The sequence below is a fragment of the Lutra lutra genome, chromosome 6, assembly GCF_902655055.1.
Source record: "Lutra lutra chromosome 6, mLutLut1.2, whole genome shotgun sequence".
In the NCBI taxonomy this organism is placed as follows: domain Eukaryota; kingdom Metazoa; phylum Chordata; class Mammalia; order Carnivora; family Mustelidae; genus Lutra; species Lutra lutra.
Window position 1 is genome coordinate 84,623,649 of NC_062283.1, and position 71,249 is coordinate 84,694,897.

The 71,249-nt window shown below is 40.5% G+C and overlaps 2 protein-coding genes, 1 long non-coding RNA gene and 4 other non-coding genes across 11 annotated transcripts; 6 read left to right on the forward strand and 1 right to left on the reverse strand.

The window, feature by feature from the left end:
• Positions 1-1,970: 1,970 nt before the first annotated feature.
• Positions 1,971-40,557, reverse strand: SLC18B1 (solute carrier family 18 member B1). Of its 5 annotated transcripts, none has more exons than XM_047734245.1 (15): positions 40,302-40,557; positions 39,768-39,860; positions 24,979-25,118; positions 20,923-21,018; positions 20,156-20,229; positions 18,286-18,433; positions 14,928-15,084; positions 10,492-10,628; positions 7,981-8,082; positions 6,555-6,646; positions 5,339-5,434; positions 4,995-5,069; positions 3,347-3,440; positions 3,201-3,250; positions 1,971-2,968 (listed from the first exon to the last, which is right to left on the reverse strand). In XM_047734245.1, exons 2-15 carry the CDS (start codon positions 39,781-39,783, stop codon positions 2,902-2,904), a joined length of 1,344 nt encoding a protein of 447 aa, XP_047590201.1. In that variant the 5' UTR covers positions 39,784-39,860; positions 40,302-40,557; the 3' UTR covers positions 1,971-2,901. The 5 variants fall into 5 exon arrangements, with proteins under 5 accessions (XP_047590201.1, XP_047590203.1, XP_047590202.1 ...); XM_047734247.1 differs by having other exon boundaries at positions 39,678-39,860; XM_047734246.1 differs by lacking the exon at positions 40,302-40,557 and adding an exon at positions 40,124-40,139.
• Positions 37,791-39,983, forward strand: LOC125102768 (uncharacterized). Its single transcript, XR_007128187.1, has 2 exons — positions 37,791-38,037; positions 39,761-39,983. It is a non-coding gene; the product is annotated as an uncharacterized LOC125102768 (long non-coding RNA).
• Positions 40,558-40,695: 138 nt separating the features above from the next.
• On the forward strand, positions 40,696-43,705 carry RPS12 (ribosomal protein S12). The gene is made up of 6 exons (XM_047734249.1): positions 40,696-40,847; positions 40,975-41,025; positions 41,191-41,307; positions 42,363-42,465; positions 42,897-42,998; positions 43,616-43,705. The coding sequence occupies exons 2-6, from the start codon at positions 41,012-41,014 to the stop codon at positions 43,676-43,678; spliced, it is 399 nt and encodes a 132-aa protein (XP_047590205.1). The 5' UTR covers positions 40,696-40,847; positions 40,975-41,011; the 3' UTR covers positions 43,679-43,705.
• On the forward strand, positions 41,539-41,613 carry LOC125103435 (small nucleolar RNA SNORD101). Its single transcript, XR_007128421.1, has one exon. It is a non-coding gene; the product is annotated as a small nucleolar RNA SNORD101 (small nucleolar RNA).
• Positions 42,736-42,812, forward strand: LOC125103450 (small nucleolar RNA SNORD100). The gene has a single exon (XR_007128436.1). It is a non-coding gene; the product is annotated as a small nucleolar RNA SNORD100 (small nucleolar RNA).
• LOC125103447 (small nucleolar RNA SNORA33) lies at positions 43,154-43,283 on the forward strand. Its single transcript, XR_007128433.1, has one exon. It is a non-coding gene; the product is annotated as a small nucleolar RNA SNORA33 (small nucleolar RNA).
• Positions 43,706-48,078: 4,373 nt separating the features above from the next.
• LOC125103426 (U6 spliceosomal RNA) lies at positions 48,079-48,186 on the forward strand. The gene has a single exon (XR_007128415.1). It is a non-coding gene; the product is annotated as a U6 spliceosomal RNA (small nuclear RNA).
• Positions 48,187-71,249: the final 23,063 nt, after the last annotated feature.

Genomic DNA, 71,249 nt, shown 5'->3' on the forward strand with positions numbered 1-71,249 from the left:
TAAGATAATACCACGAGGGAAATCTGAGTATAGAGAAAACTTGGTCTCTGTATTATTTCCCTGTGTTATTTCAACTGCATGTGAATCAGCAATTATAAGGGGAAAAGGTTTCAGAAAAATGATTTGTGAATTTTTTTTTGCCCTTTTTATTTTCCTTTTGGATTGATTTGCATATCATATATATGATACCTTTTATTTATTGTTATATTCTACATTCAGTTTCATGTTTTTAAAAGGTTCCTTCAAAGCTGGGCATCTTTGTTACATTAGAGGCATACAAATATATAAACATACAAACACACAGTGATTCCCGTGATGGTTTTGACCTACCTTTTTAGCTCAGTGTTCCTCTACCTTTACTCACATTTTAAACATTTTTGTCATTTATTTTAGTACTTGCAAAATCATAGAATGAGGAAGGGGCAAAGTTGGTTTCGTGCAATGTGTCAGCGTATATTAAAAGAAACGTGTTCGGGGGGCGCCTGGGTGGCTCAGTGGGTTAAAGCCTCTGCCTTCGGCTCAGGTCATGATCCCGGAGTCCTGGAATCGAGCCCCACATCGGGCTATCTGCTCAGCAGGGAGCCTGCTTCCCTTCCTCTCTCTCTGCCTGCCTCTCTGCCTACTTGTGATCTCTCTCTCCGTCAAATAAAAAAACAAAAAAACAAAAAAAACAAAAAAAAACTTAAAAGAAACGTGTTCGGGAGTGAAAGCAGAAACCGCTCACCAGAGAGCCTGGAATCTGTGTTGACAGCGCTGGTGATCCCCAGCCACGTCAGACCCCCAGTGGTGTCCTTGGGAACCCGGCCACCGCGCCCCAGCTGGGAGCCGCAGGATCGACCGCTTTCGTGCTTTAATAGTGGCCTCGCGCGGCAGCGGCTGGAACTTCAGGTGTTCAGCGGCAAACCTCGCTACTGGGCTGAGCACAGGTGCACCGCGTCAGGGTCACACCCAGTTCTCCTTCTGCCTTGGGAAGCGCGTGGGGAGGGAGCTACGTAACCGGCCACTCCTGCTCGCATGCACTGAACCACCCTCTGGAGTGTTCACAACAAAAGGACTTCGGGAGAGGAGGGCAACAAAGAGTTCATGGGATTTGTGAAGGCTCAATTCTGGCAATCAATGCCAGACAGTTTTCCAAAACGGTTGTAGCTGCAATCATCCCCATCTCCATCATCTTTTTAATTTTTTTTGTTTTGATAGTGTGAAAGGGCATCCCATCTTGGGTTATTTTGCCCCTTCTGGATTTATTTTACTCCTATTCCTCCCCCATCTCACTAAGAGGTACCATCAAACACCACACCCTCAAGTCAAAATCTCTGATCACCCTAAACTCCTCTCTCCCCTGCCTTCACCTGAGCAGGTCCTGTTGGTTCCACTTCCAAACACATCTTCTTCACTTCATCTCCACCACTACCTTCGTGGTCCAAACTACTGTCTCTCAAAGCTCCCATAAATCTTCCGTCCCTGCTAATTTGCAGCCCCTCTCAAGTGCACAAGCAGAGACAATGATCTTCCTGAAAAATCAAATTCCGGAATCCCCTGCTGAAAAGCTTGCTCCCCTCTACCTCCTCTGTTTACTAGATTTCAGCCACGTGGGCCTCGGTGTCATCTCTGACCATGTCAAGACCTTTTGGACGTGCTAGGGAAGGCTCTCCCTCAGGATGACTGCCTCATTCTCAGCCTTTAGGTCTCAGTTCAAAAGCCTCCTCTCCCTGGAGAGGCCTTATCTAAATTAGGACCCCACACCAAGTTACTCATTCACTTACTCTCCCATATCACCACGTTTTCCCTTAATGGCAACTCTGTAGGACCATGGGACAGCCTGGTATTTATTTACGGTTTGTCTATTCCACCGGAATCTAAGTTCCATAAAAGCAGAGATTGTTTATTTAGATCACAGCTAAATTCCTAGTGCCTCTCAGAGGGGTCAGTCAGTTCAGAGGAGTCATTCAATAGATATTTTTGAATTAATATATAGATAAAACCATTTCTTTTATTTTTTTAAAAAGTGTAAATGTGGCTACTACAGCAGGAAAACACATCAGGAGGTATGAGAATGACACAGAGAGATTCACTCATTTTAAGCAACAGCATGGATTTCACAAGAAATCAGATGAACCCATTCCCTAGAATACAAGAAACAGTCCTGTGGACTCACTTGCTCTGGGAATGGAATACATCTACCAGAAATATGTAAAAAAAAAAACAAACCAAAAAAACCCAAAATCAAAACAGGTGGTAGAACTGAAATAGGGAGATTAGGGAAATGGATAATGTTATACTAAGCACTGTTTATAAATCCAGATCCTAATTCAAAGTATGTTACAAAAATGGAAGTCTAATGTCATGCCTCTTACACAAACAAAACTTCTACAAGAGCTGAGAGTTTTTGCATGATGGGAGGCAAGAATTACGCCTTTTGAATGAGAACAAAAATCTTAGGACAGAGAGACAGCATGCCTTTTAAAAACGGATTTCAGTTATTCTACACATTTTGAGTAATCTTTATATTACTTTTAAGCATATCAAATGAATTCATTTATTTCCCTGTTAATAAACAAAAGGTAGATTCACAGAATTAGTGCACTTAAAAAGTAAACAAAGGAAACAGAAGACTTAGAGTCAATAATCCCTTCAAGGCCGGGTTGGATCACCTCAAAACACAAACTTTTGCTGATTTTCAACTGCTCTTCTCATACTTAATGTTGCAAATATGGCTGGTCTAGCAGGCCAGCTTTTTAGGACAGCCCAACACAGGATTATCCAAAAATACATTGAGACCATCAGGATGCTGGTATACAGTCCGTGGAAGTTTGTGTGTAATATTAAGAAAACCCCTTTAACTCTGATGTTCAAGGCCAGGAGCACCCATCTCCCAGTGGGTATTGATCCAGGATCTTAAGGCTAGATTTCATTAGGTAAGAGGGAAGTCCGTTCCTCCTCTGTGCCCAGAATATTTTGGAGTTTAGATCTGCATTGAAAGAAAAAAGAGGAGAACCTCAATATTTCTCATCTTAAAAAAAAAAAAAACAACCCCAGTACCGACATCTCTACTTTTCCCCCTAAATGCATCTATCAAATAATAAGGCTTTGGGTGCCCAGAAATCTGCTGACTGGAAGAACAGATACAGAATGGTTATTTTTTTTCTACTCCCACAGGCTGACTTTAAAAGGGGAAAAAAAAGCTCAAGAGCTGACCATACCTTCTTCTCTGTGAGTGCTCCCACAGATAAAACAAGCCCATCGTTAGTCCCTTGAACGCAATTAAAGAAACTGGTTAATGTCAATTCTCAAAGTCACACATCTCCACAAATGTAAGGAAGATGAAAACGAAATACTGATTACTCACACTTGTCAGAGCCCAAAGACCTTGGACAGCAGCTGCCCATTCAAAACCAATTTTCTCATACAGAAATCCACCCAGTGTTGGTCCTATAAAAGCACTAACAATGAAAAGGAGAAAGAGTATTAAATAGTGTTTAAAAAAAAATTAAAAAAGAATTACTTCCTAAAGGCAGCACAATCCCTCAATCATACATCTTCATTAAATTGGAACTGTAAGGGGGTGTCTGGGTGTCTCAGTCAGTTAAGCCTCTGCCTTCAGGTCAGGTCATGATGCCAGGATTCTGGGATAGAGTCCAGCATCAGGCTCCTTGCTGGCAGGAAGCCTGCTGCTCCCCCTGCTTGTGCGTGCACTCTCTCTCTCTCTCTCTGATAAATAAATAAATAAATAAATAAAATCCTAATAAATACATAAATAAATTGGAACTGTAAGTACTAAAGACAAAAGCTAATTCCTGGACAGAGCACTGGGCGTGAGAAAACAATTATATCTTGGGGTGCCTGGGTGGCTCAGTGGGTTAAAGCCTCTGCCTTCGGCTCAGGTCCTGATCCCAGGGTCCTGGGACTGAACCCCACATCGGGCTCTCTGCTCAGCAGGAAGCCTGCTTCCCCCTCTCTCTGCCTGCCTCTCTGCCTACTTGTGGTCTCTGTCTGTCAAATAAATAAATAAAAGCTTTAAAAAAAAACCAATTATATCTGATAATGACGACGTTCACAAATTTTAAACAATTCTAAAATTATAGTAACTGCTTCTAAAAAACTGGTGCCTTACACAAGAATGTTAAAAAGGAGACACACCCTCAAAAGAATCTTTATATTATTCTCTCTATTCTTCTCAGTATTCGTATTGAAAAGAACTTAATTCGGTATACATTTATTGAGATACACTACCGTGTCAGTGCATAGTCATCCCTCAGGGATAGCAAAGAGTCAAAAATAGATGAGTGAATGAAGAAATGAAGACATTTTTAAAACTTGAGACATGCTCCTGTTAGAGAAACTTTGATAAGATCACTTTATTTTTTTTTTTATTTTTTTTTTTAAAGATTTTATTTTTTTATTTGACAGAGAGAGATCACAAGTAGACAGAGAGGCAGGCAGAGAGAGGGAGGGAAGCAGGCTCCCTGCCGAGCAGAGAGCCCGATGCGGGACTCGATCCCAGGACCCTGAGATCATGACCTGAGCCGAAGGCAGCGGCTTAACCCACTGAGCCACCCAGGCGCCCCAGATAAGATCACTTTAAAAAGACAGAACGGGGGCTCCTAGGTGGCTCAGTGGGTTAAAGCCTCTGCCTTCAGCTCAGGTCATGATCTCAGGGTCCTGGGATCGAGCCCCACATCGGGCTCTCTGCTCAGCGGGGAGCCTGCTTCCCTCTCTCTCTGCCTACTTGTGATCTCTGTCAAATAAATAAAATCTTAAAAAAATAATAAATAAATAAATAAATAAGACAGAACATGGGACCATTTTGATGAGCTTTTAAAACTGCTGGTAAAACCACTGATCTTAGAGGCGGAGCATGTGGGTTAAGACTCCAGCTCTGGTCTAAATGAATTAGGTGCCTTTCGGCAACTCATCGGACTTCTTGGTGTCCATTTCTTCATGGAAGTGGAGATAGCATTTTCCATCTGACAGGTGTAAATGAAAGGGCTACTCACCCAACTGACCACATTGCGCTGGAGAGACCCGACACGAGTCCCACGGTACTTAATCCCTCCTCAAAGCCATTTTCGCTGCAGAGACAGAAGAATAGATCTGTTATGAAAAGGGAAACCTACACGAAGAAAGCAAATAGTATGTGACAGGTAAGTTAAAATAGACCGGAAATGATCTGAACAAAACCAACAGACAAAACAGTCCATTTCTAAGATGAAAAGCTAATCCAATTTGAAGGAATTTTTGTATTTATGTTGACTCCATGGTTTTCTAAAAATAACTGAAGAAAGCATGTGACGCTCCCTACTATTCACGACCCGGCTTCTCAAGCACAGAAGGGACTTACTAGGCACAACTGAGGATCTCCGGGATGGTTGGAATTATGCTCATTCCAGCAGAGACACCGTTCAGGACTAGGATGAGCACCAGCAGCCAAAGCTGACTGCAAAAGGGTTTTGGAGAAAGAAACAAAACCAAGCAACATTAGCATGTTGACAGGCACAAACTCTCCTAGTAGGGAGGGCAGGCTGAATCCCAGAGTGGCTTGTTTCACAGATGACCTGACCAGTCTGCCTCATTGCCATTTTATCCCACTTCTGTCAGTGACAGCACCCTTACAGTCGGAGTGGGGGTTGTGGATATCAATTCACCGCGATATCTCAATTTCTTGGTCACACATATCCCATGCCAGGAGTCAACATGATAAGAGATTATCACTGTATCTAATCTTGTCAAAATTGGCTAAATGTTCATGTTGCTCCTTCAATCACTTGGGTTTTGAAATTCAATTGACTGGAAAAAAAAAAAAAATGGCCTAGAAGGGAAGTGGTAAAGGAAGAGACAGGAAACTAATTTTGTTCCACTTCCCACACTGTGCCATTTACTTAATATCCATTTCCCCACTGAATCATTGCAGCATCATCCTGCCAAGCAGCATGCACTGTGATCACATAAGAAAACCAAGGCTCTTGGAAGCTGAACGATTTGCTGGAGTTCCTCTATCTAGTCAATGGCAAAGGCTGGATGTAAACCCAAGTCTGAAGGACCCTGAAATACTTGCTTGTTCCCTGTCACGCTTTATCCCAGGACTACCTGAAAACCTCTAAGCTCCCTGTATTTCAGCAAGTAAATTACATTTAAGAAGCTCTAATGAGCTGCTACTATGTGCTAAGAATGAGACAGATACAAAAGAAAGATTTGATCCCAGTCTTAAGGCTCAAGAAGGAAGAGAAAAAACAAAAACATATTGTAAGAACTATCAGCTAAAAGTAGATGGCAACAAACACTATTTTTAAAATAAAGTACAAACAAGTGTGCAATTAAAACACAAAGGGAGAAGCTTTGTTCCTCACTCGATATAGATTTTAGGCATTTCTTTTGGCTAGCTCCTAGTAATGTAAAATACTGCCAGTCTAACAAACAATTCACTGGAGTCCTAAATCAAGGTAATTATTGAAGTACTAAGGTTCAAAATATGAAGCTATGCCCTCATCCCACCAAAAATTTCTTTAATAATTCTTAACGCTATTCAGCCAAAAATATAGAAAAAGGAAAAACATTACCTTTTAATGTGCAAGATTGGAATGGGTCCTAAGAGCATGTAGCATACTGCCGTGATGATGTTTCCCCAGACCAGAAACCATTTCCTTAGATGCTGGTAAAGAGAATGAGAGTCCAAAAAAACTCTAAGAGGTGAAGTTCCTCCATAAAGAAAGCATATGAAAAACAAAAACAAAAACAAAACAAAACATTGAAGAATACAAGCCATGACATGAACAAGATCCAAATACACGGAAGAAAACAAAACTTTACATTTAAGAGAAAATAGGTAGATGGTAAACAGAAAAGCAAGGACAATATACCCCAAGCTAGGGAGTTTCCTAGGAAAAGGATTCCTTGGGAATGGAGCGTATTACAGATTGTGCACACGATGAACAATTCCAAAAATAACAATTTAAAAAGCAGTCCCCACAAGGAACCACCTGGTAGATGCGATACATATTCACATTATTTTAAAAGTACCCAACAGAATTATTCCTTTTAAACTACTTGAGCACATGCAGAAAATTCTAGAGGCAAAGTATCTGCTCAGTGAGAGAAGAGGGTCTTAAAACCGAGCTCCAAATATTGTTTCAGACCCTTGCTTTTTGTCATTCAGATTACCTAGTAATCTCCGCGTAAGTTAAGTCTTGATAAATATTTATGTAAGCTTAATGAGGAGGGGAAATGCTAAATAAATAAATAAATATGTAAGCAAGCACTAAAATCACAGAAGCTGGAGATTTGGCTATCAGTACTTACTAGTACTGTATACCAATCATCTGGACTGAATGGTTTAGACCTAGGCAAAGAGAACAGAAGGGATTTTCTACCCAGATGGCCACAGGACAACCAATGTATATTTATGTAGCCGATCCCTTCATTCCCACAGAAAACCTGAATTGTCTCCACTCAATCTTCCCTAGTCCTAACTAATTCTGCGACTCTGCCCTAATTTTTAAGGCCAATCCATGTTATTTTGCATCAAGGGACTTTTTTCCTTTAGAAAGTCAAATCTAAGTTTGTCAACAGCTTCAGTGCAGACCCCATTTTCCCCCAGAAGAAGCAATTAATAGTGAATTTTCTCAGAGTGACAGGTTGGAAGACACTGGAACCTCGTCATCGACCCCAAAAATTGAATACTGTAGAATTTAAATGTTCTCGCCCCCTCAAAAAAAAAAAATTAAAAGATAATATAGAGGTGATGGGTGTATTAATTAACCAGATGGAAGGCACCCTTTCACAATGTATTTGGATCCCAAATCACCATGGTGTACACTTTAAATATCTTATCATTTTATTTCTCAATTATATATTAATAAGCTAAATTTTTTTTTAATTGAGTATCAATTCTAATCAATGGACCTCTAGAGTTCCAGAAGTACAGCTGGAAAGCCACTGGCTTAAATATACAAAAGCGATTATTAAATGAAGATTCAGTGTACGTACTGGTATTTTATCACTCAGCAGACCAAACAATGGTGAAGAAATGGAGTAGGATAGGGCCAAGCCCAGGAATACCAGTCCCACATAACCGGCTGGTAAATTAAACTGTAAAAAAATTTCATATTAGAGTTATGTTATTAAGTCATTTTTAAAATAAACATAAATCTTTTCTAGCCACCTCTTCAGTTCTTGTTATCTATCATGAGCCACTACTACCACTAAGCATCTTTCCTGATTTTGACTGATTTGTGTAAATGGGCTCCTTTTTCTCTATAAGGGGAAGGAAAAAAACCTAACCAGAGGTCAAAAGTCCTAGATGTCTTGCTCTGTAGCATTTGATTTTAAACATATAATTTTGCTTCTATGAATCATAACATTTTTTACATGTAAACCAGAGCTTCAAAAACTTTAGTGTGCATTAGAGAACTACCCAGAGTACTTTGAAGAGGTTCTTAGCTGGCAACAAGTGTTAACATGCCTTGATTTAAGGGATTAAAAAAAAAAAAAAGAGGTTCTTAGACTTCAGCCCTAAAATTTCTGATTCAAAAGGTATGGGATGGGGCCAGAGAATTTGCATTTCTTACTCTTTTTTTTAAGTAGGCTCCACACCCAGCTTAAGCCCAACATGGGGCTTGAACTCACGACCCTGAGATCAAGACCTGAGCTGAGATCAAGAGTGGGACACCTAACCTTCTGAGCCACCCAGGTGCCCTAAGAATTTGCATTTCTAAAAAGCCACCAAGTGATGCTGACTGCCCATAGACTAAAATGCACTGGTGTAAAAAACACTGAGGATAACATTTATCCCATTTATTTCAAAGGGCTGTTAATATCTAATTAAAGTATTGATGGTGTGATGCATTACAAAAGGCTTTTAAAACAGTAAGCTACCACACAATCCTGATACTGTTATTAGCATGATACAAACACCTTTTTTGGTTCACTGAGTTGTTCCTGTTTTCCTTAATTTCCTTAACTAATTTTCTTAAGCAAGCTCATGAGAATTATAAATGAGTCCATATATGTTTCAACAATTTTTATAACAAATTAGTCCTTTGAAGATACTAGTATGAAGGGGGCACGTGGGTGGCTCAGTTGGTTAAGCAACTGCCTTCGGCTCAGGTCATGATCCCAAGGTCCTGGAATTGAGCCCCACATTGGGCTCCCTGCTCAGTGGGAAGCCTGCTTCTCCTCCCTTTGCTGCTCTGCCTGCTTATTCTCTCTTGCTCTCACTGTCAAATACATAAATAAAAATCTTAAAAAAAGAAAAAAAAAAGATACTAGTAGAAAGAAAAAAGTCAGCAGTGTTTTCTGATTTTTATAACTGGGGGAGACAGAGTGGAAATGTCCTACCCTAAAAGGCTAGGTGACGAAAGACAGGACAGTAAGCTGCCAGTTCAAACAGCTGGTGAGAAGTCAGAAGAAGGGCAACAGGATAAAAATCTTTTGATAGAAAAAATAGGAAAATGTAAAGATATACCTAACAAATGTATTTGGAAAATAATATTTATAAAGATTCCTGATAAAATACACATGAGCAACTTGGATTTACCACAGATTGGTTACAATATTTTCCCCTTGTTCAGGCAGAAATTCTTTAGAGGATAGAAAAATGACTCTTGAAGAGATACACTGTTGATGACACGAATGGCATGTGTCATCATAAACACAAAATATGTTTCTTATTACCTCACAGATGCTCAAGCAAGATACTATATTATTTCCTAAACGTTGGGTCAGGCACTAAAATCACAGTCTCCATGTTTATCTTTTTGCGTATCTCACATACCCAAAACTGTCTCTAGTGACTTCGAGGAACTGTGTGTTTGGTAACTGTGCTTTTTGAATTCCCAAACCTCACATATAGTCAGTGTAGGATGCAATTAGAGTTCTGCCTTTATAAACACATATTAATTCTTCAGTATAATTAACTACCAGAGTTAGTAGTGTACTTTATCACATTGTTAATAATCTCTTTTCCAGAAATAACTGAGACAATTTCTACAACATCCAACTTTTAAATTCAACATTTATTTTCCAGCACTCAAAAAATTTGAGACTCTTGATTCCTCTCTACCATCCCAGATTAATATATTCCATAGTCATTTCATGTATGTAATATGTAATAGACTAAAAAGTAATTGGACCCAGAAGGGATCTGTTAGAGAAGAACATCAAATGATCTACAGAGTACCCCAAATGTCTCACTGGAATTCAAATAAGTAGAGGAAAGTATCCTTGTTAAGCAGCCAGACCTGTGATGACTCGAGCAAGACCCTGAAAAGGAGACCAGTATTCAGGCCATTTAGTGAAAAGCTTCTTTCGTTCACCCTGAATCAGACCCCTAGTCAAAGGGATGTCACAGAGGGAAGGTACAGGCTACCCGTGGGTGCAGTTCTCACCCTGTGCAGTTCTCACAGCCACTCAGAGCACATTCCACAAAGCAGAACCCAAGAGCAAGCAAACCCACCCACCTTCTACAGTGCAGAGCTCTTTGACAATCAGGCCACCTACCTTCTCCAGAACAAAGAGAGACAGAGTAGGATCAAGGAAGCCAAAACATGAGCTGAGCGAGTTGATGACGAAGGCTATGAGCGCCACCTTGGGTAGAGTGATCAGTTTCCAGAACGAGTGTTTGCCTGGATCAGAATCTTTGGGTAAAAATTTGAAGAAGGAAAAAAAAAAAATCAGAGTAGTTCACAATGTCAACCTATTTTGAAAAGTAAAATTGGTAAGGCCATCTTGATTTGGTAATCAAAATAACTGCACCTCTGAGTTTGCTTAAAATTACCTATTATCTATATTGCATATAAATTATCCAAACCTAGGAGCCACAATGAGTTTTCTTAAAAACAATTTCTCAGATTCATAAAGAATCAACTGGAAGCAGAGTGTGAGGAGAAGAGAGGGTCTTCGGTTATAGGTTATAACTGAGAAGCAAGTGAGGCCTTCCCCAGATGGGACGGAGAATATATAAAGTTAGATTTAGCGCAGGGGAAAAGCCAGAAGCTTTATCACGGAACAATGTATATGCTGAGAAGGAATCTATGTTCACCAAAGAGCACAAGACAATTTTTTTTTTCCCCTGATGCCAAAGAAAACACCAGATTGAGAGGCATGCTACTGAATCACACAAAAATTACACTGGCCCTCAAGGTCAACTGCGCTGACCTCAGTGCCAGTATCCCCTTTCAGGAACTCAGCTTCTTCACTGTTCCCAGCAACAGGAATGGTTATTTCCAAGCCTCCAGTCACATGCTCTGACTCCTTTTTTTTCTCCTGCTAATTTTTCAAATTCTATCCACTTCGTAAGGCCTGCTTCTAGCCCACAAATTTTACCTTTCTCTGTTTCCTACCGCACTTCTGGAATCTACCATATCTTTTAGCACCTAAACTACATTTTTTTATTATTGTTTACTATTGTTTGGTGATTTTCCTATCACCCTGTTAATTTACTGAGCAAAATCCTTGCAAAATGCTGGGAAAATAAAGGCAAAAAAGACAGAGCCAAGCCCTGACCTCACAAAGAAGTTACAGGAAGGAGAGGAGAGAGCTAGGATGTAACTAGGCGGGAACCTTTCAGAGCATATGAGAGGACTGCCTTAAACAAACAAACAAAAACAGGGAAAGCCGTATAAAGAAGGCTTCCCGAAAGTATTGATATCTAAGTTGATGCCCAAAACATGAGCTTAAGATGAGGAAGCGAAGGATGAGGAAAAAATAAGCCAGGCACATTATTCCAGGAATGGCACCTTCTAAGACTCAAAAAATCAGGAAAACTATACTGTGTTTGAAGAAATGAAGGAGAGAAGCAAAGCTAGTGGATGGAGACTGGCGTAGGGGACACAGCAGCATGGAGAGAGATCATACTGCGGAAGCATGTTTGTGCAAGACTCTGAAAAACACGCTTAGAAGCCTGAGAAATCACTAGGGAATCCAAACAAGGAGTAGGAATCAGATGTGTGGTTTGAAGAAACCTCTCTGTGGCCTTGTGGAGAATGGAGACAAGGGGACCGGTCAGGAGGCAGCCACAGTGCTGGGGCAGAGATGATATTGGCCAGGTGTGGACAAGGAAGCTCCTGGAGGGCGAGGATCAGCACTTGTATATCCTTGTTTCTCCAAAAACACCTGTCATGGTTCATGACTTAATTCTTGGAGAATAAGGATCCAGTATGGAACAAAATACCAAAAAAAAGCACAAAGAATGGTTCAAGTATTTTGAGCGTTACATTTAGAACTTGGTCAAGATCAAAGGGATAAAGTTAAACCATGATGTTAATTTCTTATTTATTAGCTAAAAAAGTCAATGGTGAACCAAATGTGAGCACAGTCTAGACACTCAACTATAGCAGGTGTGCAGTGAGACTCAGAGAGAGGACAAACACCGCCACGTGGCTCAGGGTAACAGGGCCAGCAGGGAGAGACTTCATTTGGTGTGGATTTTGAATGGTTTATTAAAGAGATTCATTAGTCACCATTGACATATAAATTATAGATCAATTTTAGTTGGTTATATTTATTTGCATATAAAAGGTATTATTGGATTTCTGGTATAAGATAAACTATTATGGCAGAAATGATTGCCTTCTCTAAATCCAAAGCAGGGAAAAATGAGAAATCACAATGAGAATACATAAGTGTCCAAAGAAGCAAACACATAATGAGTTTAATTAAACTGTGGCAGGAGGCCAAGCAACGAAAACCTAGCGTGATACCTGCTTCATGAGACACATGGCAGAATCACCGGGGGAGCTTTCCCAGGCTACTCAGGTACTCTCTCTGCTCCCCACAATTCTGACCTATTCTTTTAGAGGGACATGACCCCCTGGTTGATGATGCTGCCACAGGAAGCTGCTGTTAGAGGTGTTACTTACACAGCATTTAGCTGGATGATCGAGAAGATTCAGAAAGACTTCCCAGAAGAGGTAATACAGAGTAAGTTTTGAAGGATGAGGAGGGATCAGAGCAGATGGGAAGGGGAGAGATTTCAGACCATGTGACTCCTCTACTGCAATCTCACAACAGCTCCTCATGGCTTTCAAGATAAAGCTCACATTTCACAGATTTAGGGATTTTTAATAAAAGGATTGGCACGTCCATGACTGTTTTAGAAATATGTCATGAGAGCAGTACAGAAGAGAGGACTTGGTGAACAGATACAAAGGATAAGAGAGAGAGAGAGAGACTAAAGTTCTCTTAACCCCCAAAGCTAGAACCACATTGTCTGTGAGTCCAGAAGGAGGTAAAGGAGTGGGGTAGAATTTACAGGGCACCGAATTCTGCCAATATCATCAAAACAAAAGAAAATTTCATTTTCTAGCTTCTATCCATAAGCTCTCCAAAAGCATTAATTTTAATAAGTACTCCTTCACGGGAACCCCTAAATCTGTATTTATAGTCTTAACATTATCAATCTCAGAGTTTTTTTTAATACCAGCTTTTTTCTATTCAATCTAAATAGAAGATCCCCATAGATGAACAGCAACGTTGCCAAACCCTTTTGTTCACAAAAATACAGCTAACTGGGATTTTATTAAGTTGAGTGAAAACGCTGGAGATTTTAATGGAGGAATAACAGAAACGAAGAGCACTAACTGTCCAGGAAGTAGGCTGGTGGCAGTCAGAAAACAGACATCACGTGGTGGGGGCAAGGGGGAGACAAGAAGAGCAGGCCAGGACTCCAGGAGTAAAGATGCGGGGAGGCCAGTCTAGTGCCTCACCACAGAAGTTCTAAATACCCGTCCTACCATGAATTAATAAGCAGTCTTTTTCCCTCTACAGTGTGGTAAAGGGTTGACAGAACTGTTTTTCCCACTGCATGAGACTCTGACCTGGTATCAGTTTCTTGATTATCAGCCCAGTGTTCATCTGTGAACCAAGCGACCAGGATGCTCAACCACAGAAACCACTGTCACACGCAGAAACAAGCACCGCCTTGCATTTCAGGGGGCACTTCTTCTCTAGAAACTTTCTCTAGCTCTCTCCTCTCCAGCCTTCAAGTTAAGTCTCTAGCTCTGCTCCCCTCATCACCTGATGAAGGTCAAATGTCAGCGATGTTACTAGGCAATCTTGCTTATAATAAAAATAGCCCTTGCCTGGTAAATGTCATTCCGTAGAGTCCGTAGAGAAAGAACTCGAAATGAACAATGTGTACCTGATGAGGACACCCAGCTTGGTGCTTCCCTGAGTGTGCTGACTCAGGCATGTCCCTCATGGTGACCCTTGCAGCTATGTCCATGGAGCCATTACAGGATAGGTTGACTCCTATGTGGCATAAAGGTTTGAATCCAGGGTGCCCTCGATTACTGCCCGATACGGCTATGTTTTCTCACACTGGCAGTTGGAAGGACCATTGGGGAGAAGGTCTGACCCCGCTCTCCTGCCTACCGGCCTTTCAAAAAGATAGTGTGGCCTTTGATAACTTGTCATTCAGAATACTTAATTAAGTCCAAGAAGACCTCTGGTGGGCACTTCACAGGGTGATGTTTTGTGATGAGAAATTAAATATTCGACAGTTCTAAAGGTCAGAACCAATTTGTAATACATAGAAATTCATATAAAGTGCCTATAGCAACATTTCTGAAAAGAGAATCAATTCTTTTTTTTTTTTTAAAGATTTTATTTATTTGTCAGAGAGAGAGGAGAGCGAGCGAGCACAGGCAGACAGAATGGCAGGCAGAGGCAGAGGGAGAAGCAGGCTCCCCGCCAAGCAAGGAGCCCGATGTGGGACTCGATCCCAGGACGCTGGGATCACGACCTGAGCCGAAGGCAGCTGCTTAACCAACTGAGCCACCCAGGCGTCCCAAGAGAATCAATTCTTTCAGGGTGTGCCATAAATCTATTATTGCTTATATAAAATGAAAGTGAGTATTTGCTAAATTGGCCTCCTACAGAGGCATAAATATACCTAAATTTCAGACTCTTAAAGTGAGTAATAAATGCAGTCTTACCATAATTAGGTAAAATGTACATGTTGAGTGGTTCCATCAGCAGAACTATGCATCCCAGCAAAATAAAAGGCATCTCATAGCCAAAGGACTGATACAAGAAGCCACCTAAAGGCGGTCCTAAAACTAGTCCCAGTCCAGAAAAAATCTCAAGACTTCCCTAAAAGTGGGGGGGGGAAAGAAAATTGAGTCAATATAGTTTGTTTGAAGAATTAACAAGTAAAGATTTAATGGACACCATCTGAAAAAAATTCTATCCACTTCACAATTTACACACACAAACCCACACAAACCCAAGATGAGCCAAAAACTTAAATATACATATCGAAAGCATAGAAATTCTAGAAAAATAAAATATGGCAGGCTTTTTTTTTTTATTTTTAATCCCTATGGTTGGGAAATTTTTCTAACTGCAATATAAAACTCATAAGACACAAAAGAAAAAAATTCACAAATCAGATTACATAAAAATATGAAAACCAATGGATGGTTAAGTACATCAAAAGACAAATGAAGAACAGGGGAAAAAATACTGACAAAGGACCACTTTCCCCAAATATATCAAGAGAGCTAATACTAATCAATGGGGGAAAACGAACAATCCAATAGGAAAATGAGCAAATGCTCTAAGTAGACTGTTGACACATAAAATACAAGTAGCTCGTAGGCATATAAAAGAAAGCCCAGCCTCACTTTCAAAAGAAGCAAACGGTTAAACCACAAGATACCAGTTTTTACTCATCACCCATCAGATGGTCTGCTGCCAAGGAAGTGAGGAAAGCAGCCCATGTGTACACGGCCAGCGAATAAATGGACACAGGAGGGTAATTCGGTATATACTCTCTGACCCAGAATGCCATTCCGGGAATTTAATTTTGGGGCACAGTTGTAAAGATGTGACAAGATATACGTACAAACTTATGTGTTTGTAGCACTGTCTGTACCAGCAAAAGATGTAGACAATCTAAACATTCATCAACACTTTGAGTAAACCATAGATGTATGTTATCTCCATATAGGGAAGTATTACCTACTACCACTGAAGGGAAGCCAGAGTAGGGAATTCTTCATGCATAGGCACAGATCATATATAGGCACAGAAAGATCTCCAAAATGCTTTCACTGTTAGTATAACAGCAAGGCTCTAAACAGTGTGGAAAGTATCCTACCACTAGCGTAAAGGAAACAAAGGGGAAAGAATCACATATGCCCTGTCTGTTATGTGGGCACATGCACGCCTTCCTGTGCGCTCGCGCACACGCCCACGAACACATTCATACATACTTGGAATCACTCTAGAAAGAACCTGTAATCTCTGTGGCCTCCGGGGAGACCGATGTGGGACTGCATTCCTAGACACCAGGTGCGTCCATGAAGGTGAGGAAAAGTAATATATAGAATATATTCACTTTATTCTATAATTCCCTTGGCAACTTCTGAATTGGGTACTAAATAAAATTTTTTGTTAAAATTAAAATAAACAAAACTGTGCTAGGAAAATATTTTACTCTTAAAAATCTCTTACAGAAATTGCACCATTTTAAACGAATCTAGTCTTTGGCAGTGCTAAGCAGAGATTGTGGCTTGCAACCTTGCAACCTGGGACCTCACGGAGGACACAAAAGTAGTCCATTGGTAACTTTTAATTTCAGAAAGAATATAGGAATTCTACATTTTGTCATAAGGAAGCCGTCCACATTGACTACCAAGTTAGCTGTGTCAGCTTTAGGCTATAATTTTTATATAGAAACGGGTTGGCAACATGAATTTCCCCTGTTGACCAGAAAATCAAAGCGACTATTGCTGTTATCATAGGAAATTCCTTGGAGGCACCTTCCAGAGTGTTCCACAGAAAAGCAGTTCTTTAACAGTCAAAAAGTAGTTCCACAGTCAAATTGAGTTGTGGAAAATTAAATAAAATATCTTTACTACAGGATTTCTCAGAGCCTTAGTACACTCACTCAAGTGAAAGTTGGAGAACAGCACAGGCACACTCCATTTTACCCCCAGAACCCTGTTTTACAGAGCCTGTCAATGGCCTCATGTTCTTCTGAACCATTTGTGAGAAATGTGTTTCTGGGAAATGTAAGCAGTACATCACTGCCTACCATATGGCTACAGAACCTAAAATGAGCCTGAACAGCCAGCTAGCTATAGATATAGATATTCAATAAAAAGTGGGAAGAAATATGGGCGCCTGGGTTACTCAGTTGGTTAAGTGACTGCCTTCGGCTCGGGTCACGATCCTGGAGTCCCAGGACTGAGTCCTGCATCAGGCTCCCTACTCGGCGGGAAGTCTGCTTCTCCCTCTGGCTCTCTCTCTTCTCAGGCTCTCTCTGTCTCTCATTCTCTCTCTCAAATAAATAAATAAGACCTTAAAAAAAAAAAGTGGGAAGAAAAAATTACCTACACAGCAAAAATACTAATGACCAAAACTACAGTATTAATATGGGTAAATAAGGGCACTTTTTTTTTTTTTTTTAATTTGACAGAGAGATCACAAGTAGGCAGAGCAGCAGGCAGAGAGAGAGGGGGAAGCAGGCTCCCTGCTGGGCAGAGAGCCCAGTGTGGGGCTCGATCCCAGGACCCTGAGATCATGACCTGAGCTGAAGGCAGAGGCTTAAGCCACTGAGCCACCCAGACGCCCCAAATAAGAGCATTCTTAGAACTAGGCTGAGGAGGCCCTAAAGTCTAAAGGAAAATTATTCCTTCTGAGGGCTGCATTTGGTCTGATATGCAAACCACAGGTCCTTCCAGAGTGCCTGGGTCCAGCTCTCTCCTCTGGACCTGCTTGGGGTCAGAGGCAGTAGTCAAAAGTTGGGACAGACATCTGGTCTGTCACTAATACTAGGTATCCGGCCAATATAGGGGAATGCATGTCAATCAAGTTCTGGATTTGGGGAAAAGTAAGAGAGCACACAAGGACTCCAAGCCCTCTAAGATTCCTTCCATGAATCTGGGAAAAGTAGAGGAAGGCCTCAAGCTTGAATCAAGTGTCTGGTCACTAAGGAACTGTCCATTGTTGCTCGGTCACAGTCTGGGTACAGAGAGACAACAAAATACTACCAGGGAGCTCGTTTTGTTTGTTTTGTTTTTAATGGTAAAAAAGAATATTTAGTTTGAACCCCATTTACCTGTCAAACTGCTCCTTCAGGAGATCATAAGCATAGGAAGAGACCTAAGTAAGACTGATGGTACATATGCTGACAACCTGCTGCTGGAAGTAGTAACCAGGGTAAAAGATAACCAAAACACACAGAAAATAGGAAAACGTAGATTTCAAAGGAAGTGTTAACTTAGAAAAGGCGAATATTTTCACCAATGCTAAGAGGAAAATAGGAAACACGTATGAAATACATACCAACACCGTAGCCACATTATTTGGAAAAGCCTTTACGAGAATGGAAAAAGACGCAGTTATTGCTGCCGCAAAGCTGACCGCATCTGCCACTCTCACTAGAAAACACATAGCAATAAATATCGGTCCATCTGGAACTTGATCCAATACACTAAAAAAGAACAAGACAATTCTCAAATGCCAGGCTGGTTTTTATTGTTTTTCCTTTTTATTTCGACTCACTGAAAAGAATCATATCTCACCTAAGGTTCTTATAATAAATCTCTTTAGAATATGATTTTTTGGGGGTGCCTAGTTGTCTCAGTGGGTTGGGCCTCTGCGTTTGGCTCAGGTCATGATCTCAGGGTCCTGGGATGGAGCCCCGCATCCGGCTTTCTGCTCAGCAGGGAGCCTGCTTTCCCCCTCTCTCTGCCTCCCTCTCTGCCTACTTGTAAGCTCTCTCTGTAAAATAAATAAAATCTTTAAAAAAATGATTTTTTAAAGTTGTTTTGTTGTACTTTCAGTAGAAGGCAATTATCTCTTTTTTTGGTTAACAATCTGCATCACATAATGACAGTTTCATTGACCTTGTATGCTGACGTAACTGGTCCTCTGCAGGTGATACTAAATCCGGTTTTTGAAATATGTAGAATCACTCTGCTAAGAACATAAATGAAAAAAAGACTTCTTGGTCTCAGGTCTCAGTGGCAGAACTCAAATCTTCAAACAAACAAACAAACAAAAAAAGGAATGCAGAAAATAGAAGACCAACCCCCTTCAAAAAAAAAAAAAAAAGGAAGGAAAAAAAGGGGGGGACCAAAAAAAAAACCCCACTTCGTTTGATATGAAGGCTTTCTGACCTTACTCCATCATCTTACTGTACTCTTTTCATGCCGCTATACTCCCCAAGTAATTGTGTAGGCTCGTTCACATGATTTGCCACCATACTGCTGGTGTAAGGACTCTAAGCCTGAAGACTTCTATTAAGTTTTTTTGTTTTTTTTTTTTGTTTTTTTATTTGACAGATAGAGATCACAAGTAGGCAGAGAGGCAGGCAGAGAGAGAGGAGGAAGCAGGCTCCCCGCTGAGCAGAGAGCCCAATGTGATGCGATGTGGGGCTCAATCCCAGGACCCTGGGATCACGACAGGAGTGGAAGGCAGAGGTTTTAACCCACTGAGCCACCCAGGCACCCCTGCCTTAAGACTTCTGTAGCTATTTTACCTTTGGCACTTATTTTCTCTTTTCCTGGAAACAGCAATGGAGGGGACCATTCCAAAGGGAGCACATGACTCAAGCCTGGCCAATAAGAATGTCCTCCTCCCCTACATTGCCCCGGATGCAGGGATGGGTCACCAACAAGATCAGGCCAGTGGCTCCATTCTGAGAATCTACCGGAAACTCAGGAAAAGTGGGAAGCTGTTGAGGAATTCTTCCTATGGGAGCTGCCGGGGGAACTCTTGCTACCACAAGGGGACACCTTGACCAAGAACAAAGCACAAGAAGAGGAAAGCAAAACCAGGAGCTTGAGAAAGATTTCCAAAGACATTATTTTAACATCTGTCTCCTTTTATGCTTTGGCTGATTCTTTAATGCACTTGGCATTTGAGCCAAAACATATCGTGTGACTCAGAAAAGTGAGTTAAGTTTCTGTCACTCACACTCATAGCCCTGATGAACAGATTCAGAAGCCACTTAACGATAAGTCCTTAGAAGTCTCTTTCCTTCATTGGCCCTATCCTCTAAACACCCAATTCCCTTCACCAATAGCTATATGCGCGGCTGTAAGCAGGCAATCAATGGTACTGAGTGATTTAAAGAATCCATTAAAATTTTAAATTGAAGATAAATTATGAAATCTGTTCAAGTTCCCAAACGTATCAGAACATGACTTACCCAAAGAGAATTGTAACTCCTCCTGAGACAAACATTCCTGCTACAAACATAAATTTTGCTCCAATTTGTACAAGCTATAATAAATGTCAGAGAAGAGGGGTAAATTGATGACTGTTACAAGTCCACATCCACATAAACAAATCTATTGCATCAGAAAATATAAGGTTTGGGCAACATATGTACAATTAATGTAAGATTATAATAATTCTTTAATGGAATGACAATATACATTGCTTGCAAACATGGAAGAAGTGAAAAATCAATCAACCCATTATGGGAAATGCAATAACTCAGTCAGAGAAAGACCAATACCATATGATCTCACTCATATGTGAAATTTGAGAAACAAAACAAACAAGCAAAGGGAAAGAAAGAGACAGAGACACAAACCAAGAAACAGAATCTTAACTATAGAGCACAAACTGATGGTTACCAGAAGGGAGGTGGGTGGAGAGATGGATGAAATAGGTGATGGGGATTAAGGAGTGCACTTGTGATGGGCACTGAGTGTTTAATGGGAAGTGTTGAGTCACTATACTGTGCACCTGAAAACTAATATTACACTAATGTTAGCTAACTGGAATTCAAATAAAAACTTAGGAAAAAATTTAATCAACCCTAAGAATGGAACCATCAACACTTCGCATAATTCATAAAATATAATGATGGCTATTTCTGTATCAACGGAAATTCTAGACTTATAGATTGGAATAATTCATTATACAACATATAAAAATGAAAGTGTTCATATGAATTTTAATACTTACATATTTTCCAAACACCAAAGATGCCAGCAAGTCAAACAAAGCATAACATCCAAAGATCATACCCGTAACTGTATTGCTGACTCCTTTCTTTTCAGCCTTTAAAGAAACAAAAAAGGAAACAAAGTCTGCAAGACAAACTTTCATCCATGTGGAAAGATGGAGCTATTAGATCAGGGCATTGTTTTCTTGTAACCTTTACCTGTGTAGCAATTTCAAAGATTATCATTTTCAAATAAGCAGAATGGGGAAGGAAGGGAAACTATATAGTAAGACCCTGTCTCTGACATGAAAATTATTCACTCACCACACCCATAAAGAATTATTAGCTTTATAATCTTGAGGAAGAAAAACAAAGCTGGAGGCAACGCATTTCATGATTTCAAAAATAAATTACAGGGGTGCTTAGGTGCTCAGTCTGTTAAGCATCCGACTCTTGATTTCAGTTCAGGTCATGATCTCAGGGTCGTGAGATCAAGAAGCCCTGGAGCAGGGCTCTGTGCTGGACATAGAGTCTGCTTAAGATTCTCTCTCTCCTTTTCCCCCTGGCCCTCCCCCTTCCCACACTCATGCCCATGCATGTGCACTCTCTTAATTAGTAACAAAGTTGAAGTAATTAAAACTGCATGACACTGGCATAGACAAACATATGGAATAGATTAGAAAGCCTAGCAATAAACTCACACACTTATGGTCAAATGATCTTCCACAAGGATGTCAAGGACAGACAGTGAAGAAAGGATAGTCTCTTCAACAAATGGCATTCGGGAAACCAGACTCCCACAAACAAAAGAATGAAATCAGACCCCTATCTTACACCCGCTCACAAAATCAACTCAGAATGACTTAAATGTAAGATCTGAAACTGTCAAATTCCTCAAAGGAGGGTGCTTCTTGACGTTGGTCTTGGCAATGATTTCTTGGATTTGACACCCAAAACTCAGGCAATAAAACCAAAAGTAGACAGATGGCATGAGAACTCAGCAATCAATAAGCCAAGAAGAGAGGCCTAAACAGACTCCTCCCTCACAGTCCTCAGTAGGAACCAACCTTGCTAACATCTTCCCAGACTTCCAGCCTCCAGAACTGACAGACAAGGAATTTCTGTTGTTTAAGCCACCCCGTCTGTGGTATTTGTTATGGCAGCGCTAGCAAACTAAAACAGGTACCTCAGTGGGAAGATATCATCAAAGGAGTCGATAAAGATATGGAAAGAACATTCATTGGTCAAGTCACATTATCCATGTTCCTTGCTTAGTCGATCTGGTAAGTATTTCATCCTAGAGTTTGGCATTATTGATATAATGGCTTTGCAACTAACATGTATTTATTGGACCCTCACTATGAGGATCGCTATTAAGTGCTGTTGTACATGCTTTCTTACAACAACTGAGTAAGGGGTGCATTTTTAGCTGGCCCCATTTTATAGAAGAGGAGGCAGACATGCAAAAGTTACACCATCATGGCAGCCATAACAGTTTCCATGTTGCTCAGGTTCCCACATTCGCTATGGACATGGGATGGTGACTCCAGATATTTCAGAATCATATTCTATGGCAGCAGCTAAATATCACTTTTGGAATGCGGAGGCTGCTTCTCATTAGAAAACCAAGAATAGCTATTAAAAGCAATTTCTAGTTCACATGTTGTCCTGTGACAAAGAAGGAGGGTGCCAGAAAAAGGATAAGTAGAAATTGGAATCCTGCACCAGAATTTAAGAAGGGTCCTGTTTCTCCTTTGTCTAATTAGCTCTAGGTAATAGCAAGGATACATGCAGGAGGAAAGGTTAAGTTTTGCCTGTACATTTGGCAACCACAAGGCTTTATATTAATAAGAAATGAAAAGAAAGAGCCCGCTCTTTATATGTAGACCTTTTAAAGTTAGAATGCTTTCTCCCTTCCTCTGTCTTCTTTCCTTTAGCCTTCCCTCCTGAACAAAAAAAGTAAATCAAAAACTTAAAAGTGCAGCATAGGAATATCGTCAATAATACTTCAACAGCTTTGAAAGGTGACAATTGGTAACTATGTTCATTGCGGTGAGCACTGCATAACGTATAGAATTGTCTCATTGCTATGCTGCAGACACGAAATTAATATAACAACGTACATCAGCTCAATGTCCATTTCTTTAAAAAAGATTGGAAAAAATATTAACAAATAACAAAAACAGGGGCACCTGGGTGGCTCAGTTGGTTAACATCTACCTTTAGCTCAGGTCATGATCTCAGGATCCTGGGATCAAGTCCCACACTGGGCTCCCTGCTCAGCGGGGAGCCAACTTCTCCCTCTGCCCGCTGCTCCCCCACCTCGTGTGCCCACTCGCTCTCTCTCTCTCTCTCCCTCTCTTATTCTGCTCTATCAAGCAAAGTCTTTAAAAAAAATAAAATAAAATAATTAATAACCATGTATCTGTAGTCTGGTTTTCCTTTGTATTCCACTAAGAGGAAGCTAATACTGCTCTGAGTTCCTGAGCCAGGAAACGCTCCACTATCTTGTCGTTCCAGTTACTCTAGTTCTCTGCCCAATTCCAGAGGCTCTACCCGTCATTATATTTTCTGAAACCCAAACTTGATCAGGGTACTCTGTCTTGTTCAGACATCCCTGATAACTTCTTGCTGACAACCTTCGCCTACATGGAAGGACCCTTGCCTTCTAGCTCCCCCTGCCTCCGCAGATCTCCTGTCTCCTGTTGGACTTCCCTCCAGCCAAAGCCCAAGATACATCAGGTTGTCTGCTTTCCCCATGAACATGATATTTATTTTGCTAATCCCATGACTATCAAACCTATTTCTTTCCTACACCTTTGCCTCTGTTGTTCACTTTGAGAACTACATTTCTCAAGATTTACCTTGGGTCTATCCCATGAAGTCCCTTTCAGTACTATCCCTTTGTCTCCCTCCCCACCCGCACACAGGACAAAATTAACTATTCCTTTCTCTAGAGTCTCTTAACAATTTGAAGAGTCTTTTGGTAAAGGGTGTCCAAATACTCTGCAACTCATGGTTTTTTTTTTTTTCATCTTTTGTCACTCCCAATGGATTGACAAGAGAGGGACATTGTCTTATCTCTTTTCTGCCCTAATGCATCCAATGCCTACATACCCTAGAGTGGGAAACCATTAACCCTTCCACTCCCACTCAGTAAAGAGAACTAAATTGGGCCAGTCACTGAACTTCTGAGTCTCGTCTTCATTGGCAACATGATGAGATTCTCGCTACTCTCCTACTCCCTTAAGCAATAGCTGCAGAGACCAAATGGGATAAATGTGTGAGAAAGCGCACTGAAAACTAAAAAGCACTGTATAGGTACAAAGTCACATTGTTCTTTTAGCAGAGAAGCCATTTCCATCCTCATCGGTAACACACAGAATGAAGGGCTCCAGGTTATCAAGGCAATGAGAGAACTGAGAGTGCAATGAGAGCTAAGATTTGGGCAGAGTACAAAGCCAGTACCCTTCTTTCATGCTACATCCCACCCACCTCCAGATAAGGGATTCTCTATGAGTTAATTCCCTTTGAGTCTGTCATGAACCATAAATCCACATAAAAGGCAATGATTGGAAGGAACTAGCCACTTTAAGAATTCCTCATTGGCACAAACCATTGCTACTAGATTCCATAAGAAATTCAAGTTAAAGAAAGGGGATTTAATGGGACCATGTCTTCCTAATTCCAAAATATTAATAAGTTAAAAACTCCAGGAGACAAACTTCCTGTCTCAGCATAGACCTTTTGCAATAATGCCAAAATCTCAATTACTCAGAGCACCCCCTTGTTTCAGCTGCAGAAACCAAACAAAGATTTATCAAACTACACAGTAAGAGAAGTAATCCACAGATGGTCAGTTATATTTAGGTGAGTTATCTCCCAAGAGGGTTTCCTCTCTGACTGGATTTTTTTTCTCTGGTATCAAATATTCCATCAGAAGTCTTTCTGTTTACTAAAGTTCTATGCATCATCTTTACTAAATGCAGATTTTTACATTTTACACACCACAGAATGAAATAATTCAAAGTGCTTGTTAAAAAATTAAAATTCAGAAAAATATAAAAATGTCTCACCTCCTTGGGGAAAAAGGGTCCAAGGATAGAATAGCACATCATAGAACCCAAGTTAATGGAAGCAGCTGATATCAGTACAAAGAGCTGTTCTCTTGAAAGCTGTCTGGATGTCTCTCTTGCATTTCCTGGAGGGTCATCACCTTAAATGCAAACATGCTACAATTACAGGCATATAACTGGGACCCCTGACCGAAGTTCGCAAAAGTCACTTCTGTGCACGCTGAAGATAAGATCTGCACAGTTAAGGGCTATTTCGAATAGAGCACATTTGATCAAATGTAACACAAAACTCGTACATCACTCCCATTTCGAAAACATTATTTTCAGGGGAGAATTTATCAAACTATCTGATCTGTTTTGCCTTCACTATTTCTTCCACTTCTAGTAAATCCCTTCAAGAAGGATGAGGCAACAAAGAGTCCTCCAAAGGGTACTGCTCTCTAAACTATAATGTAACTTCTCGAGTTACTAGCTTCATATGGTACAGGGACTCAAAGTGTTCTAAGCATGTCAAGTTAGCTGTTCAGTAAGCATTCTAGGGGTAGTATTGAAGTCAAGTGAAGTGTAAGTAGGAGAAAACAAACTACAGCATTCAATTGACGAATGAATACTTACAATGGTATGCTGCGGGAAAGACAAGTCCCACAAATCCGTAAATCGATACGTATTTTACACTAATAACTGGCCTTTTGCGTTGATTATTTCAATACTTATTTCCAGGGCTAACTGTTCATTTAATTTTATAGATAACTGGTCAATTACTCAGTTTCAAATATTCAGCAAACCTATCAGTCATTTTTAAATACAATGGCTTGGAGAAAAAGGAAATTTAAGTAAGAAAACTTTACTGGGTCTGCTCTACGTGTCAGAGGTTGCCACTGCAGTCCAGGGGGGGGAAAAATCTGTGCAAGATGAGGAAGTGTCAAGAATCTTTGTAAAACTTTCTGGAATAGATGAGGAACGGAACTGAGAGAAAGTTGAAAGGGGGGAGCAACAGTAGGTGCTCCAAATGTAATGCTTTACCTTTGTCTAATGGCATACTTATTTGAATGCATTCCCAAACACAGGATATTTATAAGAGCAGCGCTACAGAGGAGCAAAGTCTTCAGAGACCTCTCCCTGGCCCTGAACTTTAACCCCTTCTAGAGAGAGAAAAGCTCTAACCTGAAGACCCGCTCCCCCACCCTCCTCGCCAGGCCCCAGCTTTTTCGAATCCCTCCGAAACAAACCAAGCTAAAACTAATTCAATCGTCGATAAAGGCGACAGGACCCACGCCACCAAAGGGTATCTGTCGGCGCCGCTCTCGGTCACCTCTGGGGAGGCGTGGGCCCTCCGGGTCCCCCGACGAGTCCATGAGCGCGACGCACGATAGTTCCGCGTCGCGGCTCCGGGGTCTAAGCCCGGGCCCTTGGACTCGACCTCACAGGAGCCAACAAGCTGGCGGCGCCTGCTCAGCCAGACGCCAGCATCGCCGATTCCCCGAGGGCAGCGGTGGGCCGGGAGCTGCCCACAGCGGGGTAGGATACCCAGGGCTCGGGGAGGCGGGGCAGAGGCGGGGCGGAGGCGGAGGCGGGGCGGGGCGGGGCGGGGCGGGAGTGGAGCAGCTCTTTGTTTATTTAAAGACACAGGCTACCATCATACCCCCAGCCCTTGGAGAGGCTGTGCTTCCCATTCTGTGTGGGGCGGGATGGGGAGAGGACTACCTACATTCCAGGTAGGTGAACCCCGTAGCCTAAAATAAGTAAAGTGTTTCCACTAGAGGTAACAAAGGAAGCGTGTATAGACACAGAAAAGATAGGCTACCGCCTTACCGGCACCATCACAACTTCAAGGCGCGGGTGTGCGCGCGCGCGCGCGCGCGCGCACACACACACACGCACACGCACTCCAGCTTCACATATCTTCCCCTTTCTTCCCCTTATTTGCTATTTGGGAACAGTTAACGTTTGAGGCCGGAGAAATTTTGGTTTGGGACCGACATAAAATTTAAAAGACTGATGAGTTGCCACCTTGTTTCAGGCATTGTGAATTTAAAGACGAATAAGCACCCATCCAGCCTCAAGTAGCATACATCTAGCAGGTAAAACAGACCCCTGTTAATAATTTGTTATGATGTGATGAGTTTTGCAATGTAGAAACATATTGGAAGGACTCTTTACTTTGGCTAAGTGAGCCTGGGATTGCTTCCTGAGGAAGAGATGTTACCTCGGGTCTTGAAGTTTATGCAGAAATTCCTTGGGTAGGTAAGAAGAGTCTTTAGAGCCATTCGAAAGAGGATTAGGTCTACTCAGATTCCTTCAAGTGGCTTTCCAGAATCTTTATTATCTAACACCCACTGGCTTCTCCAATCTCATTTTACTCTACATTCCCCTTCCAATATAACATCAAACCATAAAAGAGAATTTTTTTTTAAGATTTTATTTATTTGACAGAGAGAGATTTTAAGTAGGCAGAGACGCAGCCAGAGAGAGAGGAGGAAGCAGGCTCCCTGCAGAGCAGAGATCTGGGCTTGATCCCAGAACCCTGAGATCATGACCTGAGCCAAAGGCAGAGGCTTAACCCACTGAGCCACCCAGGCACCCCAAAGAGAAATTTTTTTTTGAATTATTTCTTTGATGATTACATTTCCTTTTTTTTGGTCTCTTTTTCTGGACTGCTCCTTATACAGACATTGGGTCATCTAGATTGGCCCTCTTATTTGTTATTCTTTTTCTCTCCTACTTTTCATCTCTTATTGCTCTTGGTCCATCTTATAGGAATTTCCCCCAACTTTATCTTCCAGTCCTTAAGCTGAATTTTTCATTTCTATTGTCATTTATTTCCCTCTATCCTTACTCCCATCCCCTGCATCAGCAATTATTCTTGCATGCTTTTTAAATTTTATTTTTAAGATATCCTACAACCAGTGTGGGGCTCAAACTTACAACCCCAAGACTAAGAGTCGCATGCTCTACCCAGTGAGCCAGCCAGACACCCCATTCTTGCATATTTAATACAAATCTTTTCGTTTGTATATATTTTCATATGTCTATTCTTATTTTGCACCCATCAATTTTTCATTTATATAAAGTGTATTGTGGTATAGATCCATATTCCTACCTTTCTCTTCACTTCTATTCTCTGCCTCCTAGCTTCCCTTCACATGATCTATGTGACAGGAGACTATATTATCATATTAGTTTTCTGGGATTGCTGTAACAAATTACCACAAACTTGGTGCCTTAAAACAACAGCCTTGAAGGCCAGAAGTTCAACATCGATTTCACTGAGCCGAAATCCAAAATGACCTACTCCTCTCAAGATCTTTAACTTAATCCCATCTGCATGGTCCCTTCTTTCAAATAAGGTAACAAGTTCCAGAGATTGGGATGGGAACATATCTCTGGGAGCCATTATTAGCCTACCACAAGTGTCCATTCATTGAAGTTTTATATACTCATCATAGTCATATGGACACTATAGTTTCCACAGAAACTATAGAAACATTTTTTTTTGTACAAACTAAAGTGGAATATTTTGTTTAAATGCTATTTCCTCAGGGAAGTTCATTCTTGGATGATCTTTTTATTTGATGTAGAAATATATAAACAGAGTTATCTTTCAGCCTCTTTAGGACATGGTTCTACTATTTTTGGTGGCTACAATTCCTCAAGAGAAATCAGTATAATTTTGAATGTTATGTACCTTTTTATTGTCTTGGCTGCTTTTGGGGATTTTCTCTTGATCTTTGAGTTTTAATAGTTCACTTATATGTGTCTAGGTTTGTGTGTAGTTATTTTCAAATTTTTATTTAAATTCTAGTCAGTTAACATACAGTGTAATACTGGTTTCAGGAGTAGAATTTAGTGATTCATCACTTACATGTAATACCTAGCGCTCATTACAAGTGCCCTCCTTAATACTCATTACCCATTTAGCCCATCCCCTGCCCACCTCCCCTCCATCAACCCTCAGTTTGTTCTCCCTAGTGAAGAGTCTCTTATGGTTTGCTTCCCTCTTTTTCTCCCTTCCTCTATGTTCATCAGTTTTGTTTCTTAAATTGCGCATATGAGTGGAATCATGTTATTTGCCTTTCTCTAACTTATTTCTCTTAGCATAAGACCCTTTAGCTCCATCCACATCATTGCAAATGGCAAGATTTCATTTTTTGATGGCTGAATAATATTCCATTATATCTGTGTGTGTGTGTGTGTGTGTGTGTGTGTGTGTGTGTGTGTGTATAGTCACATCCTCTTTATCCATTCATCAGTTAATGGACACTTGGGCTCTTTCCATTATTTGGCTATTGCTGATAATGCTGCTATCAACATCAGGGTGTGTGTGGCCCTTCAAATCAGTATTTTTGTATCCTTTGGTATAAATACCTAGTAGTGCAATTGCTGGGTCATAGGGTAGTTCTATTTTTAGCTTTTTGAGGAAGCTCCATACTGTTTTCCAGAAAAGCTGTACCAGTTTGCATTCCCACCAACAGTGTGAGAGAATTCCCCATCTGTTGTTTCCTGTGTTGTTAATTTTAACCATCCTGACAGGTGTGAGGTGGTATCTTATCATGGTTTTGATTTGCATTTCCCTGATGATGAGTGATGTTGCGCATCTTTTCATGTGTCTGTTAGCTATCTGAATGTCTTCTTTGGAAAAATGTCTGTTCATGTCTTCTACCTATTTCTTAATTGGATTCTTTGTGTTTTGGGTATTGAGTTTGATAAGTTCCTTATAGACTTTGAATACCTCCCTTTATCAGATATATCATTTGCAAATATCTTCTCCCATTCCACAGGTTGTCTTTTAGTTTTGTTGATTGTTTTCTTCACTGTGCAGAAGCTTTTTATCTTGATGAAGTCCCAATAGTTCATTTTTGCTTTTGTTTCCCTCGCCTCTAGAGATGTGTCTAGCAACAAGTTGTTGCTGCCAAGGCCAAAGAGGTTGCTAGCTGTGTTCTCCTTTGGAATTTTGATGGTTTCCGATCTCACATTTAGGTCTTTCATCTATTTTGAGTTTATTTTTGTGTGTGTGGTGTAAGAATGTGGCCTACTTTCACTCTTCTGCATGTAATCATCCAGTTTTCCCAACACCATTTGTTGAAGAGACTGTCTTTTTTTTATTGGATATTCTTTTTTGCTTTGTCAAAAATTAGTTAACCATATAGTTGTGAGTCCATTTCTGGGTTTTCTATTCTGTTTCACTGATCTGTGTGTCTGTTTTTCCACTAGTAGCGTACTGCCTTGATGACTACTGCTTTGTAATATAGTTCGAAGTCCAGAATTGTGATGCCTCCAGTTTTGCTTTTTTTCTTCAAGTTGCTTTGACTATTCAGGATCTTTTGTGGTTCCATACACATTTTAGGATTGTTTATTTTATCTGTGTGAAAAATGCTGCTACTATTTTGATAGGGATTGCATTAAATGTGTAGATTGTTTTGGGCAGTTTGGACATTTTAGCAATATTTGTTCTTCCAATCCATGAGCATGGAAAGTTTTTTTTCCATTTCTTTGTGTCCTCTTCAATTTCTTTCATAACTGTTCTATAGTTTTCAGAGTACAGAACTTTTACTGTTTTGGTTAGGCTTATTCATAGGTATCTTAAGGTTTTGGGGGCACATGATATGTTTTGGCTCAAGTGCCAAGTGCATTAAAGAATCAGCCAAAGCATATCAGGAGACAGATGTTAAAATAATGTCTTTGGAAATCATTCTCAAGCTCCTGGTTTTGCTTTCCTCTTCTTATGCTTTGTTCTTGGTCAAGGTGTCCCCTTGTGGTAGCAAGAGTTCCCCTGGCAACTCCCATAGAAAGAATTCCTCAACAGCTTCCCACTTTTCCTGAGTTTCTGGTAGATTCTCAAAATGGAGCCACTGGCCTGATCTTGTTGGTGACCCATCCCTGTAAATGAGCCTACACAATTACTTGGGGAGTATAGCGGCATGCAAAAAGTACGGTAAGATGATGGGAATAAGGTCAGGAAGCCTTCATATCAAACTAAGTGGTTTTTTTTGTTTTTTGTTTTTTGTTTTTTTTTGTCCCCCACCTTTTTTCCTTCCTTTTTTTTCTTTCCCTTCACTTTCAATCTGCAGGACCCTTTAGGTCTAAAATGAGTCTCTCACAGGCAGCATCAGGATGGGTCTTGATTTTTTGTGTACTTTTTTTTTTTTTAAGATTTTATTTATTTATTTGACAGACAGAGATCACAAGCAGGCAGAGAGGCAGGGAGGAGGCAGGCTCCCTGCCAAGCAGAGAGCCCGACACGGGGCTCGATCCTAGGACCCTGAGACCATGACCTGAGCCGAAGGCAGAGGCTTTAACCCACTGAGCCACCCAGGTGCCCTGTGTATGTGTTTTTTAATCCATTCTAATACCCTATGTCTTTTGGCTGGAGCATTTAATCCATTTACATTCACAGTGATATTTGATAGATATGAATTTAGCACCATTGTATTACCCTAAATTCAATGCTCTGGAGATTTTCTCTGTTCCTTTCTGTCTTTGTTGCCTTTGGTCTCTCTTTTCCACTCATTGTCCCCTTTAATATATCTTACTGGACTGGTTTCGTGGTCATGAGCTCCTTTAGTTTTTGTGTGTCTGGGAAATTCTTCATCTCTCCATTTAGGGACCAGGCATGGTGTGGACCCGTGCTGATGCTCTGGTCTTGCCCCATTGTGGTCTGTCTCAGAATAGCAGTCCCAGGACTGCACTAGGGCTTGCAGTACACGGTAAAGCACAGCAAAAAGCTAGCTTCCAGGTTAATTGCCCTCAGGCACCTCTTCTTGTATGCTAATGAATGGGGCAGTTCAGTGGAGTCCTCCCACTCTTTTGTTCCCTGAGAGGAAGCATCACCTCTCCCAAATGGAGTCCAAGAAGGAAAACAATCTCTCCCAGCATGACCCAGGGTTATCCTCAGAGGATGCTTCCACTCCCCAGCCTCTGTCCTCCATCTCCTTCACAGGAGCACCACTGGGCCCACCAGGCTTTACCCTGGTGATGATGCAGACTTTTAAAACTTCAGACTTTCAGCTCCGCTGCTTGTAAAAACTTGCTATAATCAGCCCCTCTCATTTCCCCAGTCAACGGTTTTGGGGAAGTGCTTTTCTTATGCAATCCTGTACATGCTGTGCCTGATCACTCGCGCTCTCTCTCTCTCCTCTCTGTGATCAGGGCTCCCCCCTCTCTATAGTACCTACGATTCTTTTCTCCCCCAAATCCCATCACTGCGCCTCCTACCTTCCATGATGTGGCCTCTTTTCTCCCTCTAGTTTTGCAGGTAGTTCTCTCAGTCCTCAGATTGATTTCCTGGGCGTTTGGAATGATTTGATAATGATCTTCCTGTGTTCAAGGGAAGAGGCAAGCATAAGGTCCTCCATCATCTTAACTCCTCCTTCTGTATTTGTATTTATACTTCTTGGGCTTCAACAAGCTTCTTGAATCTGTAAATGTATGTGTTTCATGAAATTTTGGAGGCTTTTGGACATGATTTTTTCAAATATTTTTTTCTTATCTCATTCTTTGTCTCCTTCTGGCACTCCAATTGCATAGATGTTAGAAATATGCATTTAATTATATGTATGTTAGATTTTAAAAATTTTATCCCACAGATAATTGCAGCTCCATTCACTTTTTTCAATTCAATAGTTTTTCTCTGTTCTTTACATTGGATAATTTCAGACTGATCTAGCTTAAAATTCACTGGTCCTTTTGTCATCTTCAGTCTACTGCTAGGCTTTCCAAAAAATTTCTCACATTTTATTTTTAAATTTTCAGATTTCTATTTATAGTTTATGCTTTTCCTATTTGCTCATTCATAATGAGAATTATTTTTCTTACATTCTTGTGCACATTTTCATAGCTGCTTTAAGATTCTGCTAATTTAAACATTTTGATTATTTTAGATTCAGTTTCCACATTACCTTGTCTCTTGTGTAAGAGTCATGTTTCCCTGTTTCTTAGTATATGTAATAATTTTATATCATATCAAGGACATCATGAGTAATACATTGCACGGATTCTGTTGTTTTCTTTCAAATAATATTGATTTTTAAAAATATGTCATCAAGAGTTAAGCTGCCTCGACTTAGAGTTTATATTTTTCGCCCGTAGGAAATTGATGGGCATTTGTTGAACCTTGGCTACATTCCTAAGAATCTGCCCCATGTATGTGTAGTTTAAACCAGCCATTTAGACAGAGTTACTACATCATAGAATAGTGGTCTTCCTTTTTCAGAGTCTCTCCTTTTCGGGGATTTCCCCTGAACCTCCATTTCCAATAGCTGTGGTTGCTCTAAACTCTGCCCTCTGGTCCTCCAAGAAGTAAAGCAAAATGTTAACAATTAGTTGCCCCATGTGGCCCTGACTGGGGTCTGCCCTTATACTAGAAGCCATAAAAATGGGAGGTTAGCCACTGCCATTCTTTTTTCAAGGGTTGACCACCATCCTCACCCTGCTGCCCCAGCTCTGTCTATTTTTGGTTACTATTCAGAGTCTTTAGGTAGTCGTTTGAAATTTTTTAGGCTTACATTTGTTATCTGCAAGATGACTTGTCTTGCAGAAGCTCCTAGTAGTTGTGCTGTATTTTATTTTGTGCAGGATCGGGTGAAAAATCTCCATATAGTCAGTTAGTTTGAGAAGAACTGCCTTCCTTATGAGACTTCATGAGCTTCTGTAACCAAGATCCCTAGAACATCCTGTTTCTACCATTGCTCAAACCTGATTACTAGCAAACCCTTGAAAACTCTGAGCCATATAAAAGCTTATTAGCAGAGTAATTTTAGTTATTAACTTATTTATTTGAGAGAGGGAGAGAGCACAAGCAGGGGGAGCAGCAATGGGAGAGGAAGAAGCAGACTCCTTGCTGAGCAGAGAGCCAGATGTGGGACTTGATCCTAGCACCCTGGGATCTTGACCTGGGCTGAAGGCAGCTGCTTAACAGACTGAGCCACTCAAGTGACCCAATTCTATTTTTTTTTTAAGATTTTATTTATTTATTTGACAGAGAGAGATCACAAGTAGGCAGAGAGGCAGGCAGAGAGAGAGGGGGAAGCAGGCTCCTCGCTGAGCAGGGAGCCCGATGTGGGGCTCGATCCCAGGACTCTGAGATCATGACCTGAGCCAAAGGCAGAGGCTTAACCGACTGAGCCACCCAGGCGTCCTTCATTTTTTTTTTTTTAATGTTGGCCATAGATCAATCAGTTGTATGCAAAGAACCATAATTGATACAGTATTATCCAAATTTTCTACAATGAACATGCTCTCTTATCCTAATACAAGAAAGCAACAACTGGGGGCGCCTGGGTGGCTCAGTGGGTTAAAGCCTCTGCATTCGGCTCAGGTCATGATCCCGGGATCCTGGGATCGAGCCCCACATCGGGCTCTCTGCAAAGCAGGGAGCCTGCTTCCCTTCTTCTCTCTCTGCCTGCCTCTCTGCCTACTTGTGTCTCTGTCTGTCAAATAAATAAATAAAATCTTAAAAAAAAAAAAAAAGAAGACAACAACTATCATTTACAAATTAAGAGATCATCTATAACTTGGATACACAGGAGGAAAGTTGGCATCAGCTATAACTCAGTGTCATGTGCTGAAGTCATATGGTATAAAAAAATTAATACAGTAGATTGCATAAGTGTTCACTATTTACTAGAAGTTAAAATTATTGTTGCAAGATAACATAGCATGTCCAAACCAAAAGAGTCTTTAAGAGCATCTTATTCAATTCCCCCCTATATTTTGCAGACGAGGCACTTGAGGATCATTAGACTAGAAGTATTTTGACAAAGGCTAGAGTCAGAAAATGATAGAGAGGAGGAGTTGACATAAAGAATTCTTGGATCATCAGTCTGCCCTTTACTTCTTTGTTTGGGGTTCGAACTGGTTAGGTGACTAGGAAGCTTTTCTCTCTTTAATGTAGCTCTAGTTCTAAAGACAAGAATGGTCCTGGTTTTATTCCAATTGTTCTCTAATAAAAACTGCAGTTATCAAACACTTTTTAGAGTGTCAGGACCCATTATTCAAAAGAAATGTAACACAGTGGGGCGCCTGGGTGGCTCAGTGCGTTAAAGCCTCTGCCTTTGGCTCAGATCATGATCCCAGGGTCCTGGGATAGAGCCCCCACATGGGGCTCTCTGCTCGCCAGGGAGCCTGCTTCCTCCTCTCTCTCTGCCTGCTTCTCTGCCTACTTGTGAACTCTATCTGTCAAATAAATAAATAAAATCTTAAAAAAAAAAAAAGAAATGTAACACAGATAACAACAGATCTAGTCTAGAGAAAGCAGCATTGGGGTCTTGAGCCCTACACACTCAGGTCTTCCTTGTATCCCAAGTGAATAAATTTAATGTGAATTTAGGGTTTCTTCTATTGGCCACCACTCTTTTTCATTTACAAATTACCTGTGTTGCTGGTTTATAATTAGTTTATTCATAAATCTTTATTACTTCTGATTATCTTCCTCAGTATGTTTAGTCCCCACCAATTCTGAATCTGTGCTATAGCAATCAGCTACAGCACGCAAAGAGCTCTAGGGAGCATCTGGTAGCAGTAACAACAAGGACTGAGAAAACTTATGGGAGGTTTGGGATGCCTGGGTGGCTCAGGCGGTTAAGCAGCTGCCTTCGGCTCAGGTCATGATCCCAGGGTCCTCATATTGAGTCCTGCATCAGGCTCCTTGCTCAGAGGGGAGCCTGCTTCTCCCTCTACCTACTTGTTCCCCCTGCTTGTGCTCTCTCTCTGTCAAATAAATAAATAAAATCTTTATTAAAAAAAAAGACTTACGGATAGAGGAAAATGACACAAAACTATTAGCTATAAACTATTAACTATTAAACTATTTATGTAGGCTTCATATTCAGCTTTTTGACCATTTGGCCCCATTCTCTCCTACAACCATTTCCCCCTTAAACTAGGTCTTCCAATTAAAGGCCTTACATATTAACTTTACAAGCTATGACCAGGTGTCTTTATTAATTTATTCCATTCTTACTTTCTTCATTCTCTTCCCTCTTCCCAACTTTTCTTTCTTCTTTGATTCTTCCCTTGATATGATAGGATTCTATCTTCTTTGGCCTAAACCTCTCTTCAGCTACAACTAAATTTTCTGCAGTATCTTTAAAACCACATGCTACATAAGCCAAGACTAGACCTATATTACCCTGAGCTACAGCAGGATAATATTTCCTGAGTTTTCTCCTATTTCTTAGCTCCCATTTCCATGGATTGAGTTTATTTTCTATCCCCAAAGGTAGGGACATTTAAAACTTTTTAAAATTAAAAGTGGTTTTCTTTTCTTTTTTTAAAAAAATATTTTATTTATTTATTTGACAGAGATAACAAGTAGGCAGAGAGGCAGGCAGAGAGAGAGGGGGAAGCAGGCTCTCTGTTGAGCAGAGAGACCCATTCGGGGCTCAATCCCATGACCCTGAGATCATGACCTAAGCCGAAGGCAGAGGCTTAACCCACTGAGCCACCCAGGTGCCCCATAAACATGGTTTTTTTTTAAACATGGTTTTCTGGGATGCCCCAAACCTCCCACTAATTCACAAGAGATGTTGATTTATCTTGCTCTAGTTCTGTAGTTTTCAACATGGCTTTCTTTTAGGTATGTCATCTATTCAGTTGCCTCTTTATTTATTTTTTTTTTTTTAAGATTTCATTTATTTATTTAACACAGAGAAAGATCACAAGTAGGCAGAGAGGCAGGCGGGGGGGTGGGCCAGGAAGCAGGCTCCCTGCTAAGCAGAGAGCCAGATGCGGGGCTCGATTCCAGGACCCTGAGCCGAAGGCAGAGGCTTAACCCACTGAGCCATGCAGGCACCCTCCCCCACCCCAGTTGCCTCTTTAAACTTATTTAATATGATGTGTTCATGCAGTACACATCAGTCTAGTTATTCCAATACGCAGGTCACTGTACTTAGTGCTGGGCGGTTTAAGGCAAGAGAAAGTAATACTTAAGAACCTTTCCAAATATTTGCTTGCTTGCTTGCTTTTTTAAAAAGATTTTATTTATTTATTTGTCAGAGAGAAAGTGAGAGTGCACTAGCAGGAGGAGCGGCAGGCAGAGGAAGAGGGAGAAACAGGTTCCCTGCTGATCAAGGAGCAGCCCTGGGGCCTGATCCCAAGGTCCTGGGATTATGACCTGAGCCAAAGGATGCTTAACCCACTGAGCCACCCAGACACCCCTCCATATATTGTCATATCAAATTCTCTATAAGATAAATAACTACACCCACAGGCAGAGTGGTAAACACTTTAAATAACCATCCCATTTAATCCTTACAAAATTTTATAGTATTAGCGATTTTGCTGGCTCAGAAAAATAAGTAATTTGCTCAAGGCCACAAAGTGAGCTGAAATTTGAACTCGCTGGTCCCCATCACTCCAAGATATAGTCTTTAATGGACATTGGCCCAGCTTCTCTTCCCAGCTCTGGTCTTTCAAGTAAGCTTGTTGTAGTTTAACTCAAAGATCTTCTTTGTCATTTATTCTGTCCTACATCTCTTCTTCTGACATCTGTTTTAGGCTAAATTGTGTTCCCCTGAAAGACATATGTTCAAGTCCTAACCCTTAGCACCACATATCAAGACCCTATTTGGAGGGTTGTTTTAAATGTAATTAGTTAAGATGAGGTCATACCAGAGTAGGGTGAGCCCTTAATACAAGGTAACTAGTGTCCTTGGGGTGCCTGGGTCATTCATTCAGTTAAGCCTTCTGCTTCTGCCTTCTGCTCTGGTCATGATCTGAGATCCCCTCGGTGGCCTCCCTGCTCAGCCAAGAGTCTGCCTCTCCCTCTTCCTCTGCTCTCTCACCCTGCTTGTGCTCTTTCTCACTTTCAGATAAATAACAAAATCTTAAAAAAAAAAAAAAAAAAAAAAGGATAACTAGTATCCCTATAAAAAAGAAAAAATTGGACACAGACAGGGAGAACACCATGTGAAGATGGAATTATGCTGCCACAGCGAAGGAACACCAAGATTTCTGGCAAAGCTCCAGAATTTAGGAGCAAGGAATGAGCAGATTCACCCTCACAGCCTTAAAAGGAACCAACCCTGCAGACTCCATGATTTCAGACTACTTGCCTTCAGCACTGTGAGTCAATAACTTTCTGTTGTTTAAGTCACCCAGGTTTTGATACTTTGTTATAGAAGCTGTAGCAAACTAATAAAGTATCTACTCAGATCAGGAATGCAAATTTCTACTGTTCTCTTTTTCTGCCTAAAACTATAGTATTTCCTTTCTCCATCTACCCAGCTTTTTAGCACAATGAAGTAGAATCAGTTGCATTGTTCCCAACATCAGATGTGAAGACTTATTGAATTCTATGTTCATCCACATTTGGGCAATCATTCAAATGGATGAGGGATTGGAAGCATAAGTTTTGAAGTCCACTGGGCTCAAATACCAGGTTCTGCATTTACTAGCTGTGTGATCTTGAGCAACTCTCTAAGCTTATTTCCTTACTTTGTTAAATGAGGCTAAGACCACCACTACCACGTAAGGTCTCAAGGACAATCAAGGAAGAAAACATAGTAATTTAGCACATTAGTTGGTACATAGGAAGTGCTAAACAAAATTACTTACTGTTATTTATTGTTCCTAAAACAAACTTTAGAATTTACCTTTCGTGGGTATTTTAGATGCACATTTATGTACTTTCTATAAGTATTATAATCTACTGGTATAAGAATGACTCTGGCATTTAGTCTCTAAGTAATATTATCTTCAACCTTTGGCTATATCTAAAATTGAGAGGAAGTAACCTTAAACAAGTGAACTAAGTACATTTATACTAAGAATCCTTGAATCACCACTGTGTCCCTTAAGTTCATTCCTAGGATTAGAAACAGCTATGTATTAGAACTTCAAAAAAATATATATAGGTCTGGTTCTAAGGAAAGAGGTTTACAACTGGTAGAAAAGGTATTTATAAGGTGAAATATTAAGGCATAGGCCCATGATATTTGAATCTACATAATAGACTACCAGCTGCTAGAAGATAGAAATCAACAAGAGCAAAAAGGTACTTAATTGTTTTCCCTCTGTATAAATACGTTGTTTGGAAATTATTGTTTTCCTCTATTACGTTTCTTGAGTTTTTACCAAAATTCTCTGCCTTCTCTCTAATATTTGTTTTGGAGGGTGGAGGGAGAAATCTAATATGAAATCTAATGCTTAGCACATTAACTTTTATCAACTTTTATCAAGGTAATGAGAAATTGCTGACACCTCCACATTCTCTTTTGAAAATACATGTGTGCTATGATAACTTCCAAAAAAGCCAAGGAGGCATCTGTGCCTTTGCCCTTACTCTCTACTCCTCTTAGAACACCCTCTCCTCTTCTCTCATGCTCCCGGTTTAGAACACTTTCATTTGTTGTTGTTGTTTTCCCATTTCAAATGTTGCCACAGACTCAAATCCATGTTTATCTTTCCACATCATCTCCACTCTCTAACCCCCGTGCACTTTGTACCTTCTCTGTGGTGTTTAAGTATTTTAATCTTGGGTTTAAATCTTAATCCTACCACAACCTTGAGAGCGGTAGTAATAAATTTCATTCTTATAAGCTCTGGAGCTTTTTTTTTTTTTTTAAAGCAAATGTTCAATAGGTAATTAAATCAACAAATAAGTGAGCAGCCTTTTAGAATGAGTCATGAATAGAATGAAAAAGCTCCACATTTTAAAAATGAAAATCTGTAAGCATTCAAAATGGTAAAAACGAACTATATACATTTATTAAAATTCCAATAGATCTCTCTTGTTCTGGTTAATTCTGTCCCGCACTCCTGTTACTCATTTTTGTTTTCTTCACAGCACTCACTGTATCCACGGTCCATGTCACTGTATCCCCGGTACCGGCACTTATCAAACGCCTAATTCTGACTGGCCCGGAGACTTGTCAGGAGGGGAAGTTCTAAAAAAAAAGAAGAAAGAAAAAGAGACCGTACTGAGAATGAGAATGCGCAGCCGTATTTCAAATATTTGCGTTTTGAACGGGGGTAGGAGAATGGCCAATAAATGCAAAATTCAAAATGCTGCTTCTGGTAATAGAGTTCTAGGGTCCTCAGATTTCATTTCTAACTCCGCCAGTCCTGCATGGCAAAATTAATGCCAGATTTCTCAAAAACCACGTTCTCATCACTATTACTCCGGACCCAGTTCCGGTGTCTGGCATATCGTAGGCGTTTTCAGTGCACCTACTGAATCCCGATTTGCGCGCGATTACGAATTCAGGGGACAATCCAGAGTTAGAAAAAGAAAAAAAAAATCATTAGAACCAACTACATTTAGAAACCATAACCAACCACCTAAGGTTGCACTCTACTAACATATCGCCGGTCAAGTGGAATTTTACCATGTGCTTAGTGTTGAAAACGTGCTGGCTTTCGTCTCACAACCAATGTGGATCACCCACAAAACACATTCGCTGACATTTAGAAAGGCTTAGAAGAGACGGGAGAGCGTGCCACGCAGGAAGGCCCAGTTGGTGGGGTCGACAAGAAACTACAATGTAGTGTAACAAAGGTTCAAACGGACTCAGCGAAGAAGGCAAGGGTCCAGGGACCTAATGAGACAGCACAGAGACGCGCTTGGCCCCTCTTGCGCTCCGTAGAACGAGCTCTCTGGGCCAGCGTAGACCACGAGGCTGTCCGCGATGGTGCCTGTTGCGTATGTCAGTAACCGGCAGCGCAGAGCCAGAAGACTAGGAATACTCTCGTCTCTGAACCACCTCAATCCGGAAACAGAAATTCTCGAGGCCCGGCACCGCCACAGCCACCTCTATCATGAAAGGGAATGCACATGCGCATAGGGGTCCTGGGAAGCGCTTAAATACCGTCAGGCGGACGCACACGATCTCTTTCCCTGCCGCCGCCGAGTCGCGCGGAGGCGGAGGCGAGGGGTGAGTTGAACGAGGTTGGGGTGGTGGCCGTGGTGCATTTACTGCTTTTGGCCCGGAATTGGGCCTTGGCCGAGCTTTTTATATTTAGTTACCTGGTTTTTCTTTTTTTGTTGTTTTTGTATTGTAGTGCAGTCAAGATTCGGCTACACTCGTAATCCACCGCCATGGCCGAGGAAGGGTGAGCCCAGCCTCGGGGTCTAGTGCCGGCAGGGAATGGGCAGTGAGCGGGGGATGCGGGGTCAGGGTAGGCCGCGGCGTCTTAAGGGCGTGTGATTATTTAGGCCAGGGTTTTAGGCGTTCGGGGAGTTTACTAACGGTTTTGAGTTTATTTGCTGCGTTTCAGCATTGCTGCTGGAGGTGTAATGGACGTTAATACTGCTTTACAAGAGGTGCTGAAGACCGCCCTCATCCACGATGGCCTAGCACGTGGAATTCGCGAAGCTGCCAAAGCCTTAGACAAGTACGTGTATCAGTCTCAGTACGGTGGGTTGTTGCAACCGGAACAAAACTGCAGCCGAGGGAAGAAAGCGTGAAGCTCATGGTGTTAGCGCCAGAGTTCTGAATGGCAGCCGTCCTACAGGAAACCTAGGAAAAGGTATCAGAACTCAGATCTGTATAGTCTGCGAAGTTTGTGAGTTTCTGTTTGGAATGGGAATGAGTATTTGGTTTTTAACTAGAGTAAGACTACAGTGTTTGAATGATGACTTAAATTGTCGGATACCCCTTCACTCTTTGCATGAGTGAAACCTGTAACAGTCTGACAAACCTGTAGGTTGTGGAGTGAATTTCACTTAGAGGACTGCTAAGGAATCCTCATCGGGCAGTTAGCAGAAATTGAACTACCAAGTTAAATTTGGGAATTTCAGGCTAATGTTGCAGAAGCACCTGGACTTAAAATTGAGAAAGAAGTAGCTGTAGAGATTTAAAAAAATGGAGATTTGGTAACTCCGTTTAGTTCTGGGGCTGGTTCTAGTGGCAGAGCAGCTGCAGGTATTAACTATTTGAGCTGAATTTTAGTGCGCTTTTAAGAATTTCTTAGGCAGTAAGTTTAAGTTCATTCAGCTCACTTTGGCGTAGGTTGGTCACTTGAATCCACTGGAAATAGCACTTGTTGGAAGCCCTCCTGGTCCCGGTGTGAGTCCTCTGCACTACTTGCACAACGGCAGTGATGCCTATACTAATTTTCTGGGCCAGTAGCAGGTAACAATTCTAATGGCAGTGGTTTGTGTTTCACTACAGTAGTTTGTAAACGTGTCAGTGGCTTGCAAGAAAGGATGATGGTGCTTTGCCCACAAATTGGTGAACTAATTCTTCATAAAATTAGTATTTGGGGGAGTTAATGGAGGCTTGATTTTTGTCAGTGACTGGATCTGTGCTGTTTAACAGGTTCTTGAAACTGAAATACTTGTACAGGGGGTGTTGCTTGTGTTTGGCCAGTGTAGTGATTGCAGAGGTAACTCTTGCAGAGTTCTGCTTCAGACCCGAGTTTTCGCTTATACTGGGTTTGCCTTTCAGGCGCCAAGCCCATCTGTGTGTGCTTGCATCCAACTGTGATGAACCCATGTATGTCAAGCTGGTGGAGGCCCTTTGTGCTGAACACCAAATCAACCTAATCAAGGTAAGTTACTTATTTATCTGAATTCACAGATGCTTTCGCTTAATGAAAATTGAGCCAGTTAGGGTTATAGCTGTATTAATGCTGTTTTATCCAGTTAGTAAATTTTGTAAAGAAAGTGTCCTTGCTTTCTGGTGGTGTGAAAAACATCACATAGGCTTGGTACCTTGGACTGTGTAAAGCTAGTTACGGAGATGTTCTGTTCCTGCAGAAGTAACCGGTAATTTTGGTGTTGGTATAGAAGTGAGGTAGAGCGCTTGTAGGTGACCTGATGCTGTACATGATGACAACTGGCTCCCTCTACTGAATTGCCATGAGGAAACTGCCATGTCACCCTATCTGACTACAGCTACCTTTTGGGCCGATTTATTGTCAGAAGCGTTATTGTCTGCTAATACGGTGATTCTTTTTTTTCTCTTAATTTCTCTTAACAGGTTGATGACAACAAGAAACTAGGGGAGTGGGTAGGCCTCTGTAAAATTGACAGAGAGGGAAAACCCCGTAAAGTGGTTGGTTGCAGTTGTGTGGTTGTTAAGGTAAGTCAATATTTATCTCTGGGATGAAGGTTGTGCTGGGAAGCTGCATAATTCAGTGTAGAATTTTAATTGTGAGGAATATCAAAAATGTGATTTTTGAACACTTAAAAGATGTCCTTTTTCTGCCTTTGAGAAAAGGAAAATAGGCTGTAATTAAGCCAGCCAATTAATCTGCTTACCTGAAAGTGTTTCTGCAGAAATTTAGAAAATGCTGGCAATAGTAATGCCATGTTACGAGCCTTAAAGACATTGAAGTCCTTAAGGTCCCTGAAAATGGCTATAAGAAATTGTAATGATGGAAACATTTTCAGAAATAATTTTGTAGGGGCGCCTGGGTGGCTCAGTGGGTTAAAGCCTCTGCCTTCGGCTCAGGTTGTGTTCCCAGGGTCCTGGGATCGAGTCCCGCATCGGGCTTTCTGCTCGGCGGGGAGCCTGCTTCCTCCTCTCTCTCTGCCTGCCTCTCTGCCTACTTGTGATCTCTATCTGTCAAATAAATAAATAAATCTTTTTAAAAAAAGAAAAATAATTTTGTAAAGCTTCACCAAAACAAGTGCTAACAACTTGGTAAGAGTTTTCTAAATGTTAGTTAAAAAAAATTTTTTTTTTAATTCTTTCAGGACTATGGCAAAGAGTCTCAGGCGAAGGATGTCATCGAGGAATACTTCAAATGCAAGAAATGAACAAATAAACTTAGTTTTTGTTCCACACCGGGTTTGTGTTTTTATTGGGGGGGGGGTGCTAGAATAAGGTCTCTTAGTTAGCAAGAGAAAAGATAATCCTAAAATCTAAAAAAGATAATCCTAAAAGAATTAGCAAAATAACTAGAAACATGCTGTTTGTTTCCTCCTGGTTTCTAAATGAAAGCCAACTCTAACCAGTCAGTAATTAAAGTGTTAGCAACTGAGAACAGGATGACGTAAGTAACAAAAGCCTTAGAGTGATTGTGACATCCAGGGTTAAGTGTGCTGTTTGTAACAACGACAAGACCGCCTAGGACCTAGAGAAATGGGCCGAAGCTAGTCACGTGTGGGTGTTACTTTGCAGTCTGGCAACTTGACTGCAGATTGAAAAAGTCAAACAAGTTGATAGAAAATACTAGGTAGGCAGGATTGGATTTAGGCTGTGGGACACAAAGTACAGGATGTCCAGAAAGTGCTTCATGGACATGTCCATTGGAAGAGGTCAGGGTGTTCATGGTGTGGGTTATAACCCTTGGTACTGTCTTAGGTGCAGAAGCAGGATCTGCTTCTCTATGCTGAAGTCTCAATCTCCACAGAGAGTCATGACCCATGTATTTCAGGCCTGGACCAAGTTGGTACAAGGATGAGATTAGTGAGCCAGGTAGGATTAATGGAAATGTTATAAAAGAAGTCCTTGCTAAATTGCTGCTAAAGGTTACTTAGAATTACTCTAGTTTTTTGGTACTGCTGTATAGTTAAATGGCGCTAAATGGAGCCAGATCGGTTTTGAATGCCTGCTTGTACAATGGTGAGTATTTTCTGCATGTTGGGAGTTCATAGGTTTAAGCCTTCAATAAAACTCACCTCTAGGTAATGTAGCAACCTCTAGGATCACTAAAGGCTGTCTCTGCATCCTATCTGCTGTGGTGGAGTGAATGGCTTCAAGAGTCCTAGAGCTACTGTAGTCATAAAGCCTTACGGATAAGGTTCCTTAGGTACAGTACCCTGGGGTCCATCTATCACCATTAAATGTCAACCCGAGCTATCTGCCATTTCTAAGGAAGGGGTCTTCTATTTGCTTTGAATTCTGGTGCGTATGAACATCTTGTGAGGCAAGCAGTTGTGAGTCATTCACTCTTACCTGGCACCGTTTGAGCTATTGGAGTAGCAAAACCCTCCTTCCAACTTTTTCTTAGGTTTTGATGGTTTGTGGGAATTCTGTAGCTCATGCTAGGGAGGATAGCTGAGTATAGCACTTGGCATTTCCATTTTGGGAAAACTGGCTGAACTGGACCTTCCACTGACCTAAGTCAGCATTAGGTGTTTTTTTGGTATTTGCATATCCACTGATCCCTCAGGTCAGATCTCTAAGGAATACTGTGCCCTTTATTATATCTCTACTATGTTGGGGCTGTTCCGTAGTACTCAAGATGGTGGTTTCCATCCTCTTAATTGCTTTCTCTAAAATGTCAGTCTGGTCCCTGAGACTTTATGGTCAAACTCAACAGCTTCACAGCTTTTCCGTCTTCACCTCTTGGATTTTCTAGAGTTTTGTCCATACTTGAGCGCTTTGCCACACTTCACCTCTTATGCCCCTTTCCCCCTTTCCACTAGCACCAGAGTTCTGTGGGCCTATTTACTTCCGTGCAGCCCTCCTGGGACTGTTCTGTAACTTTTCCAGATTTCCTTTTTTTCTAAATTCGGGAGTTCTGTTTTAGTTTTGGTCAGCTCTAGGCAAAGGGTGTGCACTAGGGGGCACCCCATGAACACCCACTTGTACCTCAACTTTGGTATACCTCAAGTTTTGTATACCTCAAAGTGAACTTGAAGATTCTTAAGATGCTTTCAGTTAGAGGAAAGTAGTTACTGGATATCTAGTGTATCAGGCTTTGCACTAAGTGTTTACATCTACTTCACCAGTTTTCAAGGTAGAGGCATCGAGTCCTCTGCTCCTGTCCCCACCTTGTATAAGCCATCACAGACTTCACTCACTGTAGTAGCTGCTCAGCGGGCTAATGCTGTGATTCAGTGCTCACTTGAATTTAACATCCATGCTGCTCTGAGTTCTTTCTGTGAACTCTTTCTGCCTGAAATGCAGGTTTCTCCACTGGGCTGTCAACTCATCCTTCAAAACCCAGTTCAAATGTAACCTCAGTCTTACGGTTTGGATTTGTCTGTATAGCTTATATGGAATTCACAAGGGAGCTCATCCATGCTAAAGTGCCCACGCCAAAGCAGGTGTCATCTGAGCCAAGCACTTCATACTGTTTTCTTGTTCCTGTGGTCAGTGAGACTTGGGTGTTCCTGTTCACTTCAGCTGTAAGAAACCTCGCTCCAAGTAATCAATTTTCCTTGTCCTTAACTCCATTTTTGCTTGGTCCTGATACTAAAATTCTGTTACATGTGGTTTTGGTAAGCCACTTTAAATGCTTTTTAAAAAAACCCCAGGACATCCATAGTGGATTTACAACAAGGTTGTATTAAGTTGGTGTCTGTTAAAACAGGTATTTGTTCATTTTCAACTGGATTATAGAGGCAACGGAACCATTGTGTAGGCAGTTTGAGATCGTTCAAGGGATTGTTCAAATAAGCTTTTAATGTCTCCATGTACTCCTGAGGCCCACAGAGAAGGAAGGTGAGGATGGATAGTCAAAAGCAACAAAAATAAGATCACAGCTTTCATCACTCCAGGTGGATGATGGAACAGGCTGAGAGGGTAAGACATTGTCTCCCAGTCCTCAAAAGCTCAATCCACAAGCCAGAACATTGAGGCAGTAAATTTCGGCAAGATCAGTGGAGGCATCACTCCTGGCTAAGGAGGTGTTCAAGATGGAGGCCACCAGGCTCTCTCAGAGAACCTACTGGGTGAAGTGTGACTGATTGCTGGGGCAAGGTGCTGGGGGCAAAGGGGTCATGGAAGTCAAAGTTGAAAATTAATCTTTCAGAGAGTGGTCAGGCATTTGGGACTTAGGCTACATATTAATGCATCAGTGTTCAGAAGGATTCAGACTGATGCTCACTCCCCAGAAGGCAAAAGTTTTTGTGTCCTTTTTAAAAAAAAATAAAACATGGCTTATGCTTCAAATAGCACAAGTACACCTAAATTCAAACTCTTATTACCAGTAAGGTATTTCAGTCAACTTTTTTATCTAAACCCTGTTCTACCTAGCCACAGTCTACTGATTGAAGTTGCATTACAATCTGGGTTTTGCTTGGAAAGTCTTAGAAATGAGGGAGGAAGGGGATCCTGAGGATTCTTTACACAAAAGGGGCAATTTTCTCAGGTTTTCCTGGTTTGCATGAAGCATCCCATAAGAGAATTCTGCTTTTGTTCTTTGACTCCATAGTCCCCATCAGCACTGCATTCCTAAATTGATTTCCACAGCAAATTGGCTTTAGACCGGGCAAGTGCCAGAGAGGAGAGAGAGAAGTACTTTTATAGGTAGAAACTCAAATCTCTTTCAAGTCTCTGAGCTAAACTGGGTTGTGAAGTATGTAAAGGTGGAGGCACCAGTGATCATCTGGTGGCCCTGCCAAGCCAAGACGCACTGTTAACTTCCCCATTTTTGATGATAAAGGAGAAAAACTACAGTATCAATTAAGAATGCCCTTGGTGAAGAGTACACATTTATGGGCCAGTTACAAAGGAAAGCATGATTATAGCTATTAGCATATTTATCACAGGGCTATTAGAATATACTTTTTGGGGGGTTAAAGTAGGAGAATAAGTAAAATGTACGATTACAGAATGGGATATTATGGTGCCTAAAAAACAGTATGAAGGACATCTGTTCATACACTTTTATTTTTTTAAAGATTTTATTTATTTGATAGAGCTCACAAGTAGGTAGAGAGGCAGGCAGAGAGAGAAGGGGAAGCAGGCTCCTCACTGAGCAGAGAGCCCGATGCAGGGCTCGATCCCAGGACCCTAAGATCATGACCTGAGCCGAAGGCAGAGGCTTTAACCCACTGAGCCACCCAGGTGCCCCTGTTCATACACTTTTAAAGCAATATTCAAAATGTACAATAGGACCACATTTTTAAAAAAACACACAAATATAAGGACATACGTCAAGGTTTTAGTGGTTTCTGAAAAGGTGGGTATTTTGGTTTACATGTTGCTTATTTTTTCTTCAATATGTATTGTTTTTGTAGTAAAAAAAAATTAAAGAAACGAGATAATACTATAGGGCTCTCTCGGGGTTCATATGAAGTACCAGTAATAGAAAAATTTAAAAAAATGTGAACAAGTGCATTTATTTACTCATCTAGTAGAATAGCAGTTGGGTAGAAGGCTGGTTTACGAAGGCTGAAGTCAGGTTTAACCAGCAGAGGGCAGTAAGAAGCTGGCACCTGGTGGGGGACCTACCCAAAAACAAGCCAGAAAAATGCTAACTACAGTTCCCCCTCCCACAGCACGTACACTAAAATTGGAGCAATGCAGAGAAGATTAGATTATGCCTCTGCACAAGGAGGACATGCAGATTCGTGAAGCAGCACTAACTATAGCAGGGCTCCCGTAGGAAAAGCTTCTCCTCCCATGCTGAAGTAAGATTGTTGGGCTTTAGTTTACTACTTCTACTTACATTTTCTTTTTGCCCTAATGCCAAATCCAGGATCCAAAGCTGGTGAGGTCGTTTCATTCTGTGCTGGGAGGCTGTCAGTAGAGGCGACTGTGGTTATTTTATATACAACTAAGAAATTGAAACTCTGCAACACATTCCTAGAGAAAAAGGTTTAGGTCTGTTTTGTATGCTTCTGTAAGACTCCTTTTCTTCCACTACACTGAGATTTCTGTAGATTTCTATCTGAAGGCCAGAAGGTTTCAGAGCAGGCCGATTTTGGAATGGGTCCAATCTGGAGTGTGTTAAGGTAACAGATGTATTTTGGAGATTACAATCCACACTGTTCTCTCCGTGGAAGCATTGACTTTGTTCCATGCAATGTTTGAATAGCATGCTTGGTGTGGTAGACACTCAGATATTTTCTGTTGGATAAATAGATTTGACCTGCCTATCTAGTAAGTTAGTTAATTTGTGGGTTTTCTTCTCAGGCTTAAACTCCCCAGCCTCTTTTGACACTTCAATTTCTCATGTTCCTTTTTTTCTGGCAACAACGGTGGATCTCTCAAGCTAGGCCTCTTTTAGCCTAGCACAGTGCCAAGCTGTCTCAACCTCCCTTCACTCCAGCTCCACTCTAGGGAGCAGGGCACAGAAATGTATCCTACCGCAGTATGGGGTACAGAGTCTGGGGTACAGAGGCTCTAAGAGTCTGAAAAATCATTTTAAAAGCCACTTTGAGACCTGGGAACAGTAAAAAGCACGTGAATTCAGTGAAACTATTTTTACATTGCAATAATTTCTTTTTGAAGCCTATTTATTAAGACACATGCCAACAGCACAGTATTGTACAAGTGAGGTGAATTAAACCTTACACAAACGTAGTATTTGTCTTTTTATTTTTCCTTCTCTCAACTCAACTGCCCCCAACTAGAATTTACAAATGGATATAAAAATCCTGTTTGTACCCGGTTGGCTTGTTAGCAAAATACTGAGTGAAAGGCCTGTGATATTTCACAGTGCTGCCACCAGATTCAAAGGAACAAAATGCACATAAATAAATAAATATGAGATTCAGAAGGGGAAAATAAAATATTAACATACAAAAGGCTACAAATTAAAGGCCCTGTGTTTGCTTTTGGATTTGACGCTTGGATATACTTGGTGAGTTCCAAGGGTCAGCAGATGTTTTGCTAAGTGGGTGCATGTTGTGTCTTGCTGGGGGGTACTTATCTACACTTGGTTTATAAAGTGATGCAGTTATGCTGTTATTTCAGGAGGGACTACAGGTATAATTTTTAAGAAGCAGTTAGAACCTTTTCCTCTCCCACCCCCACAAGCCGCATTTTAGAAGGAAGCTGTGCTAACTATACCCTCAGGCCATGTCACCAGCTGCATTTTGATATCATCCAGTTCAAAAATTTTATATTCTAAATTTCAGTCATGTAAAGAATCTAGAAACTTTACTATGAAACATGGAAATGGTAACATGCATTATAAGAGCCATGCTGAAGGGCAGAAGCAGAATTAGTTCTATAACGGAGAGGAATCAATGTATAGTAAATCGTTCAGATTTTTAAGTAACTGTAATCAAGGCATAAAGATCATCCTTGTTATGACCTTGATCGTGGCCTACTATTGTCACATGAAGCTGGCTCATTCAGAGCATTCCAGAGAGTGTGGCTGCCTCGGGAATAGAATGCAAGACAGATGTAGGTGTGGCTAATGTTCAGTGACAGCCTGAAACTATCGTGTTGGCTGGCAGTAAAAATTAAGCAGGTAAGAAAAGAGTTGGTCTTCTAGTAAAACTGCTGAGTGCATTTCTCCTGTCACAACTTGAGAACAACGGGCAACGTTTCCTTTAATGAAGCAGAAACCTGCCTGAACAATGTGTCCCAGGACTTTCTAGTCATGGCAGTCTGGAAGAAAGTGTTCCGTTCATTTGTGGCAAATGAAGGTGATGTTTTAAAAGCAAGCTGTATTTCTGGGGGAATGTGGGTTAGAGAAGAAGAGGAAGGAAGGGAAAGAATGGGAGGAAAAGATAGAGAAAATGAGAGAGGGAGTTGTAGAGGCCAATGGCAGACTGCCCCAACAGGGGACACTTTGGCTTGAAGATTATTTTGAGTTAAAGGCAATCAGAACCTAGTAGATTGAGGAAAAGCTCTTTACTTTCTACTTTCATTTACTTTCAATAAATTCATTTATTGAAAAAAGATTTTATTCATTTTGTGGGGGGAGGGGGCAGAAAGAGAGAGCATGAGCAGGGACTGCAGAGGGGAAAGGAGAGGGAGAAAGAATCTGAAGCCAACTCTGCTTTGAGAGCGAGCCCCTTGCGGGGATTGATCCCCGCAAGGGGCTCGCTCTCAGGACTGTGAAATCATGGCCTGAGCCAACACCAAGAGTCTGACGGGCAACTGACTGAGTCACCCAGGTGCCCCTAAAAAGAATCTAGACAGAGGACTTGCTCCAGAAAAAGAGTTGTCACCACAGAAAACTACATTATGATGGGAATTAGGTATAGTAGACAGGGAGGAGCCTAGCAAGGCCTGTTTGATCAGGGTTCGTGGTGTCCAATTGTTTCTGAGTGGCCCAACAAACATTCCTTTACCAAACATTCACTCTTTTTCATCTTCCTGTGAATTGCATTCCTTCCCTTTGACTCCCTACCCCTTTCTCCTCAGTTCAGAATGACATACATACCTCATTTTGCCGTTCTTCAGAATTTCTTTCTGTTTTTGTGTGGATTTCCTGAACATATGAAATGAAATTTTATTTTCTCTTGTTAATCTGATTTTAATTTGATTCTGAGTTCAGCTAAAAGGACCTTGAAGGGCAGAGGAAATTCTTCCTCCTAGACAGAGGGAACAAGGAGTAGGGAGACAGATACAGAGAGAGTGAGAGAGAATGAAAGAAAAAGGAGGAGGAGGAGGGGGAAGGAAAAAGGGAGAAAGAAAGGCAAAGAGGGAGGGAAGGGGAGGGAGACAAGTATATGTTTATGTATAAACATATAAATTACATATAAATTAGTGGAAAGAATTTATTTATTCCACATTATTTTCTTCAGTTAAAAAAGTGAATGAAAGGGTACCGGGTGGCTCAGCAGGTTAAGCCTCTGTCTTTGGCTCAGGTCATGATCTCAGGGTCCTGGGATTGAGCCCCACATGGAGCTCTCTGCTCAGCAGGGAGCCTGCTTCCCCTCTCTCTGCCTGTCTCTCTGCCTGCTTGTGATCTCCCTCTGTCAAAATAAATAAATAAATAAATAAAATAAAGTGAATGTCAAAATTTGCCTTTGATTTTGGAAGGTCAACAATCACTTAATGTTATCAATTATTAGTTGAAACTGCTTATAAATGAGTTGCAGATCAGCTGACCAGTTCCACTTCTCTTGTATTGGCTAGAACTCTGGTAGTTTTTTTCCCTGGTGATCATAGTCTCAACTGCAATGGCGTTTTATTGAAATGAAAGTGCTCATAATCATTGTCAATGATTGTCAAGTCCCAGACTTGTGCTTGGGTGCTAAAAATCTTTCTTTGAGCAGCAAAATAAAAAATTATATCCTACCTATATAGGATAGCTCTATCCTCCTTGTAATGCATTGGAATTTAGAGGTTAACAGCCAGTTTGGATGAAAGATGCAAACTCTTACTAAGGAAAAAAAACACACTTAATAACATTTATATTGCTTTAACTAAACCGGAGCACAAATAACCAAGCAAAATCTTCCCAACGTACGAATAACATGGAACCAAAACAAAACCCCTATGTAGGGTTGAGTGTGTGGGTATGTAAACAGTTCCTTTTGGCCTTCTAATTCTGATTCTTTGCTTATTGCCTTGATACCTTGATAATGAGAGTCAAACAGCTGCGCCAAGAAATAACAGACCTTTCTTTTATTCTATCGTTTTGTCATTGTAGGCAGTTCCCAAATTGCTTCATGTTTGATTTGAGTCCTTTGAAGAGGATCTACCAGGAAGGGGCTCCTACATAATTACAGGCTCTATCTAAGAATTTAGTGAAAAAAATTTTTTTCTATTATACCTATCATGATCACCTCCTAAAGTTAGCTTATTGCTAAATGATACAAAATTTAGGGAATTTTAGTATTCTACACAATGACATGAGTGATATTCTTTAATACGATCATCTAAAGTAATCATAGCAATTGTGGTAAATTATTTTCTGATAATCAGTAGCTACCTTGGCTCTGTTACCGTTATTGGTTGTGTTATGGTTTTGAAGTAACTGTGGGCTGACCAAAATGTGACCTTGCTACTTTCTCCCTATATTTCTGGAGAAGTTGCTCTCTCTTGCCCAATAGGAATTGGGTCTGGAGTTCAGGCCTGAAGTGACAAGATTTTTCCCACTCTGCTCTACTTGCAGTCAGAATCCGAATTTTTAAGATGGAAGGACCTGAAAAATGGTCTTGTTTCGTTCTCTCATTTTCCAGCTGAGAACACAGAGTCCCAAATCCCAGGACATGCCCCAGAAGCCTTTGGCTGTGTGAATAAACCAAGAGATTATAGGATTTGTCAGTTTGTTGAAGATTAAAATATTCTGTCCTTAATATATGTAGAGAGATTATATTTGTAAATTGATGTGTGTAAGTGAAAAATATCAGTGATGAGAACCACAAACATACTTTGAGTCCATAAACACTTTTTAGAGCCTGAAAAAAAAGTTAACGATGGCAATTTAGTTGGCTCCCAAAAGAGGAATGTACAGATGTGGAAGAGTGTTTATACAAGACTGAAATGTACATGCATCAGCTTCCACAGGCCATCCTTCTGCAGTGCTCTGCACGGAGTTTGTGCAGTATTCTCCTGATCTGCACTTGTTCCATATTATCCACACCAATGACATGATACAGAGCAGGGATGTCTCCCAACTAGTTATCTACAACAGAGAATTTTGCAGGGCGCTCAGTACACAGGTGAACTAATGGGTTCAAAGACTTGTCTTTATTTTTAAGATTTTTAATTTATTTGTCAGAGACAAAGAGCACAAGCAGGTGGAGCAGCAGGGAGAGAGAGAAGCAGACTCCCTGCGGAGTAAGCAGCTCAAGGAGGGGCTTGATCCCAGGACTCCCGGATCATGACCCGAGCTGAAAGCAGACGCTTAATCAATTAAGCCACCCAGGAGTCCCAAAAGATGTATCTTTTAAAAAATAAAAAATAAAAAAATAAGGGGAGCTATTTGTCCAGAAAACAGTGATTTGAAGAAAACCTGTCTCAAAGTGAATACTGAGGATGTGTTTTACAGAAGGTTACAGCTAGCGGCTTTGTCTTGCCATTAAACATAATAAAAATAAATAAATAACCTGGAAAAAAATAAATATATTAGTCTTAATTTTCAGAAGCAATTATAAATAACTTTAAAAGAGGAGCATTACCATCTATAGTTGATAGGTAGGAGAATTGGACTTTTGTTCTTATTTTATTTTTTTTAGAAGTTTGTGTTATTTATTTGAAAGAGAGAGAGCATGAGCCGGGGCGGAGGAAGGGCAGAGGGAGAAACAAACTCCCCACTGAGCAGGAAGCCTGATGTAGGGCTCAATCCCAGGACCCTAGAATCATGACCTGAGCCAAAGGCAGATGCTTAACTACCCAGGTGCACTGGACTTCCCCTTTTAAAAATGGTTATGGATTAGGTGTCTATTCTCCTGATACACTGTTGGCAGAATGTTGCTGATGTTTGTAGAGAAGAGCCTATCTCCTAAGGATCTCTTTAAATTATGAGCAGGAGACTTGGATTCTTATCCTAGCCCAGAATGCAGTTCCTATCCACACAAATCTGGGGAGACAATTGCATTAACACATCAGTATTTATGGTTTATGGTAACAACAAGAGGAAAAGAAAAAATAATTTTTGAAAATATGGAACACTCTGGTGGGTATGTTCTCAGATTCTAAAAATTAGCAATGAAAAGAAAATCTGTGGGATGTCTGGGGTGATTCAGTTGATTAAGCATCTGCCTTCAGCTCAGGTCATGATCCCAGAGTCCTGGAATCAAGTCCCACAGCAGGCTTCTTGCTCAGTGGGGAGTCTGCTTCTCCCTCTGCCTGCTGCTCCCCCTGCTTGTGCTTTATCTCTCTCTGTCAGAAAAATAAAATCTTTTTCAAAAATTAAAGAAAAAAGAATAGAAAATTTGAAAAGTTTATTCACTTACTTGACTCTGTAGTTCAGTAAAATTCCAAGATAAAACTAATTTGTCAATGTTAACTTGTCTTCTACCTATTCTCTCCTATGTCACTGCTTCTAAGTTTGGAATTGTTGAAGAGAATCAATTTTCTTTTTCTTTTCTTTTTTTTTTTTTTAAGATTTTATTTATTTATTTAACAGACAGAGATCACAAGTAGGCAGAGAGGCAGGCAGAGAGAGAGGAGGAAGTAGGCTCCCTGCGGAGTAGACAGCCCGATGTGGGGCTCGATCCCAGGACCCTGGGCCGAAGGCAGAGGCTTTAACCCACTGAGCCACCCAGGAGAATCAATTTTCTGAGAACACTTTAGCTAATTTTAAATTCAACATACATGATTGTTATTTTTAATGTTTTAAAATGCTTTCTTCATGTTTACATTAAAAAATAGATAATTGAAATTTAGGTCATGTGAAAGTGATATTTAGAAAAAACAAAAGTACTGATTCAATGTTTAGATAATAACTCCCAAACTTCTCTACAGTAACTTCTGGCTAAAGCACATCACATTTAAAACAAGATTATTATGGCATTGCCACTTGGAATAAAAGTGGTCTTAAACTACTGGCCGAGGAAATGTGTGAAAGAGCCTGCATTCTCTAGTTGGTGGGTTTTGTCCACCGCGTGCCTTTGCGGGCCTTTGGAGGGTGATTTCATGACATTCTGGGCAGTGAACAGGAGATGGCAGCATAACTTCAGATGTTCGAGAAGAGGCTTCTACCCCCCTCCTGAAAAGAGGAGGTTGGGAGCTGATAGAGTGGAGAGTTATAGCAGCAGGTGCTACAATGTGTCTATCAAGCAGGATACACAGGAAACAAATGTGGAATAAAACTGTTTAATGCCTCTGAATGCTGCAGATTTCTACGCATATTTTCCAGGGTAATAGTCCCTTCCTTTGTAAAAATGAAATGGGTCAGATGTTGAGATTTTTATGGGATTTAGTAAGCTGTACAAGCCTAACAAAGAACTTGGCTCCATAGCTGTGGGGTTTTTAATCTCTGTTTTTTGGTTTTTTTGGTTTTGTTTCTTTTTCTTTCTTCTTTTTTTAAATGGAGAAGCAATTTTCTAAGAACACAAAACACTTATTCCTTATTTCTTCTCAAATTTCTGAACAAACTTTAATAATAATGGACAAGGAACCTAGATCTCAGTTCCATAAAAATACCTAGACGCCCCAGAACTGGAACTACTACTATCTCTTTTGTGACAATGTTAATGTGGGAGAAAAGTGATTAGATTGGTAAACCCACGGGCCTCTAGGTCTCAAGACCTCAGCTTCTTTTCAGTATTCAGTTTGGTACCCTTCTTGGAGGAGGCAACTTTAAGGAATACAAACATGTAATACAACCTGGATACATTTTACTGACATACTTAAAATGATACGTATTTGTAAATAAATTTACATACATTCTTTGTATAATGATCTTGGAATATGCTTTCTTAACTTCCCTTCAGGAATTTTAAGCAGCTATTGGAGGAACACTTGGAGAATCAAAATTTATTGAGTTTATGAAAAAGGCAGCGAAAATGAAGGCCTCAGTAGAAAGGGTTTTTGCTACTTATTGGTAGGTCTTTGGTTAGGAAAGAAAAGATTCGAAGGATCATTTGAAACTGGAGAGTTGTATTCTAGCCTTAACCCTTGTCTTAAAATTATATATATATATATATATATATATATATATATATATATATATATATATATATATAATTTATAAAGATTTTTTTTATTTATTTGACAGAGATCACAAGTAGGTAGAGAGGCAGGCAGAGAGCCTGGCAGGGCTCAATCCCAGGACCCTGAGATCATGACCTGAGCCGAAGGCAGAGGCTTAACGCACCAAGCCATCCAAGCACCCCAAAATTCTATATGTTTAGAGTGCTTGGGTGGTTTAGTCAGTTGAGCGCCTGACTCTTAAATCTGGCTCTGGCCTTGATCTCAGGGTGGTATCAAGCCCTGAGCTGGGTCCATGCAGGGAGCCTGCTCAGGATTCTCTTTCTTCCTCTCTTTCTGCCCCCCCACCTGCTACTGCTCTCTCTTGTTCCCTCTCTAAATAAATTAAAAATAAAAAATGAAATTCCTAGAAATTTTAGGAGTCTTATTTAGGAGATATTTTCAAAAACTCTACCTTTAAAATATGGATTTCTATTGCTCATTTTCACTAACCTGTGAGCTTTAATCTCATGTCTGCCTGGAGTTTGCTTTGGGCAATGCTTGGTTTTTTGTTTGTTTTGTTTTTTGTTTTTAGAAAGCAACCCTTCCAGAATGGCATAAATTGGATTTGTGTGCACCAAACAGAGCATTTTATTAATATGCTAGCTCTCTTTCTATTAAAATCTGAGGTTAACAAGTACATAAATATAGCTTTTACAGGCTGACCAGAGACTCAAAGGTGAACATGAAATAGAGTCTACCATTTGGCAGCTTATCTCACTGACAGGGTTACTATATCAGAAATAATAACTTGAGTGTGAGTTTGAATAAATGAAAACCATAGATGTTTAATCATAACTCAGTAAGATGTTTATCTTACCTCCATATGTAGTGGGAAGGGAATAGCTAACCTTAACACATGTGCCACCTTTCTTTTTTCAATGTCCTGGGTCTCCTCATTCAATAATTGTGAACAAAGATACTGCTAATTTTCATCCCTTTTGGCATCCTAAAGACTTTAAAAAGCGATTTGACAGAGATTTTTGGTATATTTGTAGGACCAACCACTGGGCATCAAACTGAGTAGTAGAAGTGGATATAGTGTTCATAACCAATTCAGTTGAAAATGAGAACTCAAGGGAACACAGTGACTTCAAGTAAGAATGTGTGTGTGTGTGTGTGTGTGTGTGTGTGTGTGTGTGTATGTACGTACTAGTTATTCAGCCCGCACTGGCTTGGGTGTGAATCCTGGCTTTGCCAATTAGTCATTGTCAGACCCTAGAGAAGTCATTTAGCTGATAAAAAAACCAATTCTTTTTCTCTAAAATAGGAATACTAATAATGTTCTACAGCATTTTTTAAATGAAAATTAACTGAGATAATAAGTGTAAAGTGCTTAGCCCAGTGTTCAGTACCTAAATGGTGGTGGCTAGTATTATGATGATACAGAATTATCACAGCAAATTTGATCTGTTTTATATATATATGTATATATTTGTAATATATACATATATATGTATATATTGCACAATTAGATTACTCTTTTCTTTGCAAAGCCATAGGCTGTGTAAAGATAGTTTTAAAATCTGTTAAAAACTTGGATATCCCTTAAGGAATAGGTTTATAACTTTTAGTTACACAGTGCTTGAGACAATATATTTGTGTAACCTTCTCAGAAAAGTTTTATAAATAGTTTTTGAAGGCTATGGACTTTATTAGGGTCCCAGTCCTAAGGGGTTCATAGAAGCTGGTCTAAAGATTTGGAAAGATTATAGAAAACGGTTCTGCCCAATGGGAGTTTATGTCTGTTCAGATTCCTGCTCTTGACTTCAGCTCTCAACCCTGGCTTTGTGCCTCCATAGATACACGCGTGGTAAGAGCATTGGTTGTGGCTTCGTGGAGCCATCACTCTGAACAGCATTTGTCAAACAGGACATTCACCTCTGTGTACTACTTAACGTACTAGATGTTTAACACCCTGTGTTACTCTTTATTGGTGAAGAACTTTTTTGTTGTTGTTGTTACCTAGGGAACAAAACAAGTTAAATTATTTCTAAAATCTAAGCCTTCTGACTTGAAAGCTCTTTGACATCGGGTCTTTTGTGTTTTCTTTCAATGATAGTTTAGGTTTTTGAACAATGAGGTGAGATAATCTTGTCCCTTATCCTACCTTCTTCTCCCCTGTCCTCTCTCACCTGCTCTGAACCGTCATTTGTACCACCCACACGAGCTTATACATTGCATACTCGATTAAGCCTTTCTTGAAAGGTAGGAAGCATTCTTCTATATACTTTCCTCAACACCTAATGTGATGTTCTGTTTAAAAGGTACTTGAAAAATGAGGAGATGAATATAAACTTTGGTCATATTTTGTATATTGGGGGTATCATTGCCAAACATGACTAGGCTAAAATGGGGCCTCTTCATTCGAGAAAGATGACAATTGAATTCTTGACAGGAGTCATGTGTGGTACAGACTGAACAAACATACTTTGTTCACCTTCAAATGTAGCCTAATCTAAGAAAGAGTTACATGAAACAGAGTTACTTTCCCTACTGGGTAGATACCATGTTCCTTCAAGGGCTGAAAAGAGTAAGTTTGAGTAAGTGTAGAGGCAAATGAAAAATGAATAGCTAAAGGAAGCTGCATGTTTTGAGCAAATCTCTGAAATGTTAGAACTAACGTGAGCTGTCACCATCTTTGCATATTTCCACCAAGACTGAGCAGTTCTTTGAACTAGAAGGGTCTGGGCTTTGACCATCGGGCAGTTCTTATGGTCTCAGGAACCATAAAGAATGGAATATATCACGGTTATAATTTTGTGATTATTTTCTCCGTGTCCCTGCATCCTTCATCATCTTCACATAGCTAAACCCCACCCCTGGTTATTTCAATACTGTTCATTCAATACTGGTTAATACAATACAAGTGAACCTGGTCCATTTGTACAGCCACACAGCTGAACACCATTGCAGAAAAGCACGCAACCAAACCAACAGGGCTCATGTTGCAGGCTGGAGGTTAGAAATTGTGGTGGCAAGTTGATGTTCCTCTCTGATTATTTCTGTTTTCTCTCAGTGAAATAAAGAAGCAAGGTCACCAGCCAGAATCAAGGTGAGGGAGGCTGTGATGGAAATTTGAGGTGAGAGGAGACATCCAGGAGAGAGACAGAATGGGCAAAGTATATGATCCCACTCCCCTTTAGCTGCTGTCCCCATTTCTAAATTCCCATACATAGCAAAACTATCCAAAGGAGTTGCCTACCCTCCCTGTTTTCAGTTCTCCTTCCAGTTCATTTAGAAACTACTCCAATTAGTATCCACTAAAAATTCCCTGAAACCTCTGTTTTCAGAGTCACCAGGGAATTACATGTTATTAAATTTAATGTTCACTTCTCAGTCCTTAACTTTTCTTGACTTCCTGTAGCATCTGAGAGTGGATCACTCCCTCCTCTGTGAAACACTTAGTTTTCTTGTTTTTGCTTGCTTCATTGACTTTTCCTTCTTAATCTACATTACCCATTCTTCGTTCTGTCTCTGACCTAAATATTGGAGAACAGAGGTTTCATTCTGCAGATCTCTTCTCTATCCACACTCACTCTCTTGGTGGTCTCATCCACATTTTTGTGGAGGGCTTCACATTTATATCTTTCTAACAAACCCGTCTCCTGAACTCCAAATAGCATATACCTGACTGCTCATTTGATATCCCTGCTCAGATGTCTAACAGGCTTCTCTAACCAAACTTCTCATCTTTCCTCAAAAAACTCACTCCACTCCTGATTCCTCCCCATTGTAGTAAATCACAACTCTACCCTCTTAACTGCTCGGGTCGAAAACTTGGGCGTCATCTTTACCTTCTCTCTTTCTCTTACACTCCTCATTCGCTCCTATAACCACTTCTGTTCCTTTTACCTTCAAGATATAGTCAACATGAGGTGATCTTACCACCTTCAATGCTTCCGTTCTGGTCCGTGTCAATATTACGTCCCATCTGGATACCTGCAGTAGCCTTCTAACCAGGTCCCTGTTTCTACCCTTGACCTCAACAGTCTATTCTCCCCAACAGCAACCACAGCGAGCCTTTGAACACTTTAATTAGATCATTTCCCTTCTCTGCTTGAATTCCCTTGTGGATTTTCATCTCATTCAGAGTAAAAGCCAGTCCTTAAAAGCATACAAGGCCCTACATTGTCTGACTCTACTATCTCTGTGATCTCCACCCCCGCTTTTTTTTTCTTTTCTCTCTCATTCACTTCACTTTAGCCACACCAAGGAGAGGCGCCACCAGGGTGGGAAGGGGGTGAGGCTGGGGTGTTCAGACTGGGGCTCCATGTTGGTTCACCCCTGTCCTATAGGACAATGGGGTTGTTCCTGCTTGCTTCAAGGGTAGCGACAGCTTTCTATTCTTGCTAGTCCTAAGATCATATCTCATTCCTTGCTGTTTCTCCAAATGTGCTTGGCTTTTAAATAAATAATATCTTTATTAAACTCTGCTCAAGCAATCTGAGTATACCATTTCTCTTCCACGGGGACATGGACTGATATAAGGACACAGGATATTCTAACAATAATTTTAGGGCGCTAAAGAGGACGGAGAGTTTATAGACTGTTCTGTGGAGTTTATGCACAGACACAAAACATCTGAGGAGACTGAGGCTCAATGCAAAACACCCAGAGAGAACACTTGGGCTGACCGACACTAGACATTTGCAAATAGAGTATAAAGTAGCCTGATGTCAAATGGTCCAAATCCATGCCAATCATCACAAAGGTAGGAAAATGAATTAGGATACCTTCTGAAGAAGTTTACAGACTGATGATACCCTTTCCTCAATATTAAGCTCCAGCCAGGCAAAAGTTCACAGAAAGTTGGTGATTATAACTCCCTTTTTCTATTTCCTTGACATCTACATGCTCTAGCCTTAATGTCTCCGTCATTGTTACATTTATTTAGCATGTCCTGTAATTCTTGCATGATATTGATTTGTAACGTAAGATTAACAAACAGGCCATCACCAGTTCACCTGTGTCAAAATAGCTCTAAAGGGAAAGACATCCATGGAGGATAAAGTGAAAGGGCACATAGGTAGCCAGAGGAACCCAAAATAAATGGAAAAAATGAACCTGAGACAATGCAGAATTTGGGAAACCATTTATATACCTATACTGCTATGGTAGAGGGACTTTGAGAAGAAAATGTGATGTCCATTGGTCTCGGAGACAGCAGTGACTGGGCTCTCAGGGGATCAACAGGCACAGTTTTTCCTGTGTGTGCGCGCTGATCGGAAGTTATATTTGTGAGTATGCACAGTGCTCATAAGTTGAATGTAAAGAACAGATCACTGTTTTTTTATTATTATCTTAACTCAAGGCAGCACCTAACAGAGGACTTTGTGTATTGAAAAAATAATCATTAGTTAAATGACTAAGTGAATGTTAATTTACTAAGAAATGAGCACAAACCACCAGCGTATCACCCCATTCACACTTTTCTTTTTTGTGTAGTGCTTGCTCATTGAACTGATTATCGTTTTGATTGGAATTAATTGACTCTTACCAGATAGTAAACCTATCAAAGAAATAAGTACACTGAATATCTGTCGCTTTGGCGAGAAGTCAGTTGCTGTGATTTCGAACAACTTTTGGATCCCTCCCTAAAGGAGTTGCAGAAAAATCTATTAATTTTTAAATCCTTAACATATAGCTATTGTGCTGTGTGTGTGTGAATATGGAAGCTCAGTGTTCATATTGTCAAGTTACCGCTCCTTTCTAGTTTAGACCCTGGGTTGTCTTTTTTTTTTTTTTTTTTTAAAGACCCTCTGGCCTCTTTTTTTTTTTAATTTATTTGACAGAGAGAGATCACAAGCAGACGGAGAGGCAGGCAGAGAGAGAGGGAAGCAGGCTTCTTGCTGAGCAGAGAGCCCGATGTGGGACTCGATCCCAGGACCCTGAGATCATGACCTGAGCCGAAGGCAGCGTCTTAACCCACTGAGCCACCCAGGCGCCCCAGACCCTGGGTTGTCTTTTTAAAACACCACTTTTAACCTGAGCAAAAGTATAATAAATCAGACAGAGCAGCAAAAGCGCACTGTGCCTCCTGGATGTATGAACAAAAGATGTGTCCCCAGAGGGAGTATCACTTCCATCACCTAATGTATTTATGAATCTGCATTTTGAAGAATTTACGTTTTTATTTATTTATTTTTTAAATTTTATTTAGTTATTTATTTGACAGACAGAGATCACAAGTAGGCAGAGAGAGAGAGAGAGGAGGAAGCAGGCTCCCTGCTGAGCAGAGAGCCTGATGTGGGGCTTGATCCCAGGACCCTGGGATCATGACCCGAGCCAAAGGCAGAGGCTTTAACCCACTGAGCCACCCAGGCGCCCCTAGAGTTCATATTTTTAAATGGAATTATTACAATTTTATCGATGCTCTATACTTGCCTCAAAAGCTACTTTTGTGTCATCTGAGTCATTAAGTAAGAGGAAAATGAGAAAATGGATTTCATATGTTAGATTTAAATACATTTAAATACATTTGGTGCAGCTAGCTATAGGCTTAAGATGAAACACTGGGCTCCTGTAGAATTTTTTTATGTACTGTATAATAAAAGTCTGTAACCTGATACCTCACACATCTCCATTAACCTCTGACATTGAATTTGTTCTATTCTGATTGTTTTTTCATTGATACAAGTGTTTGGTGAGGAATTAAGGAGCTTTCCTTCACAAATGTTTTGTTTGATTTACAGCATTGGGGGCTGTGATATTCCTGGTTAGAATACTTTACTGTTGAAATCCTTAAAAAAAAATTAGTTAAATTCCCAAAGGATAATGTGCATCAGTTCTATGTTAAGCTCTTTGTTCGGACTTATTATTTCAACCTCCAAAATGTGCTTTCACTAACATAGTAGCGTGATAAATGCAAAAAGTGTGTGCACAGCTTAAAACATTTGGAAATGCTTCTACAAGTTGCTTTATACTGGGCAGTTTACTTTTTCTATAAAGGCATCTCTATTCCGTACTCCGCTGTCCCACGGGTTTCCTAAATGTGAACATGGACTCTGTGGGAATTCTATTTTTGGACTTAAGAAAAAAACTAAGTTGCATGGTAGACAGTTTTCGTTCTTGTCTAGTTGAGCGCTTTCTTCTTTCTTCCTTCTTGTGTACATGGACACCCTTTGAATATGTATCTGCCCTCTCTTGACTTACAGGACATAACTTTTCGAAGAGCCAGTCGTATTTGTTCTGTATTTTCCTTTCTTTCTTTCTTTTTTAAAAAAGATTATTTATTTATTTATTTGAGAGAGAGAGAGAGAGTAGGGGGAGAGGCAGAGGGAGACCTCTTTAATCACCTCTTTTCCTCAAGCACTCTGTAATTGTGAACCATATAAATAGAGTAGCGTCGTCAAGATAGCGCCCATCACTGAGAGTTTCCCCCTTTATGCTGTGTATCCACTGTTCCTGAAATGGCAGTCAGTAGCCACGTGTGGCTGTGGAACACTTGCACTGGGGCCAGTCCAAATGGAGTTGTGCTCTAAGGGTAGAACACACACTGGACTTCACTTAGGAGAAATAAAAAGGATGTAAAACATGTTGTTAATAATTTTTACATTGATTACATGTTGGAGTGATAGTATCTGGGGCTTATTGATTTAAGTAAAATATTTTAAGTGTTTAAATCTTTTAAGAGATTTTAAAATATTGGCAAGATTTTTTTTTTCTTTTTTGAATGAGGCTACTAGAAAATTCCTTTTAAAATGTGACTACCAGGGCACCTTGGTGGCTCATTAGGTTAAGCATCCACCTTTGGCTCTGGTCATGATCCCAGGGATCCAGCCCTGGGTCAGGCTCCCTGCTCAGCAGGGAGTCTGCTTCTCCCTCTGCCTCTGCTACTCTTCCACGCTTGTGTGCGCATGCTCTCTCTCTCTCTCTCAAATGAATAAATAAAATCTTAAAAAAAATAAATAAAAATGTGGCTACCAGAAAATATGACTCGTGTTTGTGCCATGTATTATATATAGATTAGACAGTACTGCTCAATGTCAGTCTTTCTCAAAAGTGGTTGCCCACCAGAAGCATCTAGGAAACTTTAAAAATCCCCACAGTTTCTTCAGTCTTATCCCCAGCTTAGCTAAACCTGAATACTGGACATGGGTCTTAGGAATCTGTTCTCTTAGACAACTCTCCTGATAATTTTGAGGCTGCCAGCTAGTAGAGCGGCATTGGAGAACTTCTATTCTGTATGGTCCCTTTTGCTACCTCATGCCCGTATGAGGTATGAGGGCTCCTGGTCTCATGAACTTTTTGGTCCTGGGGCTCCTTTACTACAGGCAATGGTCTTTTATGTGCCTGGCTATGGTTGTGGCTAAATCACAAAAACAGCTCCTTCCCTGCTTCCCTTAACCTATTTATTTAGAGCCCTCCAAGAAGGGGCTTAATAAACTAGGGTATTTGCATAATGCTACAGAAACTCTTTTATCTGATTCAGATGGGACCAGCAATGGTTATTTGCTTTTCTTTTTAGACTTTTTCTTTTTTAAAGAGGAGTTTCAGGTTCACAACAGAATTGAGAGGAAAGTACAGAGATTTTCCAATTCATGCCTCCACACATGCCTAACCTCCCTCCTGTCAGCCTCCACCCTTAGGGGGGGACCTTTGTTACAGCTGATGTACCTATCACATGTGACCCAGCATCCTAATCCAGGAGCAAGTTTACTTTGGGTTCACTTTGGTGTTGTATTGTTTACTTTTTTTTTTTTTTAAAGATTTTATTTATTTATTTAACACACAGAGAGAGATCACAAGTAGGCAGAGAGGCAGGCAGAGAGGGCGAAGCAGGCCCCCTGTTGAGCAGAGAGCCCAATATGGGACTCGATCCCAGGACCCCGAGATCATGACCTAAACCGAAGGCAGAGGCTTAACCCACTGAGCCACCCAGGCGCCCCACAAAAACCCTTTCTATTGAGGCCTTCGTATTCGCTGCTTTTTTCATAAAGCAATAAATTTTGATTCTTGATATTTGATATTGTTTACTTTTTAAAACACCATTTAAAAGGGAGGGGGATGATCTATTCATATAGCAAGCATTTTATTTGAACTGGAAAAATATATGCACAGACTCCAATATCCATCTTTTGATGTAGGGCCACAGGGTTTTCTGGATATGCTGGTCTGTGGGTTAGAGCTATCTAGTATCTGTCCCCACCTCCAACCCCCCCCCCCCCCAGTAAACAGGATCTAGAATGCCTCCTTTACAATTTTCACTTCTATTTATTTAAATGTAGAAAAATCTTAAATATACTTACAGGCGATCTATGTGCAGTGCTATCTAGTTTATTGTGATATTGTTCGTAACCTTTTGTGGTGTTGTCCCTTAATTTGGCAGACATTACTTTTCATCTATTCTTTTGAAGCATTTACCTTAGTTTCCACAGAGATAACAACTTGGTGTTTTTGCTCTCATGTTCCATACCTTTACATACTATTTATTAAATACAAAATGCCAATAACAATTACAACTGTTGCAATCAGCCTTGGGAATAAACCAATTTGACTTAGGTTAAACATAAAACTCAGTTGGATGAAGCAGACCTTCTCAGGTGTCATCGGCTTTTGACATTTAGAATGCCATGGGCCTCAGTCTATATGCTTCACAGAAGGAATGAGTAGCATGATGAATTAATCTGGCTAATCAGTTAATTGAAGGTCATTAAGAGAAACTCTATATAAAACGTAATATAACAGTAGTAGTAGTAACTGGTATTTATTGAACACTTACTATGTGCCAGCCATAGCCACCTTACACGTGGTACCTCTCATTTGATTCACAAACATCCTTTGAGGCATGATTTATAATTAGCTTCATTTTATGCATGAGGAAATTGAAGCTGCCCAAGGTGAAGTCAGTTAAGGTCACTCAACTTTAAGTTTGGAGATAAAATTCAAACCCAAGTCATTCTGATGGAAGATCTGGGACTAGCTTTTAGCTTCGAAAGCCTAACCTTGATGGGAAGGTTCAAGCTGTCCCTTGCTGGAGACCTCGCCTGGGCTGACATTGATCTATAGGACTGGGTCAAGGGTAGACACTCTGCAAAGCAAGCATTCACCATAACAAATAACTTACATGTGTGTCCTCAATTAGAGGACAACTCTATAAACCTTTACAGACTAGGACGAAACATCATGTAATTAATATATCTAATGACTTAAACCAATGACTAGATTGGGTGTTTTGAAGCAAACTTTGCTGAGAATATGATTTGAGCCAGAGCCCAGGCTTCAAGGAGATAAATAAATTCTGATCCTCATTTCTGGACACGCTGTCATGGGATTCCGAAACCGGGTATTTATCATGCTGTCTCCTCTGTGGCGCTTTTCCTTGGTGTGATGAATGTGGCTTCCTGAAAAGGCTGCTTTACACCAGCCTTGAGGCAGAGACCTTTTAGCTCAAAGAAAAATAAATTGGCTTGAGGAAAAAAAAAAATCACTGTCAACCTTTTAATCCTTTGTTTTCCATCTTCTTTTTCTTGACTCTGGTATCATGCATAGTTCAGTCTTCAGGGATCCATTGTTCATTTCTAAAGAGCATCGAGTGACCCAGATGTGTACTTTGAGTGCTTTTTATATGCTTTGTCACACCCATATTTGTATGTGATAATTAATAACCCAAGGATCAATCACCTAAAATACTGCTCCAGGCTATCTCTGACCCCACTGTAATCTTCCTCCTGCAGCAAAGTGGGTGGGTCGCTTTGCCAACGTGTCATTTGGTCAAAAAATTTATTTCTCCAAGGAGTTTTCTAGCGAGCTATTACTAGAAATTTACACCTATTTTCTTGTCTTTGCACATGAATAATGGCATTTACTTGCTTTGAAGTATAACTATGTCCAAAGAGGTCATTCTATTTATTTAGCGGTTCTAGATTTTCCAAGGCTTTACTGTCAAACCTGCCACAGTGGAACCATTTTTTAGTAATGACTATTTTGATTTGAATGTAAAACAAAACAAAACAAGCCATGCAGCTTCCCTTTTGCCGTGGTAAGAACAATCAAACTGATTCTGTGCAGTTTCCAGTGCATAGAAACTTGCTGCCAGGGAAGTGAGCAGCTTTGGGAGAGCCTGGAACTCAATAGGATGTCTATTGGCCATGCGGTGTCATTTGTAATCAGAGCGGTCTGACTGCCAGGAAAGAAGTAGCTGCCATGAGTAGGTCCAAAGAGGACAGGAGTACTGGAATTTCTCTGATTTGAGGCTGTCTCTAGCTGTCTCTGAAACAATATTAAATGTGAGTTTCATTTCATTTCAAAAATGTTAGCTTTATGGTGAAATCATCTTCTTGATGAGAAGAGAGGCTCTCCTTGATTTTTGCTAGAAGGTCGGCATTTTGGGATTGGAAATCAGACTGAATATCACGAGTGGATGGGAACCTTGGATTATACCTTTATAGGTGGACAAACTCAAATAATTTGCAGAGGCCACTGGCATGTGGATAATGGTTCACATGTGCCTTTTAAAATAAACAGTGTTTCTGTAGTAGACAAGTGGTTCTCAAACTGGGCTCCCCAGAGCAGCAGCAGCATCACCTTCATCTAAGGGAGGCAAATTCCCAATCCCCAAACCCAATCTTAAATCAAAACCTCTGTGTGTGGTGTCCAGCAATCTGGGTTTAAACCATCCCTTCAGGTGACTCTGTATACTGATGTTTGAGAACCACTGCTGTACACAAGTATTTTGTTTAGAAGGAAATTTTGGCATCATCTCTCCAAACTCATCACTTAATATACAAAGATTTGAGGCTCAGAGAAGTTCTGCGATTCAACTGGGGTGTTAGTTTGCTCCAGGTTGCAAGGAAAAAAGTCAAACAATGACCATCTAGTTCATGGGAAGTTATTATAGCAATTTGTAGGTTATCACCAATACTGGGTCTTAGAGTCTATTAGTACGTGGACTCAGGCGTCTCTCTTTCAATATTTCAGTAATTTCTAATACTTCTGACAAATGACCTTCTCGCCTCTCCTTCTCCCTCACAACTTCTACTTGCTTGTATCTTTTATTGCCTCCTTGCTTCTACTTAGTGCTTTTTCTCTCCATTAGCAGTTTTGTTTTGTCTCGTTTTTCAATCTCTGCTCCCATCACAGCTTGTATCTTACTCTGTGTCTTACTATATGAAGTCCCTGAGAGTGGATCTGGTATAAAACAGGAGTTCTGGGACGCCTGGGTGGCTCAGTTGGTTAAACGGCTGCCTTCGGCTCAGGTCATGATCCCAGCGTCCTGGGATCGAGTTCCACATTGGGCTCCTTGCTCAGCGGGGAGCCTGCTTCTCCCTCTGCCTCTGCCTACCACTCTGTCTGCCTGTGCTCATGCTGGCTCCCTCTCTCTCTCTCTCTTTCTAACAAATAAATAAATAAAATCTTAAAAAAAAAAAAAGGAAAAAAAAAAAAAAAACAAAAAACAGGAGTTCTGCTCCTAGGCGGGGCTCTAACACCCAGCCATCTCATCCACTCATTCACTCAATGGCGATGTATTGGGCCTTCAGGTCTTTTATTATTCTAGGCTTTAGGGACACAGTGAGGAAGATAAAATATTTAGATATCCATGGCTTTTAAATCTTAGTTGGGTGGATAGAAAGAAAATAGATAAGGAATACACATTTACAGGTACACAATCTTGTATCTGTGATTCTGAAATTCACAAAGCTCTTTGAACTGAAAGGTATTTTCTAACTTGGTTAACAGCAAAACCTGACCTCACTTGATCTTAACTGGCAGCAAAACCTGACCTGGAGAAAGGTGAAGCTCTTTGTATCATTGTTTATGGCTCTTTGCATGCTTCCGCATGCACGGCATTGAAGAAATATTAATGTTTGATTACGGAGGGCTGTCACAGACCCTTATGGGAATATGCCATCAAGTCTTTATAAAAATGTTTTTAAAAAGTTGAGTTCTGAAACACAACTTGTCCTACGGGTTTTGGATAGGGTTGCAGACTTGTAATAAGGATTGCTAGGTCCTATGAGAAAGAACTCTCCAAGGTAAGAGGATAGAGAAAAATGGAAAATGCCATATAGATCTTAAACATTGATGATGGCTATGGTTCCTCTCAGCATGCTTCCAAATCTGGAAGCCATCACTAACATGTGGGGATGAGGAAATGTAACCACCAGGAGAAGAAGGAGGGACTATTGGAAATAAATCATTTAAAAATCATAATTTATAAACTTCTCATCAATCCTCACCAAACAATTCCTTAACTATATTAAATTAAATTATTAAATATTAAGTCAACTATAAAATCTTATTAAAATTATGGCCCGAGGTAGGAGGACATCAATGGTCTTAAAGCATGTAGAGTACAACGAGATGGATTTAAATCATGCTCTTCTATAATAAGGACAGAAATCTATGCTTAGAAAATAATGACTAAATGGATTAATTAGTGACATGGCAAAGAGAGAAAGAAGAGCAAGGGAATCTGAATGATTTCCTCTGTGTGTATGTGAGTGTGGTTCAACCCAAGCAAATGTATGGCCTTTTTATACAAGAAGAGCATATGGAAATTCTCTGTGCAATCTTAGTGATAGCATTTCTTGTCAACTTTAAATTCTGTGCTACTGTTGATATCTAACTTTTTTCTCATGTTATGTGGCTTGTAATACAGTCTTCACTTGCTAGAAAATATTATTTCTAGGCTGTTATTGGCATGTTTATAAACTATAAGTGGTGTCTGACTCTGTTAGCTGACTCCCTTGCCTTATTATTTTACCTTAAGTGCATAATCTGTAACAATATTTAGTGTGTGCTGAACTGTGTCATAAACCCAGAATAAACTTAATGAATATCAAAGATTGGATATGCATCTTGACATATGTTGGATTTACATTTTTTAAGTGACTTCTGGCCTTTTGATCTCCCAAATTTTTAAATGAGAAGTTATGTTTGGCAAAGAATCATACACTGAGATCTACAGAATCAGTGTTGGGTGAAAAGTTAAGAGTCGTTCCATCAGCCCCGTTGGCACACGATCACACAGTCTCTGTCTGCGGGCGCACCGTTGTATCCAGCCACCTCTCTTTCTTTTTACGGCTTCATTTTTGCTCTATGTGAAGTAAGAATATTAACAAGTGCTGATTGGATTTTGTGAAATTATAGACACTCGTCTCCTCTCCCAATCTTTGACATATACTGTCAAAGTCTCCTTGCATCTTTTCCTTCCCAAGTTGTTACAACAGTCAGTTTTTGCCAAGTCCTTCATAGTTCATGGTCTCTACAGGAAGTGGTCTCCCGCAGACACTGTCTGATTTTGTATCGTTCATTTAAATGTAACACCCAGATGCAGTCACGGTAATCCAGCGGCGTTCTGACCCATAGAGAGTATAATGACAGTGAAGTTTCCTAAATCCAGAACCATACTGTAACTTTGCAATCCTTTCATATATTTTTCTATTCATTTTTTCACTCAGAGCTGTTGTCACCTTTCTGGTGTCTCTGGCACTTTGCTTGGGCTGCTCTGGATCTTAGATTTTTTACAGACTGTCCTTTGCTCACGGTAAGTTGTATAAGTGACACTCAGAAATAGCCTATTGACTAATACATTCACAGGTCGAGGTGAGGGCTACCCATGGGAAGAGTTCCAGATAACTAGAAAAACTCGGATTACATTAATTGGAGTTTTAAAAGCAGAGTTTTCATTTTGTCTTAAATTTTGAGGGATAAGCCTATTGGTAATCCTACTGTTAACAAAATCCTCATGACTTTGTGCCTTATATTTACTGATTTCAGAAAATGTCAGTGGGGATTTCATGTTTAAGATATAGAGCCCTGAAGGAACAAATAATAACTTCAAGTATATTTGGTGTATGTAGTTTATGGAGAAACAAACAAACAAACACAGTTTATCTTCGCATTTGTATTTTAGAATTGACCATAAGGATGTTAGAGGTTCATTTTTTCTTTCTTTCTTTCTTTTGAACCACAAAATGGTTAGAAGAATGAGTTACAGTGTTGATTACAGATCTTCATTGCAGACCTTCAGCTTATGAGGTTAGGGGAGTGATTTATAATGTTGACTATAGGTCAGATTGTCTTTGAGAAAGCTGTGCTTTCAACACCACGGGATTAAAAGAGAAAACCGAAAGGAAAATCACTATATTAAAAACAACCCTT

Excerpts from the sequence above, each read along its gene's own strand:
- SLC18B1 (XM_047734244.1), bottom strand. The coding sequence starts at position 26,333 with ATGGACTCGTCGGGGGACCCGGAGGGCCCACGCCTCCCCAGAG. Across the intron at positions 18,434-20,155 it reads GGAGTTACAATTCTCTTTGG|TGTATTGGATCAAGTTCCAG; the intron begins GTAAGTCATGTT and ends GTTCTTTTTTAG. Across the intron at positions 10,629-14,927 it reads GTACATTTTACCTAATTATG|ATTCTGATCCAGGCAAACAC; the intron begins GTAAGACTGCAT and ends TTTTACCCAAAG.
- RPS12 (XM_047734249.1), top strand. Across the intron at positions 41,308-42,362 it reads GCTGCCAAAGCCTTAGACAA|GCGCCAAGCCCATCTGTGTG; the intron begins GTACGTGTATCA and ends TTTGCCTTTCAG. Across the intron at positions 42,999-43,615 it reads GCAGTTGTGTGGTTGTTAAG|GACTATGGCAAAGAGTCTCA; the intron begins GTAAGTCAATAT and ends TAATTCTTTCAG.